Source organism: Triticum urartu, chromosome 5A, assembly GCF_056163025.1.
Source record: "Triticum urartu cultivar PI428250 chromosome 5A, HENAU_Tu73, whole genome shotgun sequence".
In the NCBI taxonomy this organism is placed as follows: Eukaryota; Viridiplantae; Streptophyta; class Magnoliopsida; order Poales; family Poaceae; genus Triticum; species Triticum urartu.
The window spans coordinates 464,353,593-464,421,075 of NC_141877.1; the positions used below are offsets into that span (position 1 = coordinate 464,353,593).

At 47.7% G+C, this 67,483-nt stretch overlaps 5 protein-coding genes across 5 annotated transcripts; 2 read left to right on the forward strand and 3 right to left on the reverse strand.

The window, feature by feature from the left end:
• Positions 1-3,128: 3,128 nt before the first annotated feature.
• LOC125509699 (uncharacterized) lies at positions 3,129-8,165 on the reverse strand. Its single transcript, XM_048674723.2, has 8 exons — positions 7,798-8,165; positions 5,450-6,564; positions 5,072-5,372; positions 4,739-4,945; positions 4,483-4,656; positions 4,127-4,327; positions 3,870-3,983; positions 3,129-3,759 (listed from the first exon to the last, which is right to left on the reverse strand). Exons 2-8 carry the CDS (start codon positions 6,538-6,540, stop codon positions 3,427-3,429), a joined length of 2,421 nt encoding a protein of 806 aa, XP_048530680.1. The 5' UTR covers positions 6,541-6,564; positions 7,798-8,165; the 3' UTR covers positions 3,129-3,426.
• An 866-nt stretch (positions 8,166-9,031) lies between these two features.
• LOC147971971 (uncharacterized) lies at positions 9,032-9,624 on the forward strand. Its single transcript, XM_087524189.1, is given in 2 exon segments — positions 9,032-9,380; positions 9,383-9,624. Coding segments are annotated over 2 exon segments (591 nt in total).
• Positions 9,625-33,227: 23,603 nt separating this feature from the next.
• Positions 33,228-47,068, forward strand: LOC147971972 (uncharacterized). The gene is made up of 3 exons (XM_087522899.1): positions 33,228-33,740; positions 33,910-34,071; positions 46,646-47,068. Exons 1-3 carry the CDS (start codon positions 33,228-33,230, stop codon positions 47,066-47,068), a joined length of 1,098 nt encoding a protein of 365 aa, XP_087379025.1.
• Positions 47,069-53,410: 6,342 nt separating this feature from the next.
• On the reverse strand, positions 53,411-54,140 carry LOC125509700 (uncharacterized). Its single transcript, XM_048674724.2, has one exon. It carries the CDS (start codon positions 54,010-54,012, stop codon positions 53,653-53,655), a length of 360 nt encoding a protein of 119 aa, XP_048530681.1. The 5' UTR covers positions 54,013-54,140; the 3' UTR covers positions 53,411-53,652.
• Positions 54,141-54,983: 843 nt separating this feature from the next.
• On the reverse strand, positions 54,984-57,492 carry LOC125509701 (exopolygalacturonase). Its single transcript, XM_048674725.2, has 3 exons — positions 56,740-57,492; positions 55,996-56,327; positions 54,984-55,668 (listed from the first exon to the last, which is right to left on the reverse strand). The coding sequence occupies exons 1-3, from the start codon at positions 57,291-57,293 to the stop codon at positions 55,181-55,183; spliced, it is 1,374 nt and encodes a 457-aa protein (XP_048530682.1). The 5' UTR covers positions 57,294-57,492; the 3' UTR covers positions 54,984-55,180.
• Positions 57,493-67,483: the final 9,991 nt, after the last annotated feature.

Consider the following 67,483-nt stretch of genomic DNA (forward strand, 5'->3'; position numbering starts at 1 on the left):
CTTGGGCAATCTGGTGCCACCGTAACGCCATCATCTTCGACAAGGGCACACCCTCTACTGCCTCCCTCCTGGCCGTGATTCAAAATGACGCCCGCTCCTGGGCCTATGCCGGAGCGAGAGGACTTAGTGCTATCATCCCTGCAGGCTAGTTATCTTGTTTGGGGCTGAGCATCCCTTTTCTATGCTCGCTCCGTGTCATGAGCGTGCCTTCTTGTGTACGCGACCGTGACACCACTCTGTATGTTCTCCCCCCTATCAATCAAATGATACGCCAACCGCGGCGTATTCGCGAAAAAGAAACCTACTCCTACTGGGAGTAGGACTCCCCCTTGGGCGCGCCATAGAGAGGGTCGGCCCTCCTCTCCTCCCCTCCTTTATATACGGGGGAGGGGGCACCCCATAGACATACAAATTGACAGTTGTCTTAGCCGTGTGCGGTGCCCCCTCCACAGATTTCCATCTCAGTCATATCGTTGTAGTGCTTAGGTGAAACCCTGCGTCGGTAACTTTATCATCACCGTCATCACGCCGCCGTGCTGACGAAACTCTCCCTCGGCCTTAGCTGGATCAAGAGTACGAGGGACGTCACCGAGTTGAACAAGAGAAAAAATCACCACACTAACATCGTTCGGATCTAATCATGCCATGACGACGGTCGTTTCGATGAATAGTGGGCACAATAATTTTTCTCCCGTTGCAACGTACGGGCATATGTGCTAGTTTTTTTTTTACGGAAGGAGTACATCAAAGGAACCGAACCATGAACTTGCTAACAATTGTGCAACCAAGGAATGCTCCGACTGCAAAGATCCGGCTGGTGGCTGCATCGGTCCTGCGCCCGATTTCTCCGTTGCTGCCTGCCAGCGTGCCAAGTGGCTTTGCCATCACAAGAACTGGTGCACACAACATCTCCGCTCAGTCCAGGTACGGGTCCGGTCCGGTACATGCTTTGCTAGTTTGCTTGTACCAGACCAGCGGTCAATCGAGCAGAGTATGCCGTTGAAACCGTGAGGCAGCAGCAGCATTTCTGTCTGATCACTCTGAGTAAATCACCAGCCAGCATCCCCCTTGCACATCACTCACTCCTGCTGGTGTTCATTCCCTTCAGAAATGCAAAAGGGCAGCAGCTGTTGTGTTCTACTCTACTGGACACCACCGCCAATGATGGGAGCCAGACTAGAAAAGCGGAAACAGCTCAGGCACGCACAACACCAGTGGAGTCCTCTGACCAGAGGTGCAAACTGTCGGGGAAGAGAGGTACAATCATGATCAAACACACACGGAACAGGCGTGGTACCCAGTCTAGGATGATACTGCTTCCAACCTTTACTTAGAGCAACTCCAATAAAGAGACTCATTTCGTCCGCCCGTGTCCGTTTGGATTGACGCGGACAAAAGTGACGGCCCAACGCGCCGATCCAAACTTAAATCGTGTTCGTCCGGCATCCGCGCCGACTCATTTCCGGCCCAAAATTGCACCTGGTATGCATCGGCGCGGACGCGAAGCGGACGCGCCGCGCGTCTCCTCGCCGTCCGCCGCGTCCCCACCTGGCGGCCACCCAACCGCCACCGGTCGTCTTATTTATGACGACCACCGACAGCGGGCCCACGCGTCAGCCAGTGCGCGCGTCCTTTTTTAACCACGCGTGCGGCGGGGTCGGCCTCATCCACTTCTCCCGTCCACATCTGGCCCCCCACCACTTCCTTTGCTTCCTCGCCGGCGACCGCAAACCCTAGCGCGCGCCATGGACCTCTTAGGCAAAAGCAATGGCAAGGGGAAGGGCACCCCCGGCGCCTCGTCATCCCGTGCTCCCCCTCCCCCTCCCCCTCCACTGCCGGCGCGTTTCTGCCCTGGACGCCGGCGCCTGCACATCCTGGTGCACCAAGCGCGGTGGCACTGGGAGTACAGGCAGCCCCTCCCCTACCCCGACGTGACGCTACCGCACCATTGGCATTTGGATCCAAACCGGATCCCGGTGCCGGCGGTTCCGCGGACCCAGCGGGCGCACGACGACGAGGTGCGCCGGCGCCGCGCGCTGCTCACACCGGAGCAGTGTCGGCTGCCCGAGTACGCCGCCGACTCTCCTAACTGGGAGGCTTGGTTCGCCCTCCAACACGAGGAGCAACGGCGCTCGGGTGTCGACGCCGTCCGCCGCCGTTCCCACCGCCACCCCCACAGGTAGAGCCGGAGGACATGGAGGCGGAGGCGGAGTACCAAGCCGCCCTCGAGGAGGCCCTGCAGCACGCGCTGGAGGCTAGCCGCATCGAGGAGGACGCGCACTGGGATGGGCTGGAGCAAGCCCTTGCCCTGTCGGCGGCGGGGGACTCCGTCCACACCCCGCTCCTCGTGCCGCCGCCGCCGTCGCCGCCCGTACAGCCCAAGCCGGAGCCAGAGCCGGAGCGTAAGCGCTCCCCACCTCCGCCCACTTAGCCGCAGGAGGCCTACTCGTGGACGGGCCAGTACCGCGGGTGGGTGAGCGCGCTTCCCGTCTACTTCACCGCGACGCCGGAGGAAGAGGCGGCCCACCTCGAGCGATGGAAGGAGCACTGGCTCCGCCAGGAGCAGGGCGACAACGAGGAGCAAATGCGCTACGAGGCCATGCTTCAACGCGACGCGGAGGCGCTCCGGCTCGAGGAGGAGGAGGAGGAGGAGGAGCGCGCGCGGCTTGCCGCAATGCCGCCGCCCCAGCAGACGCCGGAGGAGGCTGCCCTGGCAGCGTACCAGGCGGCGTTCGGGTGGGCTGGCCCTGCTCCGGTCTGCATCGACCTCACCGACGACGACGACGTCGAGGGCAAGGGCAAGGCCGACGACGTCTAGGGCAGCGTGCGGGGCAGCAGCAGGCGGGCGCAGACTTTTTTAATGTTTTTATTTAATGTTTATTAGATGTAGGTGAACTTTGGCCGGCGTTTGACCGACCAGTTTTATGTTTAATTATGTTTATTTCGTGTAACTTGTTTTTTTTTCACGCCGCCACATTTGGGTCGGTCTCCCCGTTGGGCGGTCAAGCCGACCCATTTTAAAATGCGGACGCCGGCGTCCGCCTAGCCGACCCAAACGGACAAAAAGCGGACAAAGCACGCGTTCGTTGGGGTCGCCCCGTTGGAGTTGCTCTTACACCATAGGTCCATACTCGCATTAATATTTTACACCCAGTATCGAATTCACCATCCTTTCCTTACAATTTTCCACTATGTATGCTAGTACATGAGAAGAAGAAAAAAAGAGCAACTAACGAACGAGCTCACCGGCTAACGAATGAGGGGGTAGAAATTCTGCAGTGGACAAAGCAAACAACACCAGCGAGGAGTCATCATCCCTCTTTGATTCTTCGGAGCCGGATGCAAAAGCAAATTCTTCACGCCCCTAACACTTGGTTCGCCATTTTATGCAAAGCAACACCCAAACAAGTCCTGCAGGTCGCTCGCTCAATCACGGCGCTCCGACCATACTTCTCTTAGGAGCTCGTATCTTACATTTGCCACGGCGCCTTCTTGTCGAGCACTGAAATGTGCGACTCCGTTACAAGGCGACGGCGGAGAGCTCCGGTCGTAGAGGGACATCAAGGGGGAGCCTAGGTCGTCCAGGTCGTCGTCACTGGTGTACCCTCTCCTCTGGACCATCAAGGCCCTTTGCTCCACCTCTGCGCTGCCACTCTTCTCCGCTACACCCTCCAATGAAGGGGCGCGGTACGCAACAGGAGCAGCAGTGCATGGGAATGTACTGATCAGATTTTTCTCCGTGAAGCGCTCAAGCAAGCTCTGTGCGATATTAATGACAAAGGTCAATAGAGTTTAGTTATAATTACCTTCATGACATTCTGTGTGCACAACGTAATGGATTCATTCAACTTCAGCAAGGGAGGACATACCTCAGAGTTCAGCTCCTCTAGAACTATGCCAGGAACAGGATCAGGGCAAAACTCGTCTGGAGTGAAGTTGCAGAGTATCCTTGTTACTAGTGGAAGGCCAATCGACGGGCAGACCTATCAAAAAATTCAAAATTTCAACTACACCACATCTGACAGTTCCATATAAGATAAAATCGTAACAATTTAACATCTTGTGTTTTGAGGACATAGGACTCCTATGATACGAGTGTAGCAAGGAGTTATGCACGGACACAGACCTCTTTCCTGATGGACTTCTCAAGAAGCATGTCCTTCGGAAGCATCAGAAGATCACTCAACTCATTGAGCAGCTTAAAAGAATTGGATTCAGCTCCATCTCTTCTGCTATTGCCATCTCCCTCTGCACCTTGGCCATCCTTGCGAGAGTCATCACCGTCCATGCCAAACATATCCGTCAACAATCTGGACCAGCTTCCAACCTGGGGAGTCATTTCACGTGTCAACATTTAATGGTAGAATTTGTTTGGAAGGAGTGAACTAAGATCATCGAAATGCCCTACTCTAGTTTGTTCTTCATGGAATTGAAAGCATCAAACCAAAACAATGTGATTTCAATCTGCATTTAGGTACATACCGCATTCTTCAGCTGTGCGCCTGATCCAAAGCTTAAGTTGCCAGCTGGAATTGGCAGAACCGTGGAGTCGAGAATTGGGTCAGATATTGGATCAGATGGTATCTCATTCTCTGATTCACGGAGGATGGCGTTAAATAAAGCCACGTCTAAACGGGCTACACATTGCTCCATCACCTGATGATAGCAGAACAGCTCATAAACACATTTCAAAAGAATATTATTCTTTTCAAATGATGAAAGGAAACTTAAAGCTTACCAGTTTGGCTAATACGGGTAAGCAGCCACATTCATGTCCACCAGCACGAAGAGGACATATTCTGCTGAATGCATCGCAAAATGCAGCCTTCCAAAGATCAATACAAAAAGTGCTTTGATGCTGATCAGCTGAAGAATGCCCTAACGGTTTCCTAACGCTTGGAGTTGATGAATCATCAATAGGAGTTTGCATACAGGGAGTCAGTGCCTGGGAAGAGAAACACCGATCAGAATATTGACTGAATTGGAAACATTTTCAGTCATGTTTTACAACTAGCAGGTCAAATTTAAGGCTCTGACAAAATTGCCAGCATAAAACAAGGTGAACCTTTACCTGCCACCACACAGACTCCACAATCCGAGAAAAGATCCAAGATTCAATCTTCTCTAATGCAGCCAAGACAGTGCCAGTTTCCTGCCAATGATTGGGAAACTGCGTGATAGTAGGTCTAGCCTGCTTGCCACTGGAATTCATTTTCCATCGCATTGGCAGGGAATTCTTGTAAAGATTTCTTGCGTTACTCTTACTGTTCGTAGTGAAAGCATTCATAACTGCAGTTGATTGGCTTGAAATGCCAAAGGTTTGTGCAATGATCTCCCGTAGGACAATTGTGTTTGATAACCAGAATGTCAACCTACATCAAAATTAGATTCTTAAATAAAATTAGCAAGAGTTAATAAAGTTAAGACATACTATAACCCGTTTATTTACCTTGGAACATCATTGCCACAAGACTTTGCTACAAGCACAAGCCCAGAAACAGAGTTTTTTGCAACAGAAGCTTTCTTATCTGGGGACCAAAACTTTGATGCATGGATATATAACCTGGACAGACGCCGAGCTGGTGTATGCAGTTTATGTGATGAACATACATGCTCTGGCACAATAGAGTAGACTGAAACCTCGAGGGCAGCAACTTCACGAAGCTCTTGCTTCAGCTTTTCAATTTTTGATTCTAATTCCTCACTCTTCTCATCATTCTTTTCATATGCTACTGAGTTGTCATCATCAAGTATGTTCTGTTCAGTATCAGCAATTTCATCATCAGTGCCAGTACTCTGATCACATTTCGGAGCTTCGTCTAAGACATCAATTTCCTTTGCTTCTTCAATGGCTATCTCACTGGTCTCTACACCCTCAATGCCCTTATCATCAGTCGCTATAACCTCAATGGCCTTATCATCAGTCGCTATCACCTCAATGGCCTTATCATCAGTCGCTACGCCCTCAATGGCCTTATCATCAGTCGCTACACCCTCAACGGCCTTATCATCAGCAGCTGTGCCCTCGGAGGCCTTATTATCATCGGCCCTGCCCTCGGTGGTCTTATTATCATTGGCCCTGCCCTCGGTGGACTTATCATCGGTGGCTCTGCCCTCAATAGCTTTATCATTTGTTTCCTCAGACACATCAGATGAAGGACAAGAAGTAACTTCTACAGTTTCTGGCTTTTGAACTTCAACAGTTTTAACACCATTAGCCGCTTTGCTTGGCTTCGGTGCTTTGTTCGGACTATTGTTTGGTGAAATATATTGCAGCTTCTTGTTGACTATACGAGTGGAATTAGTTCTGGCCAGACGTGAGCTGTTTGGCTTGGTCTCCTTTTTTGCTAGCTTCTTCGGAACCCTTGAGACTCTTTTCACTTTAGTATCTTCATTACTGTTAGACTCACCTTGAGATGAAAAGGAGTCCCTAGCTGCTTCATACTCTGATTCAGCTTCCTTCCCTAGTTTAGCATCTCGTTCCACTTCCACATGAGTTGAATGGTCATTTCTCTCTTCCCCGTTCTCCCTAGCACCCATTTGAGTGTACTAGAAACTTGATACCTAGACAGAACATTAACAAAGTTAGTAACATGAGCAAATGCCTAGCAGCTTGAGTGAGCCAATAGGCATGATAGAGAAAGTGACATCCAGGAAGGTCAATCATGATGATTATGCCATGGCAAGGGGCACATGGAAAACGATTGCATATAACGAGCTTTAACTGAATAAAATGTGAAGTTTGTGTAGAATTGTGCAGACAGTGCAGTAGAAGTTCAGAGCAAACAAGTAATCTCCACTGTACTAAACATAGAATGCAGATTTCAGTAAGGCATTCGCTTGACTGATTAATTTGTTACCGACTAGCATAATAGTAAGAAGCAAATGTTCATGCCGTAAAAGTGTAAAAGAAGCCGGATCAAACAGCTAGTACTCCTCCATCAAGCCTCGAGATCTGGACAGCTAGTCAAAACACACACCAAAAGACACATCTAACCAACAAAATTAATGCCCCAACAGCAGCAAGAGAATTGGGTACGGGCAATGTGTCTCCTAGTGCAATTCACTTGAGGGGGAGGGAGGTGGTTGGGAGGCACATGGCGGTGGGGCACGGTGAGGGTGTACGACCGTTGGACTGGGTTGCATTGGATGGAGAATGAGGTCCCAACTCCCAATTGGACACAAAGCTGTACCGAAACTGGACTGCAGGGAGATCTGACAAGCTGTACCAAATGTAAACTCGGCACCGGCGAAGTACGTGACTCCAAGAACAATGGACGCGTCCTAGTCGTTGCCCGGAATTCCCCATCACCGGTCAGGCCAAGCAAGAAACTATGCAACTATGCAAGTGTAGTGCAGTGCTCCGATCCATATGGTTGCAAGCAAATGGCCACCGCGGAGAAGTTCAAAATTGGCCAGACTAACTGAATTCCAGAAATGCGGATGACAGAATGCGCCACGAGAACCCAAATGCGTATTCAAGAACAGAACAGGAAAGAAGCGGACGGCTCGGTTCCCTCGATCCGCGAACGCGAATTAACAAGACACCGCCACGAACTGGCTGCACGGGTATGGTTTCGGTCCGAAGTGGTTCGACTAGCTAAGCATTGAAGGAATGCCGGATCCACATCGGCAGAACTGGCAAGTACGACGAGGAGAGAAGAAGAGAAGAAGCAATGTACAGCCACCAAATCTAGAATAATCGACCACTTCAGAACGGGAAGCTCTCCGCTGCGCAAACAGCAGGGATTCGGGGATGGGTTTTGTGGAGGGGAACGGCGAGAAGGGGGTCCTCACCGTGGTTCTTCTTGCTGCAGTGGCCGCCTCGGTCCCTGCGGCGCGAGCGGGAGACGGGAGCCGCGAAACCAAACCAAACCGAGCGGTTGCTCCTCCTCTGTTTCTTTTTCTAATAATAATATAATGCCGGGCGAGCGGCACCGGGCGCTTCCGGAGGGGTCGCAGGGGCGGCGCAGCGGCCTCGACTGGGCGCGGTGCGGAATGTTGGGGTGGGGCGGCGGCCGGCGCGGGAGGGGGAGAGGGGACGGCGCAGGCGGCCAGCGGCCAGTGCAGGGGCTGATGATGCTACGGCGAGGGGAGGGGCGTCACAGGCGTGCAGCGCGTGGGGGTTGCGGTGGTGGGTTTGGGCTGGCAATGCTCTCATGTCAATCGACGCGCGCTTCGAGGTCTTCCGATCGGGTCGCTTCACCGGGCGGTGTGGTTAAGCGACCGCTTCCCGCCGGTCTTTTTCTTTTCGTATTTTTTAGCAGGGCTGTTTTCTCGCCCATTCTTGCAAGAATTGTTTTTTTTTAAAACACTTGGAAGAATAAACTGTGTCTCAGTTTTTCCTGTAGGGATCTTTGATCTTAGTTTACTATATATGCATACTGAACATATTCCGTTCCGGTGTCATCACATGGTAGCCTAATAGGGAAACATATTCTTTGATCTTTGTGTTCTTGTTTTCTCTCTCTCCTCGGCATGGCAACGCTCTTGCGATGGCAGTTCCCAGGGGTTTGAGCATTGTATGAGACCGTGATTTGATCGTGTTTTTCTCGCTGTGATTTCTCCCTTCCCCTATTCTTGCCCTGCGCTTCTTGTGAAACCGATAGTTTTTCGTTGCGCTGCCTCGTTCGGGGTGATTCAGGGGCAATCCTTGCATTGCTGCCCACCCTTGGCGATGGTGGGACGAGGTCCTGTCAAGGCTACCAGCATGGTGACAACGGGGGATGGTGGGTGTACTGGCGCGCAGGTGGATCATCTTCTTTTGGCTGAGAGGGGTGGTGCTTTTGCATCGCCGCCGATCGTCCTGGAAGTCCTTGTTGCGGCCCTTGATTCTACGCGGGAAGCGGGTGCTTCTGGCTCTGCTTCTGGCGTTGAAGACATGATGGAGCGTCTTTGTCTTACGATAGTCGAGGCGTATTCGGTGATGGTGGATGATGACGACGAAGCTGATCCGGTCGACCCGGATTGCGCACTGATGGGCATGGTTCTCTCTCCCACTGTTCTTCACACCAATACTATTTCTTCGGCAATGAGACGGGCCTGGGGTAATCCAAAGGGCCTGCTGATTCACCCAGTGGGAGACAACCTGTTTGTGGCAGAATTCATCAATAAGATGGATAGAGATCGTGTTCTGGAAGGCTCACCGTGGATGGTGGGCAAACATGTTGTTTTACTCAAGTTTTTTGATCCAAATGTACATCCGCTACAAGTGGAGTTCAAAACTCTCTCTATTTGGGCACGCATCATGGCCCTCCCGCCCAGATTGATGAAGGCCAAGCCGGGGATGGAATTTGTTAAGCCAATTGGTAGGATTGAGCGTGTGGAATCAAATGTAGAGGGAAGATGTTCGGGTGCTTTCATGTGTGCTCGTGCATAAATCATGTACACGAACCTCTGGTTCGGTATGTTACTGTCAATTCTGTGAAGACGAAGACAATTGAGCCATATGCTATTATGTACGAGCGTTTACCTTTCTACTGCTTCTCATGTGGTTTGTTGGGACACTCTTCTATGCTATGTCCAAACCCGGGGACACGTGATGTGAATGGAGACTTACCTTACGCTGCCAAGAAGTTGTGTGCTCCAGAGGAATGTCCGGGAGATCTAGTGGGGTCAAGTTGAGTAGCAAGTCTTTTAATTCATCTTTTGATCCCAAGAACCAGAGTAGTAGATCACCTTCTGCTGATGTTGGGCATGTTGATGCCGTACGTGGCAACTCCTCCCCTCAATGTAGGTTGTATGATGGGGAAGCTGAGGGGTCCTCTCGTCTCAAGAATAACCAGTCAGGCGGAGGATGTGGTCGATCTTCTCATGGGTGAGGCCGTGGCCGGACTAACGACGCTGGTAAGGAAAGTAAACTAATTCAAAGATTGATCGACAACATGTCTGGACAGAAAAGGAAGCCCATCAAGAATCCAGCTGTTGCAAATTTGTCTGATGAGCATACTTCAAATTTTGTGAGCGATCTGGCAATTGTGGTCTCTGACAAATCTAGCAAAGATGGTGGCACTTCCACAGAGGTGGGAGATTATGTCTTGAACAAAAAAACAACGTACTTCACCTTCCCACCCACCCAGATTCAAGGCATGGTACTTGCAATTTGGGTTTGTTGCACCAATTATACTGTAGGGGCCTTCCTTACAGTCTTTCTGTCAAAAAAAACATACTTCACCTTATCGACTGGCGGATCCGGTGGAAGCTGCAGAGCAGCCCCGCCAGACGCAATGAGTATTATATGTTGTAATTGTCGAGGATCAGGGTCGACCTCGACAGTTGACGAGCTTCGCTGGCTTGTGAAGCTTCACCGACCAACCCTCCTCTTTTTGCCTGAGACAAAGATGAGGGATCCCCTTGTCCATAATTTTATGTGGTCTTTTGGTTTTTCTGGTTGCTTTGCTAACAGTTCAGAGGGTCAAAGTGGTGGACTAGCTCTTTTTTGGAAGGATTCGGTGACTCTCTCTCTGAAGGCATGCAATTCCAGATGTATTGATGTTCATGTATCTTCTGACTTGGCTCCTATATGGAGAGCTACTTTTGTTTATGGGGAACCAAGGAGAGAAGATAGAGTTCATTTTTGGAGCCTTATTCGGCGTCTGAAGACGATGTGGAATGGTTCGTGGATTATTTGTGGGGATTTCAACGAGGTTATTTCTCAAGATGAGCACATTGGCCCTCGTGACCACTCGGAGCAACAAATTGTTGCATTTCGTGAGTGCTTGCGGGACTGCGAGTTAAGGGACTTGGGCTTCTCCGGTCCTAAATTTACTTGGTGCAATCATCAGGACCCAAACAGCCATGTTAAAGTCCTTCTTGATAGGGTTGTGGTGAACAGTCCATTTACATATTGTTATGATGGTTGTTATGTGGAGAATATTGTTGCCACTTCTTCTGACCATTATGCCATCCGAATTGGGCTCTCTCATTCTGTACAGGAAGATGTGCGTCGCCCGGTGCAACAAGGTTTCAAGTTTGAGGCTATGTGGCTTCGCGCCACCGATTACAAAAATACGTTAGAGCAAGCTTGGGCTGATGGTAGAAATGGCGAGGTCTCTCTCAAGTCCATATGGGATAACTTACAGAAAGTTGTTGCTTCTTTGAAGACTTGGAGCCGTGAGTGTTTTGGTTCGGTTCGAAAGCAGATTTACAAACTAGAACGACGACTTCTGTATGTAAGGTCTGCCCCGGTCTCGGCTGCAATTGTAGCCGATGAACGTGATCTTGAGAAACGGTTATGTGAGCTATTTGAGATGGAAGAGATCATGGAATGCCAGCGCTCCAGGATTGACTGGCTCAAGCAAGGGGATCGAAACACTGGTTTTTTCCAAGCCCGCACGAAGGCTCGGAGACGCGCCAACATAATACACTCTCTTCAACGGAATGATGGTTCTTTGTGTGAGTCACAAGAAGAGATGAAAAATATGGTACATAATTTTTATGAAGAGCTTTTTTCTTCTCAACCATGTGATTCTGCTGCGGTTCTTGATGTTATTCCTCAGAAAATTACTTCAGAGATGAATGATGATTTGTGCAGCCATACTCTAATGAGGAGATCAAGACTGCTTTATTCCAGATGGGGCCAACAAAGGTGCCAGGCCTGAATGGTTTTCCGCAATTATTTTACCAAACCCATTGGGACTTTCTTGAGGAGGAAATTTGTCACGCTGTCAGTAGCTTTCTTGGAGGTAATCCTATCCCTGATGTTTTTTGTGATTTTGTGATTGTGCTTATTCCTAAGGTGGCTAGGCCAAAGCAACTAAAAAATTTCAAACCCATCAGTCTTTGTAATGTGTTGTACAAGATTGCTTCCAAGGTTATTGCTAATCGTTTGAAGTTGCTGCTGACAGTTATCATTTCGGATTTTCAGAGTGCATTTGTACCTGGGTGTTTAATTACTAATAATACCCTTATTGCATATGAGTGACTGCACACTATTCGTCGACAACGGGCTAAGCAACGTTTCTTTGCCATGAAAATAGACATGATGAAGGCCTATGATCGTGTAGAATGGGACTATCTTCATGGCTGCCTCTCCAAACTTGGTTTTGACCCAGTATGGATTTCTTCTATTATGAGATGTGTTACAAATGTCCGCTATGCTGTCAGGGTCAATGGAGAGCTTACTAAACCAGTTGTACCCTCTAAAGGCGTCCGGCAGGGTGACCCAATCAGCCCTTATTTGTTCCTTTTGTGTACTGAAGGATTGTCGAGCCTGTTACTTCATAAGGAGAATCGTGGCGAGCTACATGGTATTAAGAATGGCCGTCTTGGTCCACCTATCTCACATCTCCTTTTTGCCGATGGCAGCATCTTCTTTGCACAAAGTGATACACGTAGTGTGGTGGCAGCGGAGTCTACTTTGAATCTTTATTGTCAAGGTTCTGACCAAGCAGTCAATAAGGAAAAAATATGCATTGTTTTTTGGAAGGAATTTTCCAGAACAGGTCAAACAAAGAGTTAAAAATCTATTGGGGATTTCAGATGAAGCTTTTAAGGATTCATATTTTGGTATGCCAACTGAGGCTGGAAATTCACCAACTAACACTTTCAAGTTTCTGCTTGATCGAGCGTGGGCTAGCATCTTTGGGTGGTCAGAACATCCAATATCCAGAGCTAGAAAAGTAGCTTTACTAAAGTCAATCATACAGGCTATCCCTACATATATTATGAGCTGCTTCCAATTGCCCGTTGATACTTGTGAGAAATTTTGTCAGATTATTGCCGACGAGTGGTGGGGCTACGAAGACGGGAGATGAAAAATGCACTGGCATTCTTGAGAGTGGCTCACTACTCCTAAAGCACTTGGTGGCATGGGTTTCCGTGATATGGCACTATTCAATTCGCTATGCTTGCCAAGCAGGGATGGGGGTTACTAATGGATCCAGAGTCTCTTTGTGCTCATGTCTTGAAGGGATGATATGTTCCTACTTTAGATTTCTGGAATGCTTTGGCTCCAAGGTCAGCATCTGCTACTTGACGTGCAATTTTGGCTGGTCGGCATCTGCTTCAGAAGGGTGTCACGTGGGGCATTGGCAATGGTGAAAATGTGTGTATACTCTCGGATCATTGGATCCCCTCGACCCCATACTACTAGGGAAAAGCTTATAGGCAGACGCTTACTAGTAGCGCGGGTTTATACCCCTCGCTACTGCTACTTACTAGTAGCGCGGGTTTTTACCCCTCGCTACTACTAAGTTGATAGTAGTAGCGCGGATTTTTACCCCTCGCTACTACTAAGCAGTCTCTACCATGCCCTCCCCCGGGACATGCCATAGTAGTAGCGAGGGGTATAAACCCACACTACTGCTAAGTTGATAGTAGTAGCACGGGTTTATACCCCTCTCTACTACTAAGCACGAGGTAGGTGAAGTCCCCATATCCTCGGCCGAATCCCTCCTCTCTCTCCCTCACTCTCTCCCCTCTCTCCATAGGCTCTCCCATGGTGCTCCTGCCCAAGCACGTCTCCTCCATGGCGCCCAATGAGTCCTCCTCCTCACGTCGCTGGCGTCCAGGAGCTCGCCCGCCTTCCCCCTCGCCTCCATGCCACCATGACAGAGCACCTCACCACCAGTGACCAGCCCCGATGCGCCCTCCATCTCCTTTCTTTCTTCCTTATTTCTCTTTTTCCCTCTCCCTCTCCCTTCGATTTTACTCACCTCTTATGCCCATGCCTGTGCAGGTCGTCGACATGGCCAACCAGAGCTCTCCGCCTTGACTGCGAAGAGGATCCTCACACCGTCGTCTTGCTCTACACTGGATCTGGTCCCTCTCCAATAGCCGTCGCCGGATCTGGTCTGCTGCTACCCGTCCGCACCTCCGGCGACCCCCGTTGTCGCTGGATCGAACATTGCCACCATTGATAGCATGCACAGGGTCGAGATTTTTTTGTTTTGAAATTAATAGTAGTAGCGCGGGTCACAGACACGCGCTACTACTAACACACGTACTAGTAGCGCGGGATGCACCGCGCTACTACTACCAGTTAGCTGTAGCACCGCAGTAGTAGCGCGGGTATCCGCGCTACTACTAGCTATTTAACCCGTGCTACTACTAGGCTTTTTCCTAGTAGTGCCACCACAACGCCTTCATCGTCTATTTCCTAGACCTGCAAATGCCAAGGTAAAATGCTTGATTTATGAGGAAACTAGTTCATGGAATGTGGATTCAGTCAATTATTTCTTCCGTGATGATATTGCTGCAGAGATACTACACATTCCTATTAGCAGGTATGGCAGAATAGATTTTACTTGTTGGCCTTTCGCAAAATCTGGGCAATGCGCTCTGCGTACAACATGGCAAGGTTGGTTAGATTTTTTAAACTCACAACAAGAATGGATTTGGCCAAACCTCCAACGTAGTTGTCGAGGAGAAGTGTTGGAAGGCAATCTGGTCTATCAAAGCTCCCAATAAGATGAAGGTCGTTCTTTGGCGATTTGCTCATGATTGTCTTCCATCAGGAGCTCAGTTGCAGCGGCGCCATATTCCTGATTCTGGAGTTGCTGCTTCTGCGGTCGTCTTGAGAGTGTTGAACATGCTACACTTTTTTATCCTCGTGTTCGGGCGGTCTGGGACGCGATCAATGTGTGGTCTGGCATCCAACTCTGTCGATCCTCCTTTAGAAACATAAAACAATGGCTCTTTAATTTCTTCTCAAGATCTTCAGACAAAGATGCCACGATTATGGCTGTGTTTTTGTGACATATATGGGAAGCTCGTAATGAGGCGCGCCACTCGCCTGATATTCCTCGGCAATGGCGGAGCCAGGAAAATTGTATCAACGGGCCGAATGATGTTAAAACTGCTTGGGGAGGGCCAAGCCAATGGAAAACATGCATTTGACAGGAATTAATCACTAATTTTTGCACTATTTATCAGCAAATTAGCACTTCATCTCTGCTGTTAGGGGGGACAGGGCCCCTGCTGGTCCCCCCTCGTCTCCGCCACCGTTCCTCGGCCTCGTCATATGGCGGAGAAAATTTGTGCTTACATTGATTTTATCGTGCAACACCTTTTCACCTCTGAATCTGTCATCCGGCGTGAGTCCTTTTCTTCCAACACAATTGGACTCCGCCGCCGTCAGGTTTTATTGTCATAAATTCGGATGCTATTGTATTTCCAGATATCAACATGTCTGGGGCTGGTGCGATGGCCCTAAACCATGAGGGAATTTGTGTTGTCGCATTCACTGAGCCTCTTCAAGGTGCACTAGAATCTAAACTTGTGGAAGCTATGGCTCTTCCAAGGGTTGTGCAACTAGCATGCGATAAACACTTCTCCAATGTAATTTTTGCTACAGATTGCCAGTCTCTTGTGAATAGGATTAATGCCATCACCTTTAACCATTCCATCATCGGTTCTATGGTAAATGATATCAAGGTTGCTTCGAGGATCTTTGACTATGTGGAGTTCAAGTATGTCCGTCGGCAAGTTAATGTAGCTGCTCATATTTTAGCTAAGTCTTGTAAGTATTTACGTAGTCTTGTTGTTTTTCATTCTGCTCCGGAATGTATCCGGAAGACTCTTTGTAACTTTGTTCTAAGTAATCAATAAAGATGACGTTTCTCTCTCAAAAAAAAAGGATGGCAACTGCTCAAAAGCCGTTTTTGCACTAAAGCATATAGCTTTGGACTTGACAATTGACATGATAGCCGAGCAACAAGATAACTCTATGTGTATACACGACAAAAGAAGTATCGACAGATGTATTAGTGTAAGTGTGGAAGAAAAACGCATTGTACGCTCATGATCACGTCACAAGTTGTCAAGTTGTCCCCTAAATTATGTATTTTACATATTTGTAGCGCTTCCATGTTTCTACATCAATTAGGGCATCTCCAACGCTGACCCGCAAATTCCTCCGGTATATGTCCATTTTTGTATCTGGACGTGCTACGTGGATATGATACGGGAGGGAGCCATCAAACACAAATACAAAGTATCCGACTGAGAGGAGAAAAAATAGGTGAGGCCCATGCATGTGGTGGGATATTTGTGGTTTAGTGTCCGGTTGGGAGGAGAGAGAGAAGAGAGAGACCATGCATGTGCGGTTGGAGGGAGAGAGAGAAGAGAGCGACCATGCATATGCGGTTGGAGGGAAAGAGAGAAGAGAGGGACATGCATGTGATTTGTCAAGTGCATGTCTGGACTCCGGCAAAACTCACCCACGTTTGTCTCCAGAATACCGGAATTTGGACGTCTGAACTACTTCACAGACTGATACAGGTCCCCATTAAATTGCAAAAGTAAACAAAAGTCGTGCGGACACCACATGCAGGACTTTTGTGGGTCTTCGTTGGAGCTGCCCTTAGGTCTCACACGCATCTTCATGCTAGACTTTTTTCTTGAAAAGGCCAAAGACCATATATTCAATAAAATTGACCCTTGACGAAATCAGCACCTCTTTCTTCCATATCCATCAGCGCGCCGTGAGCAAAGTCCGTTGCTACCTCCAAGCCTCCGTCTCAACCAAACAATTTTGTTAAAACCCAGGAGTTTGTAGAAGTGATGGCCAAAAAATCATCGATGTAGCAGCGGTTTCAGGCGCTGAATTTGAGGAAGAATAATACTCCCTCCATTCCAAAATATAGTGCGTCCGTGCTTTCTGAAGTCCAACTTTAACCATAAATTTAACCAACGAGACCAACTGCGGCGGGAGAAAAAATTATATAATTGAAAACTTCTTTCGAATACGAATTCACTGATATAATTTTTGCACCCGCCGCAATCGGTCTTGGTAGTTAAATTTACGGTCAAAGTTGAAGCACGTGGATAGAGAAAGCACTACATTGTGGAATGAAGGGAATTATGCAGAGGTGATTTAATTAAAATACATCTCCATGTGTTGTCTCTGGGTTGATTTTGTACCTAAACAAAATAGGGTTTCTCCTTACGAATATCCAATTCGGTGCCCGGGTCCAGATGAACCAGGTGAACAGTAACACCATGAAAATAGATTTTTTTTTCATGTAAGATGTTTGAGTGTAGGATGTGCGTGCAAAATTTCATCCCATTTGACCATCTGTGGAGCTCGTGGCAAAAAAAAGAAAACTGGCCAAAATAGTGCGTGAACAGTAACCTTACTCACAAAGCTGAATTTTGTCTTTTTTGTCGCACGCTCCTCGAATGTCAAAACTCCACCAAATTTTGCACGAATATCAAGCACACAAGCATCTTGCTTGCAAAAAAAATGGAATTTTTTGAAATTTTTTGAAATTTTTTGTGAATTTTTTATTTTGCCCGGGCTCATCTGAGCCCGAGCGCTGAAACGCCGCTCTCTTCTCCTTATACCATTAGGGTTACTGTTTTTATCCAAGTCAATTCTGCATGTCGGATAGACTCTATGGACGACGCATAATAAAATGCTGATAAAGAGGGTCTTCTCGTGGAAGGCCTCTGACTTGTTCTTTGATTCCTTACTTTCTTGCAGCATTAGCACCCGTTATCTAGACAGGGGGACTGCAACCGTTTTAGACTCATGCTTGATGCGCTTCTGGCAAACGTGTGCCGTCTCTCCTATCCATAGTGACGTTGTGCCTACTGCCACTAGGTGCCTTTTCTTCATTTCTTTTGTGCGTTTTTTGGCCATGATTGTGTTGTTACCCCAGCCATATTAGCTGCTTTGTCACTATGGATCTGGTTGAATGAATGTTTGCTTTATTTATAAAACGGGGCAAAAGCTTATTTCGAGGAGTGAAAATGGTATTCCCTTGCAAACCCAGACCAAAGTTGTTATACCACTTTTACGAGGTGTTCAAAATTAGGTATGATTTTGTTACCGTGCCGCAAGTTTATGTATCACAGGTGTAATTACCTCTTGAAGATTTAGGGACATGTCCCATTATGTTATTGCACTCATGTTTTATTACTTTGTAAAAGATCGTGGATGTCGCCTAGAGGGGGGAGGTGAATAGGCGTTTTAAAATAATTACAATTTAGGCTTGAACAAATGCGGAATAAACCTAGCGATTAATTTGCCAAGCACAAAGCCTAAAACAACTAGGCTCACCTATGTGCACCAACAACTTATGCTAAGAAAGATAAGCAACTATGTGATAGCAAGATATATGACAAGAAACAATATGGCTATCACAAAAGTAAAGTGCATAAGTAAAGGGCTCGGGTAAGAGATAATCGAGGCACGAGGAGACGACGATGTATCCCGAAGTTCACACCCTTGCGGATGCTAATCTCCGTTTGGAGCGGTGTGGAGGCGCAATGCTTCCCAAGAAGCCACTAGGGCCACCGTAATCTCCTCACGCTCTCGCACAATGCAAGATGCTGTGATTCCACTAAGGGACCCTTGAGGGCGGTCATCGAACCCATACAAATGGCGACCCTTGGTGGCGGTCACTGAACCCGTACACTTTGGCAACCCTTGGGGGCGGTCACCGGTACCCGTCAAATTGCTCGGGGCGATCTCCACAACCTAATTGGAGACCCCGACGCTTGTCCGGAGCTTTGCACCACAATGATTGAGCTCCGAACACCAACAACCGTCTAGGGCGCCCAAGCACCCAAGAGGAACAAGCTCAAGGATACCAAGCACCCAAGAGTAATAAGCTTCTCAACTTGTAACTTCCACGTATCACGTGGATAACTCAAACCGATGCACCAAATGCAATGGCAAGGGCACACGGAGTGCCCAAGTCCTTCTCTCTCAAATCCCACCGAAGCAACTAATGCTAGGGAGGAAGGTGAGAGAAAGAACAAGAAAGAGAACACCAAGAACTCCAAGATCTAGATCCAAGGGGTTCCCCTCACATAGAGAAGAAAGTGATTGGTGGAAATGTGGATCTAGATCTCCTCTCTCTTTTCCCTCAAAAACTAGCAAGAATCCATGGAGGGATTGAGAGTTAGCAAGCTCGAAGAAGGTCAACAATGGGGGAAGAACACGAGCTTAAAGGATAAGGTTCAAAGGGGAAGAAGACCCCCTTTTATAGGAGGGGGAAAATCCAACCGTTATCCCCCACTCAACCCCGCAGAGAGCGGTACTACCGCGGAGGCAGGGCGGTACTACCGCTCATAAGCGGTACTACCGCTCCCCTTCAGCGGTACTGCCTCGCCAGAAGAAAAGGGGCTGGGGCTGGGACCCAGAGCGATACTACCGTGGAGGCAGGGCGGTACTACCGCTAATAAGCGGTACTACCGCCACTACTACCGCAGCAAGTGCCGCAAAACCCGACACGAGAAAAAGCGCACTCGAGTCGAGGCGGTAGGAGCACGGAGCTGCGACGGTACTACTACTGAGACCATCAAGCGGTACTACCGCTGTGGCCCGCGGTACTACCGCTGCGGAGCGGTACTGCCGCTTGTGACTCCTCAGCGGTACTACCGTTGGGTACCATGGTACTACCGCTGGGACCCTGACAAAAACCACACTCAAGAAAATCAGAACTGCCATAACTTCTGCATATGAGCTCCGAATTGAGAAAACTCAAGCTTGTTGAAAACAAGACGACGAGTAGCATCAAAACAGCGACTGGTTATAGTAAGAAGAGGCAGGGGAGGATTGCCAACAAAAAGAGGAGTGAAACCTCCAACCGAGAAGAATTGGCAAAACCTCCAACATCGAAAACATCATAGAAGAAGCATGCGAACTCCGTTTTCGATGAACTCAAGCTTGTCATCAAGATGACCATAAGCTCTAAGACTCACAAAGAGAACCAAACAAGAGCCAAGAAAGATGATGTAAGGATGCAATGGTTTGAGCTCTCTACGAACGATACGATCAAGCTACTCATCGAGAGCCCCCCTTGATAGTACGGCAATCGATCCTATAACCCGGTCTCCCAACTACCATCATGAGACCGGTAAAATAGAAAACCTATCAAGGGCAAACCTTTGCCTTGCACATGGTCCACTTGAGCTAGATGATGACGATCTTGACTTCCTCAAGTTGGACCACCTTTCTTGATTGTGTTGGCACGATGAAGACTAGATGATTGCTCCCCCATAGACCACTATGGGTGAGCCACTCTTCGGCACATCTTCACAAGTCCATTGTCACCACAATGGCCGGCAAGCTTCAAGCACTTGATCTCTTCGCGATGATCCACTTGAACTTGCACATGGCAATCTTGATGACGATCACCACTTGATGTCATCCTCTCCATGGGTTGAGAGATATATTCCTCTTGACACAAGCCCATGAACATGTACCTAACCCCACGTAGAACTCTCACATAGACCATGGGTTAGTACACAAGGCACAATGGACAATGCTTACCAAACCATGGGATCACTTGAACCCTCTCGGTACATCTTCTATGCTTTGTGAGTTGATCAACTTGATTCACTCTTGACTTAGTCTTGATCAACCTTGAATCTTTCCAACTCTCTTCGTTTGGATGATGTCTTGAAGGTAAACATGAATGATCACACAATCTTCTTCTTCAAGACATGCTTGCAATAAGCTCAACTCTCAAATGACCAATCTTTGGATAATTCCTTGAATAGCACCTTGGTCGACACAAACTTTTCTTGAAACCAACACATGTACTCCAAGAAAAGTCTATGGACAAAACCTTCAAATATAACTCAAGGCAACCATTAGTCCATAGAGATTGTCATCAATTTCCAAAACCAAACATGGGGGCACCGCATGTTCTTTCACTTTGCTTCACACTATTACTCGTGTCATTAAGCATTGTATGACCTTGCGATGTACTTGACTAAGAAATCATTGGGCGACACAGGCGGCTGCCGATCCGCTTTTCCAGCTGGCACTTCGTTGCGCGTCCTCCCCTCGCCGCCGCCGGGCTTGCCTGCGCGGTGGACGGCGGCGGCGAGGCTTCGTTCCCATGGCTTTTGGACGACGTGTAGGCGATGTACTGGCGATGACTTGACGCATTGAAGGTGGATTTGGTGCAGCGGCCGCAGTGGCGTGCCTCCCTTGTATAGCGGGAGCCGATGCGACGGAGGAATTGAGCCAAGATCGCCATGTCCCCAATCTGGAGAGCCCGCCCACCAAGCCATGGCCGGTGCTCCCGTGGGATAAGGTTGTGGCCATGCAACAGCCAGCACATGCAGCAGCCATTGCCCACTTCCCCGACGAGGATGCGGTGGTGGCAATGCAGCAGATGTCGGGGCCATCGCACGTGACCTGGCCTGCCTGCTGCTATGCAGTGTCGGGCGTGGATGGCTGTCTGGTGATGCCCCATTGGATGCGACATTGTTGGATGGTTGTCGCTGGAGAGGCTTGGACCTTCACGTCCAACGGGGTTCGCGATCTGCATTGTTAATGGCGATGCATGACGGCATCCATGTGCTCCAGCAGCTCGGTCTTATCTACTGCCACATGAGAGAACGACGAAGATAATGGCGGCGTGTGGAGACGTCATCTGATGCGGATAAGTCATCGGCTGCCACTTGTTTAGGATGCCGCGGGGCCGCCAAAGCGTCCTGACTATGGATTTTGGCAACCTCGGTGATCTTCCTCCTTCGTCAAAGTCTACAGCTGCTAGGATTGTGGCAAGTGGAGGTGACAACATATAATGACTTCGATTGGATGGTGTTTTTCGAGTACCTGGTCTCGAGCTTCGGGGTGAAAACCGTTGATCTAATCCTAGTTGGTTATACCTAGCAATGGCGGTATTTTTGCATCGTTACCTTGTTGAAGGCATTGCTTATAGTTTGCTCGGACTTTATCTTCAGGGTGAAAACCCATGATCTGACCTTCGATGGTTGGATCATGTCGTTTCCTTCATGAAGGTGTTGCTTCTGAAGAACCTTGCTCATTGTCTTTGCTTCGGTTTTCTTTCTCCGTCTAGGCATAGCTTCGGTGTTATATGAATTTGCTCTTTGCCAGCGTGATCTTTCGCATGTGTGTGTTAGTGTTGGATGTGTGCATCTTAGTTATGCAGAGGCCGGGTGTATGCTCATTATGATTGTATCCCTTGATACTACATTATGAGTCAATAAAAATGTCCTTTGTCGAAAAAAAGAAATGATTATAATTGTTTCATTTTGTGATGAAAATGATTATAACCATACTCTTTGAGACGATTGAGCAAAGTGTCAAAGAACAATATAGGCAAAATAACGGGTGCAAACAAACCAACTTGGCATGTCCATCTATTATGCTTGGGATTTAATAAAGAGATCTCTTTAATAAATTTAGGCTTTGTCTTGACATTGAGTCTATGACAATTCTATTAGGCCATTGCCTATTTTGTCCTTGACCGACCAACTTTTTATTATATCCGTATATGTCTCTTCACAATTTTTCATGAATATACTTTAACTATCACAAGTAGTCTTAATATACACATGTTGGCTGACTTGAGCGTTTAATCGTGTCCATGAACATGATCAAATCTTCTCCTCCCGCAACATTTGATTGTTGGTATGTCGGATCACCTAATTCTATGGAGAGAAACAAAGAATGAAAGACATTGGCACATCGATAGTTATTGATATTTTAAAAAGAGATTATACTAACAAAGTTATAATATACGTACTTTATAGGTGAACAATCTCATGAGAATTGCGAGCCGCATGGCGAAAACAACATAGCTGCCGGTTTATTTTATTTTTTAATTTTGCTGCTAATTTATAACTGTGGATTATTGCAATTACTCTTTAGGTTGCCAAGCTCTCATGAGCTATTTATTTGGAAAATCAGAATGTATTTTAGTTAGTAAGTGGTGACCAGACATCAGTCCTGGCCATGAGCAGCCCGACCCGACCCGGCCCAAAAAAGTCTGACCTGGCCCGGCTTGACCTTATACACGGACCGGACTTGGGTCTAGGTTTTGAGCCCAAAGCACGGGCCAGGCCGGGCCCGTTGTTTTTGCCGTTTGAGGAAAAGGCCTGGCCCGTGGCTCGAGGCCCGACGGGCTTTTAGTATGATGGGCCGAGCTCGGGCCTGATTTTTAGACCCGACAGCCGGGCCAGGCTCGGGCCTGAGTTTTTTGTATCGGGTTTTGATTGGCCCGGCCCAAAGCCCGGCCCGGCCTGAGGGATGGCCAGATATACCAGACACCGAATCCCGTACAACGGTGACCGGCACATGCTGTCGGTGGCGGCGGTGCCACCGGCGCGCTGTCCTTGGAAATCATCGTCGTCACAGAATCGGATTAGGCTCCGGGTTGCAATGCAAAGCAGGAGGCGTGACTTCTGTCTTCGGCTCACCGTGATGTATCCACGTTGGTATGCCGTATGCCTACTCCTCTCACGTCCCCGCCCGCCCCCACCCCAAAGAAAATACAAGCAAGACAAGGCAAAGGCACATGGGATTCCGAGTAAAATGCAGGCACGCACACTACTTTTTTTTAAAAAAAATGAAAGGACGACCCTCGGCCTCTGCATCTGGACGATGCATACAGCCACTTTATTAATTATTGACACAAGACCGTACAAAGTCATACAACAATAATAAGATTAAAGCCACCAAACAAAGCAACATCTGTCGCTATCCCTATTCAGTTGATGTAGGTGCGCTGAAAGTCTGGGCCTAATACCAAACAGACCACGCAGCCAAACCTAAACATCTAAAGACTTGAGGTCCCACCCAGGACGCCTGCCGGGTATGGGCACCCACCAGTCCGGCATGCTTCTCAATCAGGACCCCTGCTGGGTATGAGGCCGCCGCAGCCACCTGCCATGAATTCATCTTCAGAGCTGTACTGCTGCATCAACCTTGGCCGGTCCAACTGCCGCCGACGCCACCAAGACGCCAGGCAGCGTCACCCTCCTGCGCGAGTCCATCTCCGCTCATCAGGCGTCGAGTCTCCACTGCGCCACGCCGCCGAGATCCGCCGTCATCAATGAAGCAGATGAAACACCGCTCCTCCTCTTGTCCCCTCCAACCAGCACTCGCTCCAAACAATGCCCCCATGAGGGAGAACGATACCGATAGCACCGTCATCGTCCGATCCAGTAGACCCAGATCTAGGGTTTCCCCCGGAACTTCCCGATCAGGTTGATGAGACCTGCAACGACGATGTCTCTAGAAGGAAACGACGTCTGAGACGCCGCCATCGTCCGCCAAGACCACAGTCTGGCGCAATTTTCATCGAAAGCCACGTCTTCCCGACCTCATGGCTGACTGGAACCGAACGGAACCTCGCCACGAAGACGTATGTTACCGTCGGTACTCCGGCGGAGATCCGGCATCTCCTCACCGGTCCCTCCACGCGCCGTCGGTCGGCGAAAGGCCTCCCCGCGACGGATCCAAACGGGGCGTTGGATCCGCAGTAGCCGTCGTCACCATCACGAGCAGGACAACCCACCTCGCCGGATGGGGCACTGCCACCGCCGCCGTCCATGCAGGGCCGCCGCTCCGCCGACGATGGTGCTCGGGCCCCCGCCGCACAGCCCGGATACTCCGTCCTAGCCGCCGCCGTTGGATCTCATGAGAAGGGCCACCCCCGCCGCCTCAGATGGGATCCGCCGCCTCCCCCCGCCCAGGACCTTTGGCACCGGGCCCGTCGCCACCGCGGCCCATGCCGGCGGCAGGAGGGGGTGGAGGGAGAGCTGTTGGCGGCGCTAGGGTTGGGGCCCCTGGCGTCGCCCGGGGGGAGGCGAGGCGAGGGGTACGAGTTACTAGAAGCACATATATGTACTTTTCCTTTGCATGGACACGTATATGTACTTAAACAGTTTCTATCGAGGACCTGTGTTGTAGAGCGTCGAGATTGATGAAACAATCATTGGAGTGTTATTGTCACTAAGCTTACTCGGAGAGGGAAGGTCCGTTGTCTAAGGGCATCTCCAACATCGACCCGCAAATCTCCCGCATGCGTCTGGACCGTGTTGTTCGGACAGCGGAAGTCATCTAACGTTGACCTGTATCGGTCCGCTGGATGGTCCGAACGCGATTTCTCCTGCAAACCGGAGACAAACATAGGGGGAGGGGGCTTTGCGGGACCGCTTTGGCCCACCAAAACCTCTCCCCCTCACCCGCGCGAGTTCTCACCATGCCGCTATAGAGCGTGCTACTCAACATTGAAGACGGCTCAGGATAGACGCAACCTCTCACCTTCACTTCATCAATCTTATCGCCGGTGGTCATGAAGACGGTGGATGGGGGACGACACGGGCTTGGAGTCGGGTGCCGCTGCCGTATGATAGGTTTTGGGTCGGGTCTTTTCTTGTTCTTAGTGTTCGAAATGTAATGAAAATCCACTGTGTTTATATGAAACCGCCATGTTTATATGAAACCCAGCCTTGTTTGCATGAATTTCATCCGGTTTGTTGAAAACAGTTTGAAATGTATGCGACTATAGTTGGATGGCGGCTTCCCGCATTCATATCCGCAGACTGCCCCCCCCCCTGTCCGTGGGCGAATGTGGGAGGAAATTTACGAGTTGCCAGGAGATGCCCTAATGAGGATGTTATGGGATTTTCAAGGTCGTCCATCAAAATGGGTTTGAGGCAGGAGTTGTCATGCGGCACAGGGAGTTGGTGGAGGCCCTTTGTACTCTCTGCTAGTGAACCTTGCGACGCAGGGTTGGCCTCTCCTGTGGGCAGTGGTTGGCCGGCAACATTGGTTCATGTTGGTTGGCCAGGTGCTTGAGGTCTTCTACGGCGATGGGATGGCGCGACTGTTGTGGTTTGGCGGTGGTGCGATCCAGGTCGTTGATTTGCAGGCTGGTTTTGGCAGGCGGCGCGGATATGGTACGTGGTGGGGGTGGTGGACGACTTCCAGTAGTGAGCAGGTATAGGGAGGCGACGTTGGTTGCCCTAGTGTTGTGCTCTTCTCGCATGTTGTCTGTTGGAGTCGGCCTCTCTAGGCGTTGTTGTGTCGTCGGACGGATTGGTGTCGATGGACGGCGGTCGTCGGTAGTCACTAAGTTGTATCCCAACCCTGATCCACCAGGACTGGTTGGGGACGTAGGTGCGGGGTGCTTCCTACCGTGTAGGTGATGACCCAGACTCGATGGTTGATGTCGGGCTAGGAGTGGAAGACAGTACCTTCACTCCTGCTACCATGATTGGGTGGATGTGACGTGGATAGTTGGTAGTGTTTAGGGGATGAAATCTGGAGCGGCGACTCCGGATGGTGGTTCGCATGCTTGGCTCTCCGACGGGCATCATGGCGGCGACGATGGTGTGTCTTTTGGTCATCTAGGCAGCGAGGGGTGTAACGAGGGGCATCATTGAGGCGGCGGCGGTGTGTCTTTTGGTTATTTGGGCGGCGAGGGGTGTAGCGGCGGGTAGCTCGGGCTCGTTCTCCGCTCAAGCAGTGGCAATGCCCAGATCTAGATATGGTGGCTTTTGCTCGTTGTGGACTTGTGGTTGTGGTGCATCTTGGTGGTATGATTGAGCTATCAAGCGAAAATTTCACGCTTTGACGCCGACGATGGTGCCACCTGCAAGTGCCGCTCTCCTCTTGAGGACATTGTTGTGGTTCTCATCTCCATGCTAGAGTTCTGGATGAACACCTTAGTCCGTCTAAGACTCGGTAGCGAGGACGCATAGTGACGGTGTCCCGGCTAAGTGACATCTCACCATGTCGACTCCGAGCTTGGTGGGTCGGGCTAAGGACCCCTTTGTTGGTTATCGACCTGAGCCACATTGGGCAGCCCATCGTGGATAATAGGAAAACTCCAGAAGACTTGCCGACAGGAAGCTGTATTCGTGGACAAATCTACCTCCTCGTACATAGCTGATTATGATCCATGTACCCTAGCCCAACCCCCCCCCCCCCCCCCCCCGCGGGTTAGCTATATAAGCTGAGAGGCCATACTCATAGATAAAGAAGCCAACAATCTCTCGATACTTTGTACTGTAGATATACTCCAATGCAATAAAGTAGAAAGTATGTTGTATGGTTTTAACTTTTTGAAGAGTCTGAACAGTAACTTTGTGTCACTACTACCATTGTCCCAAAACACCTAGCTTAGGATACCCTACCGAGGGATCTACCGGATTTAGCTCTGTTACATATGCCGTTTCCCCTCTTCAGGGCGCTGTTGTCGAGCTTACGTGTCATAGGGCATGTCATGGCGTCGTATTCAGACCTACTGTGCTATTTTTCGGCAATGTAGTTGCGTGCCTTTAGGCTTTCTGATCATTCCGGGATCTGATATTTAAGAGGGCTTCCTCACTACTATATACTAGATGATACCCCAAACGTTGCTGCAGGAACCTTGGTAAACATACGCATAAAATAGATGTTAAAATCCTAAAACTATTGCAAAAACAAATTTAAGAATGCTCTCGGTCAAATGGGGTGTTAACAGCCTAAAACAATTGCAAAAGGCAATAAATAGATGTTAAAGGCCTAAAACTACTGCATAAATAGATGTTGAAAGCCTAAAACTATTAAAAATAATAAAGTATATGAAGCATGTCACAAAATGTTACTCCCTCTGTCCCATAATATAAGAACGTTTTTGACACTACCCTAGTGTAAAAAATGGTCTTATATTATGGGACAAATGGAGTATATAAAAAGAGAAATCTATTGGATTGAAGTCAAACGGGGTGTCATTTTTAACAAAAATGTGTAATATGACCTACATATATTTGCTCCAAGCGTCTAACATACAAATATATGTAGGTCATGACACAGAAATGTGTAACATGACAGTATGTTGTGCACAAAAATTAGTGAAACAAATCCATACATGATTGCTGAGGTGGCATGGTCGCATGAATAGATTAGTGCATAAATTGTAACCTATAACCACATGCATGACTTGATAGATTAGTGCATAAATTGTAACCTATAACCACATGCATGACTTGATGATGTGGCATAGTTGCATGAAGAGAAAAAAACATATAATGAACTACAACTATTAAAAAATAAGGTATACCGTTTGACCGTGTATTTTGGTTTGTATTTTATCTGTAGACGAAAGTCTGTTTTGAGAGGGAAAATGTTACGGTACTCTCACTCACTAGCTGACAAGTGATATTGTCCTATTCCCAGCTTCACCCCATGTCCAAGGAGTTTTTGGAAGCTTATATATACGTACGAAATAATTGAGAGCGGTACCGTACATCCCGACGCATGGGTATGGAGCCGGCTTCCAGTACATGGACGCATGGCGAGACCATGGTAGCTAGCTGTCTGCAACCTGGACCGCTAACGACCACCACCGGAGTAAATCACAGTGCTTCTCTGCGAGCCGGGCCCGCCCCATGTGACCGGGATGATGCATGTATGTTGCCGGGAGAGATGGAATGTTCTCAAGCAAGAGATGGGAAGAGTATGCATGCGCTTGGACGAGCTTCATTGGATCAAAAAGGCCCGCTGCGGCTTGGGGACAAAAAGTTTTGGCCCGGCCGGAGCGGAGGGCCTCACTCGTGACGTCCACACTCCGACGAGGACAAGGACAAAAAAAAAGAGACGAGGACAAGCTACCGACACTCCGCTTTGGTGCTCGACAACAATTTCCTTTCGTTATCGAGCATCCAGGGTCAGATACCCGGATTACACTCAGGACTTGCAAACATTGCTCATTTTCTATCACCGGCTGGCAGGCACAGGGATATTTCAGACCGGAGGAAAAGGAGAGGCCAACGGTCCGATGGATTAACCGGTCTCCATCTAGAGTGGGGCACGGCGACAGTGGGCGGTAGCTGGCTAGCATAGCATCAGATCATTAACACCTTAACAGTCTTGCCTGCAATCACTGCTGCTGTGACCAGTACTCGCGCATGTGCAAGCGTCCAACGTATCGCCCCACACACTAAAGCAAAAGTTCTGACATGTGACAGTAATCGTGCCATGGGGGCTGAACGGCATCCAAGGCGATATGTACTGGCTATGATAACTGGGTGTGGCTCACAAGATTAGGTTCCTTGTGTTCAAACTAAATCATCATAGTCTGAGTTTTAGATTTGATATTGGTGGCTGTATTTTTTGGACTTATTTCAGACTTTTCGTCGATGTGTGTTGTTCAATGAGAAAAGATGTATCGGTGCATGTGTTTCTAGAGTTGAGTGTATGTGCGCGAGCATCTGCTCTTTTAGTGCGTTAATAGAAAAATTATCTCATGCCTACAGCGTTAGTTTTTTAAGGCAAACACACGCTTTCATTAAATCTCTTGCATAATGTTTACAGATATGGTGACTGGATCATAGGGAAGATCGAGCCAAACGTGCCGCCCACCTCAAAGTTACAAGTTATACTTTTATACATGAAATAATAACTTGTAAAATAATTTTGTCTAGCCTGAACCTCTTGAATGATTGCGCCGTAGCTTGCGTTGGAGCCCCTCTTGATTTCTTCCACCAGCCCCTGGCAATCGGTGGCCAGGTGAATCCTTACAAGGTTGAGATCCTCGGCAAGAGAGAGACCCTCCCGACATGCCAGAGCTTCCAAACTAGTCGGATCGGTCACATTGGCTACAACAATGACAGACGCCCCCATGTAATCGTCTAGTTTGTTTCTACAGAAGGCTGCCCCCGCTCCAACGGTGCCATCCCGAGAGAAGGCGCCATCAACATTCACTTTAGCATGGCCCGGACTTGGTTGAACCCAACGCCTCCTTGTCTCCCTGTTTGCCGATGAAAATTGCACCCGAACATATTTAGCTTGAATTGTCCCTAGCTCGAACAAGTATGACTCAACAGATCGATGAATTTGCTCAGAACTTTGGAATATGCTGTCATGGATAGCCTTTCATCTAGCGGTCCAAATTACCCACAAGGTAACGATCATCCTTGTAAACTCCTCTTGCAATAAGGTATCATTCATGAAGAACATCCATTGTTTGGCATTGGGCTCGTTGGATGAAATCATATGTTCAGTTAGACTTGCATCCGATAATGCCCAGGTGCACATTGCCACTATACAGTCCACAAGTGAACGGCTCCATGAATTGGCGCAGCCACAAAGGGCGCATGCACTAGATGGTGCCATCTTCCTATGGTGCAAAACATCTGCTGAAAGCACTGTTCAAGAATTCGTTCGATTAATCAGTTAAAGGGCCAGTTAATCGTTACTCGTAGGATGGCCGGATCGAATAGCACCTATTCATTGTGTTAACTTTCCAGGCAGATTAACTTGCTTGTGAGACCGATTAATAGGTTGCCAGGCCGATTAATCACTGCAGGCGCATTAACTTATGGGGAAGCAAAGCCCAAATTTTTGGACTGTAATCCCTCCTATCCCCCTCTCGCCCCTTAATAGCTAGGGTTCGACCAAATCGTAACATATTTTGGTATATTACATAGCTGAGAGCATGATAGTATTGTATAATACCTAAAAAATTAGATATCTGGTGGCATGTTCCTATTTAATCTACCTATTACTGGTAGACCGATTAACCCAGTTAATAGGCCGATTCAACGATTAATCGCTACTCCCAAACCAACCGAGCAGCTAACAGTTACCAATTTCCTTAACAATGGCTGAAAGTATGGATTGGTGAGCAAACCACCACACACATGATTCAGTTTAGAAGGAACCGACACTTTCCATAGTAATTTTGTCCATGTTTCTTGCTACTTGCTCCGAAATGAAAGAGCCTGACACGCCCTTCGGCCAATTCTCACGACGGATCTTTGTCTCCACAAGCATCCAGTAAGCTGATTTGATGCTGAACATTCGCCTTTTTTTTTCAAAATACCAAGCCTAGAAATCCTCGTTACACGTACACAATGGTATGCCAAAAATCGCCTCTGCATCCATAGGTAAAAATACTTGTTGAAATAACAATTCATGAAACCCTGATGTAGGAGGACAATCTTTTGGAGCGTCATCAACCCAGATGCCCAGATGTTGCTGCTGCAAGAAAAGACCGAGGAAAGAAAACTTGAGGATAAAACACTACTGAGTTCACCAGTTCAGGGATAATCTTCTGCGATGCTCAACTTTAGAATGTCAATGGTAGTAGAATAGTAAGAGCAAGTGCAATAAGATGACATAAGCAGACTATAAGAACTTAAATATTATATCTTTGCTTGGTTGGATGAGAGAGAAAAGGAGATAATGAAAACGGGCTGTAGAATGAGAGCCAGCTATAACATGAGACTCAAGACACTTAGTGAGACTATAAAGTGAGCCCTCCATTAATAAAGTAGTACATATTTAAAATTTACTATTGTACATATCGACTATTAGTTTGGCTCGAGATGACATGACAACTCATTATAACCGAATTGTTGGTTATTTTATTAACCACGATCCAATAAAGGACTGACAGCCATGTTCAAAAGCGCGGAGGACATGCTATGCCTTTGGATCTACGCAAAAGTTAACGACTGTATGATCATACCAAGGTTGGTCTGCCAAATGTGTGACATTCCTAGATCCAAAAGGCTGTAGTATTAAGCAAAGCAGATGCGTTTCATGACAAAAGAAATAAAGCGACAAGGTGGAAAGGATCTTACTCCACCTGAGTGATGAATAAGCTGTCTGAAAGACAATTCACGGCACAAGCGTGTAAAAACGTATCCATTCAAGACCAATTTTTTTAAAACGTTTTTTTAGGAATAAATTTTTTTAAACGTATCCAGTCTTTTTTTTTTAGAATCAAACGTATCCAGTCAAGACTAGGATGGCTCCCATTGGGCTGGCAAAGGCGGGCCTCGAGGACGAGGTAGAGGCCCAGCAAGGCCTACTCGCGAAGTCAGCAGCTTAGGGTTTGGTTCACTCTGCCTGCCGTGGCGCGCGGCGGCACCGCACCGATCTCCTCTCCCGCGAATCGTCCTCGTCCGATTCAAATCGAAGCTGCAAATAGAGCCGCGGTCGCCATTGCTGGCCCCGATCTCTCGCGTCGGCTCGGCGGCTCCAGGAGGAGGTGAAAATCCACCCCCGTGGTGGTAGTAAGTCGGATCTCGCCCCTCCCTCCCGGCGCGCAGGCCGTCGCCTTTGCTGCTGTTTCCTTGCGTTAATGTCTGCACCATTCATGACCATGGATGATGTGCCCTATCTTAGGTACAATGTCGACTGCTTCAGCGGCTAAACGGAAGGGCTCATCCGGTCAACAGGACGATGATCCCCAGGCCCAAGCCAACAGGACGCTGAGGAGGATTCCTAGCCGAACACTGATTGATATTCAGTGCCAGACCACTCTATTTCACAAATCTGCTGGACGTAAGCTAGGCTGAGTGTAAGCTGTGACAAGATTATTTTAGGACTTCATTTGCTGGCTTGCTGCCAGTCTCAGTTCACTGTCATTCTTGCTGCTTAACAGACGGCCTCTGCTTAACTGAGGTGGTTCGTCCTTTTCTGGGTCACGAAATCAAAGCCAACAGGTTGAGCAATTTCGATTGAATCTTAGTTAGTTGCTGAATAAAAAAAAAACAAGATATGATAGAAGCCAGAAGCATACACGTACGCACTTTGAGAGCCGCAGAAGCGCAAGTGTGATATTTCACTACACTGTTGAAGTTGTTACTGCAACCATGGGTCTGCATGGAAAGTAGTAGATGGTGTGCTTCTGCACATTATGTCCTAGCTTCAAAATTCCAAGTAGAGCATCGGTTTCAGTGCTATACCTTTTAGGAACAAGTAATGCGATGTTTACTTGTTTATTAATCAACATTAGGTCACATTTTTCTTTTAGGAAAGACACTAATAACACAGTTGTATTGCATATGATCCTACCCCCCTGGTTAAAGGATCCACTTGCTTAGCTTTTCTCCTGTTCTTGTGTTTGCAGGACATCTGGCATCATATACTGTCCCTTCTGCCACTGCCAGATGCTGCGCGAGCTGGCTGTGTGTCTCAAACATTTCGAAGCTCCTGGAGATCCCATCCTAACCTCACCTTAAGTATGGAAACGCTGCGCCTCGATGGACATACATGCAGAGAAGATAAACTGGCACGGGTTTTCACCAAGAGAGTCAACCGCATTATGAGAAAACACTCAGGCGGCGTGAAGACATTCAACCTTAGTTACTCCCTCCTTTCCGGTTTTCCGGTTTATAGGACTTATCTCAAAATTTTCGTTTTTCCATTTTATAAGGCTTAATTTGGTTGTTTCCCATCACATGTTCATATTCCAAGGTGCATTAAATTATTGCATGCAAGTATTAAGAGAAAATTGACCAGTGCATGTACTTTATGCATGCATGCATTGCAATTAATGCATTGATAAACATAATGTTTTAAGGAAAATGAGAGCATTAATTAGGTGCTTTTGCAAACTACAAAAAGTATTCCATCACTCATCATCTATCTTGGTTGGTGAGATTTTTGAATTGAGTCCTATAAACCGGAAAAGAGGAAGTATAATTACCTTCGTTCTTTTCTGGACACTAGTTATCTCAACAGGTGTCTTGAGATTGCTGTTACTCCAGGGATTGAAGAGGTCAAACTTTCAATGCCTCTAGGATGCACCGCGGTTCATTACGAGTTCCCATGCCCGGTTTTATCCAACGGGAGTGGAAACTCGATTCGATATCTTCACCTCAGCCGTTGCGCCTTCCATCCCACGGCCGGGCTTGGTTGCTTGACAAGGCTGTTTCTGTTGGAGGTGTGCATCGCGGGAGATGAGTTAGGGCACCTTCTGTCCAGTTCTCTTGCTATGGAAGAGTTGTGTCTCAATAGTTGTGATAAGATAATTCGCCTCAAGATATCTTGCCTGCTAAATCGGTTCAGCTGCCTGTCAGTGTTTCATTGCAAGTCTCTGGAAGTGATAGAGAATAGAGCTCCAAATCTTTGCTTTGTTCGTATTGATGGTGCTGTAGAGAAACTTCCGGTTGGAGATTTATTGCAAATGAAGAGACTACACATGTTGGATTACTACGAATCTGACATTATTCATGATGCTTGTTCCAAGCTTCCATTCATTATGCCAAATCTTGAAACCCTTAACCTATCTTCGGCTGGAGAGGTATATTCTCAAACTTTAGTTTTCCCATTATTGTTTTTGCAAGGATGACTAGCAGTAGATTTGATTGTCGGAGACAGGTATTGTTTCATATATATAGTTGTAGTCATGCCATTGAATATGTTTAACCTTTTTTAAGGGAAGAAAGTATTTAACCAAGATCTATATGCAGATGTTTAATACACCAATCTTAATTGTCAGATTCCTCTTCCTGAAGAACCTGCTGATTGATCTTAATGATGGACAAATGGGGAGCTTTTCCCCATCCTATGATTATTTTTGTCTAGCTTATTTCCTGAATGCTTGTCCTGTCCTAAAAAAGTTTGTCTTGGGTGTAAGGGCATCTCCAGCCGGTCCCCCAAGACGCCCTCCCAGGCCACTTTTTAGACGCTGGTGGGCAAAAAACGCCCCACTCGGTCCCCCAGAAAGCTGTTTTTCGCCGAATTTGACGAAAGTTAGCGCCGGCACACCCACCCCAATCCCAGGCCCATGGGGGCAGCTGGGGACACCGGCATGTCTTTTTTGCATGCACAGGCCCACTTGCCAGCCCATCTTTCTTCCCCCTCTCTCCTCTCTCCTTTCCTTTCTCTTTTTTCTTTCTCTTCTCTCCTCTTCTTTTCCATCCGCCACCTACCACACACACAGCCGGAGCGGAGCACGCATGGCCGCGGAGGGGCTCGTGCCCGGCGCGGAGCGGACAGCGCATGGCCGGGGCAGGGCTCGCGCTCGCCGGCCATCTTCGACGTCGCCGGCGAGCAGTCCCCTTGCATCACCACCAGCAGCTTCCCTACCGCTTCCGGCGCGGCTGCCAGCGCCTCCCTCATCTTCCGCTCCCCGCCTCCCGCGCAGCAGGACAGCCACAGCAACGCCACCACGGCCTCGCGCCCCATTTGCCCATCACGGCCGCCGGCGCGGCTGTAGTGGGCCGCCTCTACTACAGCATCAGCGCGGACTCCGCCGCGGCTGTGGACGCGGCCGCCACAGCGAGCGCGAGCGCGGGCACTGCGTCGGCTCGGACCATCGACGCTCGGGCGGGCCGCGCGCGTACCTGCACAGCTGCGGCCATGCACAGGATGGCTGTCGGTGATGCTGTTGGGGAACGTTACAGAAAACAAAAATTTTCCTACGGTTTCACCAAGATCCATCTATGAGTTCATCAAGCAACGAGTGATTAGATGCATCTACGTACCTTGTAGATTGCGAGCGGAAGCGTTCAAAGAACGGGGATGAGGTAGTCGTACACGACGTGATCCAAATCACCAGAGATTCTAGCACCGAACGGACGGCACCTCCGCGTTCAACACACGTACGGAACAACCACGTCTCCTCCTTCTTGATCCAGCAAGGGGGAAGGAGAGGTTGAGGGAGATGGCACCAGCAGCAGCACGACGGCGTGGTGGTGATGGAGCTGCAGTACTCCGTCAGGGCTTCGCTAAGCACTATGGAGGAGGAGGAGGTGTTGGAGAGGGAGAGGGAGGCAACCAAAGGCAAAAGTAAGAAGTCCCCCATATCCCCCACTATATATAGGAGGGCCAAGGGGGGGGGGGCGGCCCTAGGAGATCTAATCTCCTAGGGTGGTGCGGCCAAGGGGGAGGAATCCCTCCTCCCCAAGGCACCTAGGAGGTGCCTTCCGCTCCTAGGACTCTTCATCCTTGAAACCCTAGGCGCATGGGCCTCTTGGGGCTGGTGCCCTTGGCCCATGTAGGCCAAGGCGCACCCCCTACAGCCCATGTGGCCCCCCGGGACAGGTGGCCCCACCCGGTGGACCCCCGGGACCCTTCCGGTGGTCCCGGTACAATACCGATGTCCCCGAAACTTGTCCCGATGGCCGAAATAGGACTTCCCATATATAAATCTTTACCTCCGGACCATTCCGGAACTCCTCGTGACGTCCGGGATCTCATCCGGGACTCCGAACAACATTCGGGTTACTGCATGTACATATCCCTACAACCCTAGCGTCATCGAACCTTAAGTGTGTAGACCCTACGGGTTCGGGAGACATGCAGACATGACCGAGACGACTCTCCGGTCAATAACCAACAGCGGGATCTGGATACCCATGTTGGCTCCCACATACTCCACGATGATCTCATCGGATGAACCACGATGTCGAGGATTCAAGCAACCCCGTATACAATTCCCTTTGTCAATCGGTATGTTACTTGCCCGAGATTCGATCGTCGGTATCCCAATACCTCGTTCAATCTCGTTACCGGCAAGTCACTTTACTCGTACCGTAATGCATGATCCAGTGACCAGACACTTGGTCACTTTGAGCTCATTATGATGATGCATTACCGAGTGGGCCCAGTGATACCTCTCCGTCTCACGGAGTGACAAATCCCAGTCTTGATCCGTGTCAACCCAACAGACACTTTCGGAGATACCTGTAGTGCACCTTTATAGTCACCCAGTTACTTTGTGACGTTTGGTACACCCAAAGCACTCCTACGGTATCCGGGAGTTACACGATCTCATGGTCAAAGGAAAAGATACTTGAAATTGGAAAACTCTAGCAAACGAACTATACGATCTTGTGCTATGTTTAGGATTGGGTCTTGTCCATCACATCATTCTCCTAATGATGTGATCCCGTTATCAATGACATCCAATGTCCATAGTCAGGAAACCATGACTATCTGTTGATCAACGAGCTAGTCAACTAGAGGCTTACTAGGGACATGATGGTGTCTATTATTCACACGTGTATTACGATTTCCGGACAATACAGTTATAGCATGAATAAAGACAATTATCATGAACAAAGAAATATAATAATAATACTTTTATTATTGCCTCTAGGGCATATTTCCAACAGTCTCCCACTTGCACTAGAGTCAATAATCTAGTTACATTGTTATGAATCGAACACCCATGGAATTCTGGTGTTGCTCATGTTTTGCCCTAGGGAGAGGTTTAGTCAACGGATCTGCTACATTCAGGTCCGTATGTACTTTACAAATCTCTATGTCTCCATCTTGAACATTTTCACGAATGAAGTTGAAGCGACGCTTGATGTGCCTTGTCTTCTTGTGAAACCTGGGCTCCTTGGCAAGTGCAATAGCTCCAGTGTTGTCACAGAAGAGTTTGATTGGCCCCGACGCATTGGGTATGACTCCTAGGTCGGTGATGAACTCCTTCACCCATATTGCTTCATGTGCTGCCTGCGAGGCTGCCATGTACTCCGCTTCACATGTAGATCCCGCCACGACGCTCTGCTTGCAGCTGCACCAGCTCACTGCTCCACCATTCAACATATACACGTATCCGGTTTGTGACTTAGAGTCATCCAGATCTGTGTCGAAGCTAGCGTCGACGTAACCCTTTACGACGAGCTCTTCGTCACCTCCATAAACGAGAAACATGTCCTTTGTCCTTTTCAGGTACTTCAGGATATTCTTGACCGCTGTCCAGTGTTCCTTGCCGGGATTACTTTGGTACCTTCCTACCAAACTTACGGCAAGGTTTACATCAGGTCTGGTACACAGCATGGCATACATAATAGATCCTATGGCTGAAGCATAGGGGATGACACTCATCTCTTCTTTATCTTTTGCCGTGGTCGGGCATTGAGCCGAGCACAATCTCACACCTTGCAAAACAGGCAAGAACCCTTTCTTGGACTGATCCATTTTGAACTTCTTCAAAATCTTATCAAGGTATGTGCTTTGTGAAAGACCTATGAGGCGTCTCGATCTATCCCTATTGATCTTGATGCCTAATATATAAGCAGCTTCTCCAAGGTCCTTCATTGAAAAACTCTTATTCAAGTAGGCCTTAATGCTGTCCAAAAGTTCTATATCATTTCCCATCAAAAGTATGTCATCTACATATAATATGAGAAATGCTACAGAGCTCCCACTCACTTTCTTGTAAACGCAGGCTTCTCCATAAGTCTGCATAAACCCAAACGCTTTGATCATCTCATCAAAGCGAATGTTCCAACTCCGAGATGCTTGCACCAGCCCATAAATCGAGCGTTGGAGCTTGCACACCTTGTCAGCATTCTTAGGATCGACAAAACCTTCCGGCTGCATCATATACAATTCTTCCTTAAGGAAACCATTAAGGAATGCCGTTTTGACGTCCATTTGCCATATTTCATAATCGTAGAACGTGGCAATTGCTAACATGATTCGGACGGACTTTAGCTTCGCTACCGGTGAGAAAGTCTCATCGTAGTCAACCCCTTGAACTTGTCGATAACCCTTAGCGACAAGCCGAGCTTTATAGATTGTCACATTACCATCCGCGTCTGTCTTCTTCTTAAAGATCCATTTATTTTCTATGGCTCGCCGTTCAACGGCAAGTCAGTCAAAGTCCATACTTCGTTTTCATACATGGATTCTATCTCGGATTTCATGGCTTCTAGCCATTTGTCGGAATCCGGGCCCGCCATCGCTTCTTCATAGTTCGAAGGTTCACCGTTGTCTAACAACATGATTTCCAAGACAGGGTTGCCGTACCACTCTGGTGCGGAACGTGTCCTTGTGGACCTTCGAATTTCAGTAGGAGCTTGATCCGAAGTATCTTGATCATCATCATTAACTTCCTCTCTAGTCGGTGCAGGCACCTCAGGAACATTTTCTTGAGTTGCGCCATTTTCCGGTTCAAGAGGTAATACTTCATCAAGTTCTACTTTCCTCCCACTTACTTCTTTCGAGAGAAACTCTTTCTCTAGAAAGGACCCATTCTTGGCAACAAATATCTTGCCTTCGGATCTGAGGTAGAAGATATACCCAATAGTTTCTTTAGGGTATCCTATGAAGACGCATTTTTCCGATTTGGGTTCGAGCTTTTCAGGTTGAAGTTTCCTGACATAAGCATCGCATCCCCAAACTTTTAAAAACGACAGCTTAGGTTTTTTCCCAAACCATAATTCAAACGGTGTCGTCTCAACGGATTTCGACGGTGCCCTATTTAAAGTGAATGCGGCAGTCTCTAAAGCATAGCCCCAAAAAGATAGTGGTAAATCGGCAAGAGACATCATAGATCGCACCATATCTAATAGAGTGCGATTTCGACGTTCGGACACACCATTTCGCTGAGGTGTTCCAGGCGGCGTGAGTTGTGAAACTATTCCACATTTTCTTAAGTGTGTACCAAACTCGTGACTCAAGTATTCTCCTCCACGATCTGATTGCAGGAACTTGATTTTCCTGTCACGTTGATTTTCAACCCCACTCTGAAATTCCTTGAACTTTTCAAAGGTCTCTGACTTGTGTTTCATTAAGTAGATATACCCATATCTACTCAAATCATCAGTGAGGGTGAGAACATAACGATAGCCACCGCGAGCCTCAACACTCATTGGACCGCACACATCAGTATGTATGATTTCCAATAAGTTGGTTGCTCGCTCCATTGTTCCTGAGAACGGAGTCTTGGTCATCTTATCCATGAGGCATGGTTCGCACGTGTCAAATGATTCGTAATCAAGAGACTCTAAAAGTCCATCTGCATGGAGCTTCTTCATGCGTTTGACACCTATGTGACCAAGGCGGCAGTGCCACAAGTATGTGGGACTATCATTATCAACTTTACATCTTTTGGTACTCACACTATGAATATGTGTAGCATTACGCTCGAGATTCATAAAGAATAAATCATTCACCATCGGAGCATGACCATAAAACATATCTCTCATATAAATGGAACAACCATTATTCTCGGATTTAAATGAGTAGCCATCTCGAATTAAACAAGATCCTGATACAATGTTCATGCTCAAACTTGGCACTAAATAACAATTATTGAGGTTCAAAACTAATCCCGTAGGTAAATGTAGAGGTAGCGTGCCGACGGCGATCACATCGACCTTGGAACCATTCCCGACGCGCATCGTCACCTCGTCCTTCGCCAGTCTCCGTTTATTCCGCAGCTCCTCCTGTGAGTTACAAATATGAGCAACGGCACCGGTATCAAATACCCAGGAGTTACTACGAGTACTGGTAAGATACACATCAATTATATGTATATCAAATATACCTTTGGTGTTGCCGGCCTTCTTGTCCGCTAAGTATTTGGGGCAGTTCCGTTTCCAGTGACCCTTCCCTTTGCAATAAAAGCACTCCATCTCAGGCTTGGGTCCTTTCTTTGACTTCTTCCCGGCAGCTTGCTTGCCGGGCGCGGCAACTTCCTTGCCGTCCTTCTTGAAGTTCTTTTTTACCCCTGCCCTTCTTGAACTTAGTGGTTTTATTGACCATCAACACTTGATGTTCCTTCTTGACTTCTACCTCTGCTGATTTCAGCATAGCAAATACTTCAGGAATGGTCTTTTCCATCCCCTGCATATTGAAGTTCATCACAAAGCTCTTGTAGCTTGGTGGAAGCGACTGGAGGATTCTGTCAATGACCGCATCATCCGGGAGATTAACTCCCAGCTGAGTCAAGCGGTTATGTAACCTAGACATAGTGAGTATGTGCTCACTGATAGAACTATTTTCCTCCATCTTACAGCTGAAGAATTTGTCGGAGACTTCATATCTCTCGATCCGGGCATGAGCTTGGAAAACCATTTTCAGCTCTTTGAACATCTCATATGCTCCATGTCTCTCAAAACGCTTTTGGAGCCCCGGCTCTAGGCTGTAAAGCATGCCGCACTGAACGAGGGAGTAGTCATCAGCACGTGTCTGCCAAGCGTTCATAACGTCTTGGTTCTGTGGTACGGGTGGATCACCTAGCGGTGCTTGTAGGACATAATCTTTCTTGGCAGCTATGAGGATGATCCTCAGGTTCCGGACCCAGTTCGTGTAGTTGCTGCCATCGCTTCTTCATAGTTCGAAGGTTCACCGTTGTCCAACAACATGATTTCCAAGACAGGGTTGCCGTACCACTCTGGTGCGGAACGTGTCCTTGTGGACCTTCGAATCTCAGTAGGAGCTTGATCAGAAGCATTTTGATCATCATCATTAACTTCCTCTCTAGTCGGTGCAGGCACCTCAGGAACATTTTCTTGAGTTGCGCCATTTGCCGGTTCAAGAGGTAATACTTCATCAAGCTCTACTTTCCTCCCACTTACTTCTTTCGAGAGAAACTCTTTCTCTAGAAAGGACCCATTCTTGGCAACAAAGATCTTGCCTTCGGATCTGAGGTAGAAGGTGTACCCAATAGTTTCTTTTGGGTATCCTATGAAGACGCATTTTTCCGACTTGGGTTCGAGCTTCTCAGGTTGAAGTTTCTTCACATAAGCATCGCATCCCCAAACTTTTAGAAACGACAGCTTATGTTTCTTCCCAAACCATAATTCATACGGTGTCGTCTCAACGGATTTCGACGGAGCCCTATTTAAAGTGAATGCGGCAGTCTCTAAAGCATAGCCCCAAAAAGATAGCGGTAAATCGGTAAGAGACATCATAGATCGCACCATATCTAATAGAGTGCGATTACGACGTTCGGACACACCGTTACGCTGAGGTGTTCCAGGCGGCGTGAGTTGTGAAACTATTCCACATTTCCTTAAGTGTGTGCCAAATTCATGACTCAAGTATTCTCCTCCACGATCTGATCGTAGAAACTTGATTTTCCTGTCACGTTGATTTTCAACCTCACTCTGAAATTCCTTGAACTTTTCAAAGGTTTCAGACTTGTGTTTCATTAAGTAGATATACCCATACCTACTTAAATCATCAGTGAGGGTGAGAACATAACGATATCCACCGCGAGCCTCAACACTCATTGGACCGCACACATCAGTATGTATGATTTCCAATAAGTCGGTTGCTCGCTCCATTGTTCCTGAGAACGGAGTCTTGGTCATTTTACCCATAAGGCATGGTTCGCACGTGTCAAATGATTCATAATCGAGAGACTCTAAAAGTCCATCTGTATGGAGCTTCTTCATGCGTTTGATACCTATGTGACCAAGGCGGCAGTGCCACAAGTATGTGGAACTATCATTATCAACCTTACATCTTTTGGTACTCACATTATGAACATGTGTAGTAATACGTCCGAGATTCATTAAGAATAAACCATTCACCATAGGAGCATGACCATAAAACATATCTCTCATATAAATGGAACAACCATTATTCTCAGATTTAAATGAGTAGCCATCTTGAATTAAACGAGATCCCGATACAATGTTCATGCTCAAAGCTGGCACTAAATAACAGTTATTGAGGTTTAAAACTAATCCCGTAGGTAAATGTAGAGGCAGTGTGGCGACGGCGATCACATCAACCTTGGAACCATTCCCGACGCGCATCGTCACCTCGTCCTTCGCCAGTCTCCATTTATTCCGCAGCTACTGCTGTGAGTTACAAATATGAGCAACGGCACCGGTATCAAATACCCAGGAGTCACTACGAGTACTGGTAAGGTACACATCAATTACATGTATATCAAATATACCTTTGGCGTTGCCGGCCTTCTTGTCCGCTAAGTATTTGGGGCAGTTCCGTTTCCAGTGACCCTTCCCTTTGCAATAGAAGCACTCCGTCTCAGGCTTGGGTCCATTCTTTGGCTTCTTCCCGGCAGCTTGCTTGCCGGGCGCGGCAACTTCCTTGCCGTCCTTCTTGAAGTTCTTTTTACCCTTGCCTTTCTTGAACTTAGTGGTTTTATTGACCATCAACACTTGATGCTCCTTCTTGACTTCTACCTCCGCTGATTTCAGCATCGAGAACAACTCAGGAATGGTCTTTTGCATCCCCTGCATGTTGAAGTTCATCACAAAGCTCATGTAGCTTGGTGGAAGCGACTGGAGGATTCTGTCAATGACCGCATCATCCGGGAGATTAACTCCCAGCTGAGACAAGCGGTTGTGTAACCCAGACATAGTGAGTATGTGCTCACTGACAGAACTATTTTCCTCCATCTTACAGCTGAAGAACTTATCGGAGACTTCATATCTCTCGATCCGGGCATGAGCTTGAAAAACCATTTTCAGCTCTTCGAACATCTCATATGCTCCATGTCTCTCAAAACGCTTTTGGAGCCCCGGCTCTAAGCTGTAAAGCATGCCGCACTGAACGAGGGAGTAGTCGTCAACACGTGTCTGCCAAGCGTTCATAACGTCTTGGTTCTGTGGGACGGGTGGATCACCTAGCGGTGCTTGTAGGACATAATCTTTCTTGGCAGCTATGAGGATGATCCTCAGGTTCCGGACCCAGTCCGTATAGTTGCTGCCATCGTCTTTCAGCTTGGTTTTCTCTAGGAACGCGTTGAAGTTGAGGACTACGTTGGCCATTTGATCTACAAGACATATTGTAAAGATTTTAGACTAAGTTCATGATAATTAAGTTCATCTAATCAAATTATAATGAACTACCACTTAGATAGACATCCCTCTTCTAGTCATCTAAGTATAACATGATCCGAGTTAGCTAGGCCGTGTCCGATCATCACGTGAGACGGACTAGTCAACGTCGGTGAACATCTTCATGTTGATCGTATCTTCTATACGACTCATGCTCGACCTTTCGGTCTTCTGTGTTCCGAGGCCATGTCTATGCACATGCTAGGCTCGTCAAGTCAACCCTAAGTGTTTTGCATGTGTAAAACTGTCTTACACCCGTTGTATGTGAACGTAAGGATCTATCACACCCGATCATCACATGGTGCTTCGAAATGACGAACTTTAGCAACAGTGCATAGTTAGGGGGGAACACTTCTTGAAATTGTTGTGAGGGATCATCTTATTTACTACCGTCGTTCTAAGTAAACAAGATGCAAAACATGATAAACATCACATGTAATCAAAAAAATAAACGTGACATGATATGGCCAATATCACATAGCTCCTTTGATCTCCATCTTGGGGCTCCATGATCATCTTGTCACCGACATGACACCATGATCTCCATCATCATGATCTCCATCATTGTGTCTCCATGAAGTTGCTCGCCAACTATTACTTCTACTACTATGGCTAACGCGTTTAGCAATAAAGTAAAGTAATTTACAAGGCGTTTCTCAATGACACGCAGGTCATACAAAAAATAAAGACAACTCCTATGGCTCCTGCCGGTTGTCATACTCATCGACATGCAAGTCGTGATTCCTATTACAATAGCATGAACATCTCATACATTACATATAGATCATTCATCATTCATCACAATTTTGGCCATATCATATCACAAAGCACTTGCTACAAAAACAAGTTAGACGTCCTCTAATTGTTGTTGCAAGTTTTTACGTGGCTGAAGTAGGATTCTAGCAAGAACGTTTTCTTACCTACGTGAAAGCCATAACGTGATTTGTCAACTTCTATTTACCCTTCATAAGGACCCTTTTCATCGAATCCGCTCCAACTAAAGTAGGAGAGACAGACACCCGCCAGCCACCTTATGCAACTTGTGCATGTTAGTCGGTGGAACCGGTCTCACGTAAGCGTACGGGTAAGGTTGGTCCGGGCCGCTTCATCCCACAATACCGTTGAAGCAAGATAAGACTAGTAGCGGCAAGAAAGTTGACAACATCAACGCCCAAAACAAGTTGTGTTCTACTAGTGCAAGAGAACTACGCATAGACCTAGCTCATGATGCCACTGTTGGGGAACGTTGCAGAAAACAAAAATTTTCCTACGGTTTCACCAAGATCCATCTATGAGTTCATCAAGCAACGAGTGATTAGATGCATCTACGTACCTTGTAGATTGCGAGCGGAAGCGTTCAAAGAACGGGGATGAGGTAGTCGTACACGACGTGATCCAAATCACCGGAGATTCTAGCACCGAACGGACGGCACCTCCGCGTTCAACACACGTACGGAACAGCCACGTCTCCTCCTTCTTGATCCAGCAATTGGGAAGGAGAGGTTGAGGGAGATGGCACCAGCAGCAGCACGACGGCGTGGTGGTGATGGAGCTGCAGTACTCCGGCAGGGCTTCGCTAAGCACTATGGAGGAGGAGGAGGTGTTGGAGAGGGAGAGGGAGGCAACCAAAGGCAAAAGTAAGAAGTCCCCCATATCCCCCACTATATATAGGAGGGCCAAGGGGGGGGGCGGCCCTAGGAGATCTAATCTCCTAGGGTGGTGCGGCCAAGGGGGAGGAATCCCTCCTCCCCAAGGCACCTAGGAGGTGCCTTCCGCTCCTAGGACTCTTCATCCTTGAAATCCTAGGCGCATGGGCCTCTTGGGGCTGGTGCCCTTGGCCCATGTAGGCCAAGGCGCACCCCCTACAGCCCATGTGGCCCCCCGGGACAGGTGGCCCCACCCGGTGGACCCTCGGGACCCTTCCGGTGGTCCCGGTACAATACCGATGTCCCCGAAACTTGTCCCGGTGGCCGAAATAGGACTTCCCATATATAAATCTTTACCTCCGGACCATTCCGGAACTCCTCGTGACGTCCGGGATCTCATCCGGGACTCCGAACAACATTCGGGTTACTGCATGTACATATCCCTACAACCCTAGCGTCATCGAACCTTAAGTGTGTAGACCCTACGGGTTCGGGAGACATGCAGACATGACCGAGACGACTCTCCGGTCAATAACCAACAGCGGGATCTGGATACCCATGTTGGCTCCCACATACTCCACGATGATCTCATCGGATGAACCACGATGTCGAGGATTCAAGCAACCCCGTATACAATTCCCTTTGTCAATCGGTATGTTACTTGCCCGAGATTCGATCGTCGGTATCCCAATACCTCGTTCAATCTCGTTACCGGCAAGTCACTTTACTCGTACCGTAATGCATGATCCAGTGACCAGACACTTGGTCACTTTGAGCTCATTATGATGATGCATTACCGAGTGGGCCCAGTGATACCTCTCCGTCTCACGGAGTGACAAATCCCAGTCTTGATCCGTGTCAACCCAACAGACACTTTCGGAGATACCTGTAGTGCACCTTTATAGTCACCCAGTTACTTTGTGACGTTTGGTACACCCAAAGCACTCCTACGGTATCCGGGAGTTACACGATCTCATGGTCAAAGGAAAAGATACTTGAAATTGGAAAACTCTAGCAAACGAACTATACGATCTTGTGCTATGTTTAGGATTGGGTCTTGTCCATCACATCATTCTCCTAATGATGTGATCCCGTTATCAATGACATCCAATGTCCATAGTCAGGAAACCATGACTATCTGTTGATCAACGAGCTAGTCAACTAGAGGCTTACTAGGGACATGATGGTGTCTATTATTCACACGTGTATTACGATTTCCGGATAATACAGTTATAGCATGAATAAAGACAATTATCATGAACAAAGAAATATAATAATAATACTTTTATTATTGCCTCTAGGGCATATTTCCAACAGATGCGGCCTCCTTGAGGATCCTCGCCAGATCGGTTTCTTGGCATCTTCGCTGACTCCGCCCGCAGACAAGACGGCAGCCATGGCCTCCACGGCCATCTTGACCCGTCCATGCTTCTCCGTGTCGTCCCGGGTCAGGTAGGGCACCATCTCCGGCGCCATGGTGGCCAGGATCCTCACCGCGTCGACGTGCGCGTCGATGCCCCCGCCCGCGCACTCCACGGCGCATGGCCGGGGCGGGGGCTCGCGCTCGCGCGGCTGTGGCCGGAGCGGAGCACGCATAGCCGCGGAGGGGCTCGCGCGCGCATGGCCGGGGCGGGGAGGGCCTCGTATTCTTCGTCCTCGCAGTGGCCGTCCCTGTGGCCGCGAGCGAGCAGGGGGGAGCCGGTGCGTGCGTGCACGCGCGGGCGGCAGCAGCGGAGGGCGGCCACGACCAGGCCCGGGCGCGAGCTGCTGGAAGGCGACGCGTTCGACGGCCTCGCTTGGGGGTGGAAACGGCTGGAGATCTTTTCACCCCCAAGCTAAAAATTTCGCCGGCAGCCCCCCAAGCGGCGAAAAAAATGCCTCCTGGGGGGCCGAACGGCTTGAGATGCCCTAAGTCACTTCTCCTCTAGCTTGCAACCATGATATCAAGTATCTGCATGCTGTGGAACCATTTAACTCGTGTGTTGCTCCTATGGATGTAGGTATCACAGACTCGAGTAAAGCATGAACTGATTTCTGATGGAGATATGAACATGAGAAGGGTGCCAGGACATCTCCATTGCAGCGTCAAGAATGTCAGGATAATGGGCTTCTGCTCTGCAAAGAGCATGGTCGAACTAACCTGCCATATTCTTGAGAATGCGACTTCGCTCGAGCGCCTTACCTCGGACGCCATATACGACAATAGTAGTTATGGAGACGCTGAAAGATCTTGTGTCGGGGAAAAAGGTGAATGCAACCCGAAAAGCAGGAGTATGATCATGCACGCCCACAAAGGGCTGGGGGTTATTGGTAAATATGTCGTGGAGAAAGTTCCCTCCACGGTTCAGTTGAGTGTGAAGAAGCTCTGCAGCCGTTGCCATAAAATCAAATCCAGGTATGGTAATCGGACTACCACTCCCTAGCGTCCTATCGGGCGTTGAATGGGAGCTTCCCCTTGAGAATGCTTTGGTCTTAGTTAATTTTGATTTGTTTCCTAGTATTTGTTTCTTAGAATCACGTCCGGTCTCCTTTTCAAGAACAAATGAGGCTATTTTGAAAATAATTTGGTAAATTATGTTTTTTCTTAATGAATAATTTATTTAGTAAGATATGCTTTCCATGATGGAAGCATGTTTTTGTGCACTGGAAGCATTCTTTTTTTTTTTGACAAGACCAACCGTTTTATCATAAAAAGACATGGATTGAACGAAATTTTATATTATCTCATGGAGGAAAGTTAGTTCTCCTCAAGTCTATGTTGTTCAAGCTATTTTTACATATGCTATGTCTGCTTAATCCTTAAAGAAACTCGCAAAGGAATCTTTGGTGGGGTGACGAGGACAAACAAAAGAGGATGCGCTGGATGACTTGGTGAAAAATATGTGTCAAAAACTCAAGGAGTGATGGATTTTCATGATATCTATTGTTTCAATTTGGCGGCGTTCCATAAACAAGTGTGGTGTCTCCTTGAGGACTCAGAATCTCTTACTGCCACAGTCTTGAGAGCCAAGTATTTTTTTCGGAAGGTGATTTGTTGAATGATCAAAAGAGGATGCACTGGATGACTTGGTGAAAAATATGTGTCAAAAACTCAAGGAGTGATGGATTTTCATGATATCTATTGTTTTAATTTGGCGGCGTTCCATAAACAAGTGTGGTGTCTCCTCGAGGACCCAGACTCTCTTACTGCCACAGTTTTGAGAGCCAAGTATTTTTTCGGAAGGTGATATGTTGAATGCAAAACTAATAAAAGGCCAAGTATTATGGCGGGAGTCAATTTCTGAAGCATGGTTAAATAATATTAGTAGTTGGGAAGATGCGTGGATCCCAAATTGTGTTGATAGAAAAGTTATCATTTGTTGATCCTGCTATGGGATTAATAGGAACTATTGTTTTTTATGGGCCAAAGCCCATCTATAATTCAACACTTATTACTCCTCGATGCTTACTTTGTGAAACTAGGTGGAGCTTTATGGTAGGTAGGCCGAGGGCCAACTCATTGGCGGTTTGTTTTGTCGGACCTAAATACCTGACAGTTTAGCTAAAAAAATTACCTGACAGTTTGGAAGCTTGACGTCTTGTGTGCCAACTGCCAGCAGAGTCTGAACTCTTGGGGTTTGCAGTTTTGCACTTCGAGCCTTTAGTAGACATTACCCTAACTGGCCTTATGAAGGGTTGTTTGAAATGGGTGTATTTTGTGTGGCCATCGGTATTTAGTTCGAACTTAAATTAAATACCGATGGGTACAAATAAATTACATCCATTTCAAAGAGGGCCCAAGCCTAAGTCAATCCCTCCCAATCCCGAATGCGACGTATCACTCATACCCCTCTCCCTCGACACTGGCAAAAAGTGCATGGAGGACATTCTACCCTCTCCCCAGCGCTGGCGAAAAGCACATAGAGGACATGCTACGTCTTCAGATCCACGCAAAAATAAATGTCTGCACTCTAATTTACTACTCCCTCTGTTCCTTTTATAAGACATTTAGACAATTCAGATAGCAGAAAACAGGTCAAGTGTCACCTGTCCAAAACGTCTTATAAAAAAGAACAGAGGGAGTGCACAAGTGCGTAAAGGAACATCTTAGGGCCCATGGATTAAGTGTAAAATGAGTGTGTTCCCCAATATTTAGCGCAAGTTTGAACTGAATACTGGGCAGCACATAAAATTTACATCCAATCCAAGCAGGGCATTAGTTAACAGTGATGTCATCAGATATGAGATCTTTAACGTGTTGAGATAAACTAGGATGGCTGTTAATACTCCCTCTATTCACAAATATAATATGTTTTCCATATCTCAATATGGACTACATGCGAACTGAAATGAGTGAATAAACACAATTAAACATGTCTATATACATCTGATTCACAAAAAATAGCACATCTTATACTCCCTCTATTTCTTTTTAGGGAAACGTTGCCTACCGGTGGACCGACCGAAGCTTCGGCCGGTCGCTCGCGCGCCACTCGATCGCGAAGGGATCTAGCGCTAGGCCAATGTTTTTCGTTGTTTGTTTTTCCTTTCCTCGGCCCACCCGCGTGCCCTAGGCCCACCATGACTGTTTTTCTTTCTCTCATCCTATCTGATGCGTCGTACTCTGTCCTCCGTTATCTTCTTCCCCGCGTGGTCGTCTTCAAGTTCCTTCTCCACAAACCGATCGTTGAAAAGCTCCGACATGGGGGTTGGGAAAAGGAGCTGCAACCGGAGCCCAGCGAAGATGCATCTATGGGAGAATCACCACCGGCCAACATGCGACCATGGCGGCCGCATGCTGGAACCAGCGTCGCGGCATGCTGGAACCAGCATCATTTTTTGCTACATGCATTCATGGTGGAGCTACAATCCGCGACGGCGGAGACGAGTTTTTGCTGCAATCGTCATCAGTTTTTGCTACGACCGGCGAGAAATTTTGCTACATCCGTTCATGCCAGAGATGCGACTGGGTTGGGACGGCGACGAAGATGTTTTTTTGGCTACCACCGGCATTTTTTTTGCTACAACCACGTTGCGTTTGTGCTACAATCAGCATCTCATTTTGCTACAATCAGCTGCAACCGACGCGGTCACCACGCTCGCCGGTTGCAGCTTTTCGAGAACATGGATGAAGCTTTTCAATGTACAAACACTTTCAAACTGAAAAAGCTGCAACCGTTACCAAAAAAGCTCCAACCTTAATTAGATGAAAAAAGCTTCAACCAAAATATGTACAAAGTTTTCAATCGGGCATTGCTCCACGGAAAAAGTTACAAACGTTCACAGATAAGCTTCATTTGTAGTTGAAAATAGCTTCAACCCACGAGTAGTCCAAGCAACATTCGGCAAGGATGGAAGTCGTGGGTTTCATGCTACATGCTACAAGCGGTCCTGGATTTTGCCATGACCGGTGTCATATCTAGCTACAACTGCAATCATGGTTTGCTGCATCGAACAACATGCATTTTTTTGCCAGAAGTGAAGCTAGATTTTTTGCTGGAACAGGGTGAGCGAGAGGTTGCAACCACGAGGTATGTGACCGACGAGCTGCGACTGGACGGGCATGAGCAGCGGCAAGCACACCGGCGAGCTGCGGCCGTCGCCACCGAAGCTACGAGCGTCGCTGCCGAGAGCTGCAACCACCGGTGCAGCTACTACATGGGTTGAGGCGGCGACGAGGACGGACGACAAGGATGGGGACCTGGCAACGAGGACGGGGACCGGCGACAGGGACGGCCGGCAAGGGTGGGGACCAGCGAGGCGGGCGGCCACTGGAGAGCGCGTGGCTGATGAGAAGCGGAGGGTCCTTTTCTCACAAGCATGAGGGAAGAAGATGACCTGGATGGATAAGGATCCAGCGGCTTGGGAGGAGCCGATCGGGCGGCTAGGGTAGGACCGGCCGAAACGTTCGGCCGGTGCGCCGGCGCCTAGCAGTGCCCTTCTTTTTACTCCGCATATAAGATTTGGTCAAAGTCAAACTATACAAAGTTTGACCAAATTTATATTAAAAAAACGAACATCTACAATACTAAAACCATATAGTATGAAAATATGTTTCATGGTGCGTCTAATAATACTGATTTCATATTGTGAATGTTTATATTTTTTAATATAAAGTTAGTCAAACTCTACAAAGCTTGACTTTGACCAAATCTTATATGCGAACTAAAAAAACGGAGGGAGTATCAGTTTGCTGAAGTAATATGACAAGGACAAGTCAACAAATGAGGAGAATCTGCGTGACTTTACATTTCAATGCCAATATGCCATAGTATTCATCTCATTCTTTTCTGCTTAGTTAGGTTCAACTCACGTGTTTTGCTCATAAAAAACAGTATGGCATCATGCTTGCTAAAATCAGAACTCAAATAGTCAAATATCTTGTTAACATATCATTCGTCAGAGAAAACATTGATTGCGTGAAAATGTAAGCTATATTTTCTCAAGAAAGCAGGAATTTTCTGTAAACAAAGTTGCAACGGCAGTATTGACGCACACAGTACACACACTTCAAGGAAATCACTTGTGAAACTAATAAACCTGATGAATTAAAGTATTCATAATTGACATTTACACTAAGTGTCACAGGAAAAAGAACACTGACAGTACACTAGGGGGGCAATGAGGCATGGCCAAGAATGTTCATCTGCAGTGATAGATTTCAGTCGTCCGAATTTCTCTTTCCAACAAAGGTGGCCCAGTTCATGAATTATTCCACCCATAATCTTTTGAGAAACCAATAACATCGTTTATCTATGAGGAGTACCTTGGTTTCTTTCTATTTTACATAGGGGTTCTGGGTATCACACAACAGGTTTGGGACAGGTGCTATATCCAGATACTCATCTTGACCCCTCTGATCTACCAGTACGAAGGCATTCCACAAATATCAGCTAGTAATTACATCAGGATTTCACCTGATACAACACGGAAACCATGAAACGGTCTATTCAGTTTGAGACCTCTCCTGCAGTCACACAACCTTTCCTCAGCCACTTCTCCAACAGAACAAACTACCGTACTGGTTCAGTTAACACTCCTTCATTGATCATAAGGAATAAAGAAACAGTCATTTCCAATGTCCTATGCCACTAACCACTACCTATAACATTGTTTAAGCATTATCTCTATGTTTTCATGTTTAGAATTGCTCATGATCTCGTGGGCAAAGATAAACGAGATGGTAAACCATCTTGGGCTTTGGTCACCTAAACTTAGGGCTTCTAACAATATGGACTCCTTCTGGGGTACAATGTATCAGAGCTGCTGTAAGCCAACACGTGCAGCAGCTGGAGAAGAAAGCAACAAATGAGGCAAGATCTCCTTGACATTGTACATAATGTAGGGAAGCTACTAGGAGATTCTTAAGATCATATACTCTTTGGTTGGTTTGGGAGTTGGAGTTGGCCTCTTATTTGAGTCAGGATAGTTATTTGCTAGTTTATCCTACAAAGAACATGTGTCTTATCTTATGTTATTTCGCCATCTCGGCAAGAATGAATAAACCAGTTTACCACAGAGAAGTGGCTAGCTGGGAATGAGCCACTAAGGAACGAATAAGTGAACATATAGAAATTTTAGGACAGATTATGGAGTGGAGTAAAAATGCATTGGGAAGGTGCAAGCCACCATCTCTCTCCTCTTTAATTACCCCACCTCCAATGAGCTAAGTGCATGTAGAAAGTGAGGAGACCATGTGTTGAATGTTATTGGTCTTGATTATTGTGTGATGAGAGAGAAGCATTTTTTTCTACTTCAAAATGCATTGGGAAGATAGAAGTACACTCTTTTGTGGACAAATTTTGAATGTCAAACGTCCGCGAGGGAGTAGATGATTTCACTCTATCCCTTTACCCTCTACCCGTGTCCCCTCACTCCTTTTGCCCTCCCCTCCCTCCCATTCCTTTCCTCAATTTGGCAAATACCAAACTAGCTGCACAATGGAGTACAAATAAAGAAGAAGAGACTACTGTTCAGAGTTAATAGTGCCTTGATAGTGATAGTGCATGTGTGGAAGGTTTGTGTTGAACAATTGATAGCCGAGTTGACATGAAACAAATCAATGCATTTATAAGCTCTGGGAAGTATGAATAAAAAAAGAAAATAACTATAGTAGACATAGTGCAAAGTTATTCCTGCTGACTTTACTATCACGCCTAACTAGCTACTAATCCAATAACCAGAGCAATTTTACCACCAACCATGGTGTCAAGAAATAGAATGGGGTTATACATCCTTCACAGGATCAGCAAAATTCAAGTGTGCAACTGTTCATGGTATCTATTTTAACTCTTTGAGTTACACAAAATGATTCATCACAATTTGCAACAAATGTTCAAACAAACTCTACTTCAATCACACAAACTCAACTAATTGTTCATATTTTATCAAGTAGAAATAAAGGCCAAGCTTACAGCATATCCTAAGACTCGAATTTCATTTAGTAATCTACACATACTATTTACCTGTATCTTTTATAAAGATAGGGCCTGATCATTTACTGAAGTAACATGTCACGTGTAACCTTTCTTCTATCGACAGAGTGTCCACTCATCATTGGAAAAGAAAAGGAAGAGAGACAATACCCAAGCCCTCTAAAAGCAAGCATCACCTGTAAGTTCTAACAAGCAAGCAACATTTCAAGCTGTTCAATGCGACAACTGATTTATTCATTTTCTGCAACAAGTCATATCAGGCGAAGAGAGACAGGTATAATCAGTCCTAATTACGCTCCCGAAAGCATGTAGCAAATTATGACCAAGGAAATAAAAAAGGGACGCACAAGATAATACAATGCCGAGAAATTCCAAAATATTTTAGGGACAGGGCATTTGGAAATGTATACGGCATCTGCCATCATCATCAGATAAATTTTAACAACAAAACAGAAACAGAAACATAATGTTCAGCCCAGGTCCCATCAATATCAGATTGGTACATCACAAGTTCACAACCAACCCTTATTGGAAGCAAAACAGAACAGAAGCAACCTAGGTTTCGAGGAAGACCTGGGGCGCCCGCGCGCGGATCACTCTGACAGGGCGTCGGCGGAGGCGGACGCGGCGGCGAGCTCCTGCTGCTGGAGGCGCTCGAGCGCCTTGTGGTGCGCCCAGGTCTCGAGGGTGAGGTCGGGCTTGGCGTTGAGCCCGACGCCGAGGATGACGACGGTGAGGAAGGAGGTGACGTAGCAGGGGAGCTCCCAGTCCTCCCACTTGCGCGACTCGCCCGGCGGCGGCGGCGTGCGGTTCATCGGGTACCCCTTGGGCCGCACCTCGTGGCCGGGCGTCGTCCAGCGGCCACCGCCGTCGCCGTGCCCGCCGCGGAGGCGCGCCGCCGCGCTCAGCCGCGCCCGCAGCATCCCTCCCGCCGCCGACGAGATCGCCCGCATCGTGCCCGGTTGGTGCGTGTGTGCGAGGTGGAGGATTGGAGATCGGAGAGAGGGGTCGCCGATTTGGGGGCTGCTGATCTGCGGAGACGATGCTGGCTGGGGTGTGGACGCTCACGCTGCAGAGAGTGGTGTAAGTGGGCTGGACTTGGTCAGTGTTGGGCTACACTATGAAGAAGTGGGTGATCTTTAGTGGGCCGGAGGTTGGACCGTAGCAAGTAATATTGTCACTATTCTCTAAAAAAAAAGTAATATTGTCACTAAGGACTGCCGAAAAAAATATGAGAATTCCCTCTCCAAATGAGATGTGAATATGCTTCAAGCATATTTTTTCAATATTAGATTTGTGTGCCATTTACTACAGTACATTTAGTCGGGTTGTTCACTTAGTTACTATAGCTCTACCCTCTCCAAAAAAATTTAAGAACTTTATATATGTAAAAATGTACGAGAATATGCTTTAAGATTGTTTTACAAAAAATAGCTACATATGTAAATTATCTCCTAGATTTTGGTCGCCTCTTCACCTTGGTACTACGGCTGCTCTTTTGCGAGTCATGATTTAATAAAGCCGGCATATTTCTTCCACAAAACTATTGTACAACATGTGTTGTTAATCTCAAATACTGATAAGAAATTCCTTTGTCAATATATCAGCAAAAACTTCTAGAAACTTCTACGCTCACATCTGAAAAATGGATAATAGCTCCATCTACTTGACCTGGCTTTTGATAGGGGAGAAATGATTCTGAAGCATGAAAAAAAAATAGGACAAAACACAAGCCATTGATCAGCTCTTTCAAACTGTCACAGCATACTAAACTTCATTATTCGTCCATTTTAGGTGGAAGGTTCACTTGAATAAGTACTGACAAGTGCAAATCGGCTCACACGAATCAGCTCTACAGTCTTGAATTCAAGCCCAGAACACAGCCAAGCCAGGCAATCTCCTTCATATATGCAGACAGCAGAAATGAGTACATCATGCTGTTTGGGATTGGATCGTTTATTTATACTCTTCCCAAAAGAATACCCCATGTATGCAGAAATCAACAAAGTGTGCTGTTTTGAATTGGGATCTTTTATTCAAAGATACCACACAAAGAATCGTGGCTTATTCATCGTGGATACATGATACATATCGACATAAGGGTGAGATTCAGCTGGTCCGCTATTGAACATCCAGCGATTGCCAATCGTGGAACGACAGCCCGTCAATAGTGGATGGCCGGAAGAGGAGCGGGTTAACATCCCACCCTTCCAGGCTTCCTCTCCACCATCTCATGCTGACATTGTCAACCTCCAGGCCTGAGATGTGCTCCAGCATCATACCGCCAGTCTTGTGCTTCACCATCTTCCGGCATCCAGGTCTGTAGTCATACAGGCCCCCAGTGTAGTTTGTCCACCTCTTGTAGGTCAGGTCAACATTCTTGAACTTCAAGTTGCGAAGCAATCCGTGCTTCGATCCAGCCAGGAAAACACCGTTTTCTGATACTGATGAGATGTTGATGAAACGAACATCTGAAATGGTGCCTTCTTTGGAATCAGGGTGCCTTGGACAGGTAGTGATGTAGATCGGTTCAGCTCTCCCCCACCATGAAGGATGGTAGTACCTAGTCCGCATTTTGATGTTTGAAAATGTCACATCACTAACATTCCCTGCAAAATTATGTATCTCCAAATCAGGATGCTTAAATGACCCACTAATTAAAGCAATAGCTCAAAGTACAACATAGGATCACTGCTAAGTAAAAAATTCAAGGTGCCAAACCAATTCAACACTTTATCCAGAGACAAATTTAAGCCCAAGCACTAACTGATAATTATTATCTATTGCTTGGGCTAGGAGTGGAGGGGGGCGGTGCCCCCCACCCCCCAATGCCTCAAAGTGGCAATCAACATAGCAGTTTTCTTTAATAAGATATTCAGTTATGCCGCCTGATAGTATGACAGTTCATTGACAATTGGAAGCAAAAAAATCAATACCTCCATCACGGATCTGCATTCCAAGTCCTCGATGCGAATCAACTATAGTAATGTTGTCAAAGAGCAGCTTCTCAAAGTTGAAAAAGCTTGCACTTCCAAATTTGATAGCGCACGATTTAGTACGGATCCAGCAATTTGTTGCTGTCAAGTTGTAAAGAGGCCCTGTGCTAGACTTTGGGCAGATCGCATCATCTCCGGTGTCTATGTGGCAATCGGTGATGACCGTGTTGTTTGAATCTTCGATGTCAATCCCGTCATTGTTAGGAGTGTCGAAATCCCCGTATATAGAGACATTGCGGATCACCGAGTTCTCACACCTGACAAGATGCAGGCTGCAGAGAATTCAAGCGTATCAAGTAACCGTTGAAAGAAAATTTCCTTTTTCTAGTTCATTGATTGTACCAAAGTGTGTTTAAGTCTGTAGTGGACATATGACAGGTAAGAGCTAATAACAGCAACTGATTGCAAATGTGTGTAGTTGGTTAACTACTAAATATCGCCCAATCCTACCTAAATATCGATCTGTCTCGAGTGAACCCACAACAAGTAACAACTAATAACAGCAGGTGATGTTGAATGTGTGTACTTAATTGATTCTAGTATCACTTGAGTTTAGACTCCAGACACCGTGCAAGGATTAGACAAGTCAGTGCATTTACATGACTACACTACACTACATAGGTTTTGCCAATGTATCTTCTATGAGTTGGATCAGAGCGAAGCTAGGGAGCAAGAAGAGCTGACCACCACAGGGCCGGCTGGTTGAGGGTGATGTCATGGACCGCGACGTCCTTGGAGTCGATGAAGCCGAGGAGCCGCGGGCGGCACTCGTCGCCCAGGCAGTCCCCCGTGGCGTTCCAGCTGACCATGACGTTCTTCTGCGCGCTGGGCGTGACCACGAAGGCGCCGCCCTGGCCGTTGATCTCGCCGCCGCCGGTGACGCCCGCGCCGGTGGTGTTCTCGGCCAGCACGACGTACCAGCGGCGGAACTCGGGCGGGTAGTCCCGCTGCCGGGTCCCGCCCAGCAGCCGCGCGCCGGGGGCCACCTCGAGCACCACGCGCGAGCGGAGGCGCACGGTCGCCGTCAGGTAGTCCCCGGGCGCCGGGAGGAGCACGCGGCCGCCCCCCGCCGCCGCGCAGGCGTCGACGGCCGCCTGGATGGCCGCCGTGTCGTAGCGCGACCCGTCGCCCGCCGCGCCGTAGTCCGCGACGGAGAAGACGCGGGCGGGCGCGGACCGCGCGGCGGCCGGGAGCAGCAGCAGGAGGGCCGCGAGCAGGAGGAGAGGGGGTGCCGCCATTGCGGTGTTGACGCTTGTGCTCGTCCCCGAGCTAGCGATGGTGGAGCTGCTGTGGGAGCATGGGGTGGGAAGGAACCGCACGCGAGGCGCTCGGCTTTTGCGGTTGGATCGGAGGACATGTCGCCGTCATGGGGAGGAGGAGGAGGAAGATGATGTGGGGGCGAGAAAGGGGTTTGTTGCTGAAAGCGGGTGACCGCATAAAGCTGTTGCAGAGTGACTCGGAGCTGATTGGAGTCGGACCGGCTGTTTTTGTGCGAATCAATCGGAGCTGTTTTTGACTTGCTTAAATGAGTGAAATGCACTTGAAATAGTAGTTTCTGCCCACCTGTTCTTCCTGAATTGAAGCGGGGATATTTAGAGCATCTCCAGCCGTTTGCCTTTCACAAGGCATAAAAATCGCCCTTTAAGGACGAGCAGGCGATACAATCGGCGCTGGGGGCGGTTGGGCGTCCATTCGTCGCCCCCAGGCATCGAGATTGGCCCAATTTTCGGCCTACTTTCGACGAATAAATACCTCATATGAGCAAGAATCGGTCCATATTCGGCGTGGTTCGTCGTGGCTCGGCGTTCAATTATGAACATAATTTTTTTTATCACATAGTTCATCACAGAAAATCAAATAGTTCAATAAAATAGTGCAACAACAAATAGTTCAACAAATAAAAACTCATATTTCATCACACGTCGAGCCCGGCGTCGCCCTTGAGCCTCCATAGGTACTCCACCAGATCCTGCTGCAGTTGATGATGCACCTGTGGGTCTCAGATCTCCTGACACACACTGAGGTAGGCAGTCCAGATTGCCAGTAGCCGGTGATCAACTTCGGCTAGAGGACCCTGCATGTAGTATGGTTCAGTGTTAAACACTGGCTCTTCCTGCTCGCTCTCGATGATCATGTTGTGCAAGATGACACAGCAAGTCATGATCTCCCACATTTGATCTTTTGACTAGGTCTGAGCAGGATAGCGGACAACGGCAAATCGAGATAGGAGCACACCAAAACCCCGCTCGACATCCTTCCTGCAAGCCTCCTGCATCTTGGCAAAGTAGGACTTCTTGTCTCCTGGCACAGCGTTTGAGATAGTCTTCACAAATGTAGACCATCTCGGATAGATGCCATCAGCTAGGTAGTACCCCTTGTTGTAGTGCCGCCCATTGACCTCGAAGTTCACCGGAGGAGAATGACCTTCAACAAGTTTGGCAAAGACAAGGGAGCACTGCAGCACGTTGATGTCATTGTGAGTTTCTGGCATACCAAAGAAGGAGTGCCAAATCCAGAGGTCCTGTGTGGCCACCGCCTCAAGTACCACACTGCAACCGTCTTTGACGCCTTTATACATCCCCTGCCAAGCAAATGGGCAGTTCTTCCATTTCCAATGCATGCAGTCGATGCTTCCAAGCATCCCAGGAAATCCTCTTGCTGCATTCTGTGCTAGGATCTGAGCAGTGTCTTCCGCATTGGATGTTCTTAAGTATTGCTGTCCAAACACTGCCACCACTGCCTGACAGAACTTGTAGAAACACTCAATGCTAATGGACTCGGCCATGCGCCCATAGTCGTCAAGTGAATCATCGGGAGCTCCGTATGCAAGCATTCTCATTGCTGTCGTGCACTTCTGGATCGAGGTGAATCCAAGTTTGCCGGTGCAATCCTTCTTGCACTTGAAGTAGCCGTCGAACTCCCGGATGGAATTCACAATCCTAAAGAATAGCTTTCGGCTCATTCGATAACGGCGCCGAAATGTTTTGTCACCGTGAAGTGGAGCATCGGCGAAGTAGTCGGAGTAGAGCATGCAGTAGCCTTCGAGACGATGTCGGTTCTTTGCTTTCACCCGCCCCGGCGCCGAGCCACCTCGCCGCGGCTTTTCATTGCTCGCCAGTAGCTGGGCGAGGGCGGCGAGCACCATGAGATGCTCTTCTTCATGGATGTCGGCCTCGGCTTCCTCCTCCAGCAGCGCGGCGAACGCTTCCTCGTCATCCGAGTCCATCGCCGAGGCAGGCAAATCGCCGAACACCTTGCGCCCGGTGGGCGTGTACCCAGCCGCTAAACTGCCCCTCTGCGGCCGGAATCGCCCAGCTGCTGGTGGAGGGGCTGCCTCGGCAAACCTTTGCTACTTTTCCGGCGGGGATTGACTATCTAGCGGTGAAGGGCGGCGGGTGGCGCCGGGATACCGCTAGTGGCGGCCGAGGGCGCGAGGGGCGGGAGGCGAGTCGGGGAAGAAAACTTTTCGCCTGACCGTGTGGGCCAGCCACGCTTTTCCCTTGCGCCGGAGCCCCTGATCGCCCCCCAGTGCGCCGGGTTCGGTCTGCGATCACCGGGCCCAAAAACGGGCCGAAGCGGCACTTTTCGGCGTCATGGGGGTGCGACTGGGGCGTTTTTTTGGCGTCGGCGCCGGAAAAATGGCCTAGGGGGGCCTGTTGGGGGCGCGGCTGGAGATGCTCTTAGACCACGTACAATGCAGGGTGCTTAGAAAAAAAAATATGTAAGGCCAGTTCTTTTCTGGTGATTCCCAACAATTGAGTTTGAAGAATCAATAAGCTGAAAAGAGCCCTAAACTGCTTCTTCAAAATTTTCCAAGAATCATCAGAATCAGTGCAATGAAAAATTGGCTCAAACCCATGATTCCAGTGATTCTACGAGCTCCCGCAAAAGAAAATGGTTCGAATTAAGCTGCTACCCCTTAGAGCTTGGAATTACATCCAATATGCCACTCTCACCGAACACCACCGCATGCACGAAAACAATCGTGTCAGACGGTTTTTCTTTCTCTCTTGCTAGACTCCAGCCGCCACTAGGTTCCCTCCATTCCCAACCGCCACTGAGTTCCCTCCAGCGCCGGCCACCGCCCCGGTCTCGCCAAGCACCTTCGGCCTCGCCTCGCCGGAGCTCGCCCGATCTCGTTGAGCGGCTCTGGCCTCGCCTCGCCGGAACTCGGCTGGCCCTCGCATGAGCTCGTCGGAGGCCACCTCTTCCCTCGAGTTGCTCTTCCTCCTTGGCTCCTTGTCTCCCATGCCCTCCTCCTCTCTGCTAAATCGATGGCCGGTGTCAATGGTGTTAAATTGATGAATGTCTATTACTGTCAGTCTTATACATTGAGATTATTCCTTCTATTTGTAGTTGACCCCTTCTGCACGGAAAGAAACTTTACAACCACTCTAATTGTAATATTTAGCACTCTATGATATTCATTTTCATGCTCATATTCGACGAGTAACTGTTCGAAACAACTAAGTGTTAGCAATTTAGCACACAATTTTAGTACGGGGACATTACAAACATGTCAAAACACAACTCATCCTACAATCTCAGATTGGAATTTCAGAAAAGAACTGGACATCAGATTCTGTGGGCAAGAATTGAAAGCTGAAAAGAACTGGGCCTTAATCAGGTACCCCTCCTATAGAGACAAACACTGATGCTTGAGAAAAACTCGGTTTATTTTACCAAACACCTCTTGGAAATATGCCCTAGAGGCAATAATAAAATGGTTATTATTATATTTCCTTGTTCATGATAATTGTCTATTGTTCATGCTATAATTGTGTTATCCGGAAATCATAATACATGTGTGAATACATAGACCACAACATGTCCCTAGTGAGCCTCTAGTTGACTAGCTCGTTGATCAACAGATAGTCATGGTTTCCTGACTATGGACATTAGATGTCATTGATAACGGGATCACATCATTAGGAGAATGATGTGATGGACAAGACCCAGTCTTAAGCATAGCACAAGATCGTGTAGTTCGTCTGCTAGAGCTTTTCTAAGTGTCAAGTATCATTTCCTTAGACCATGAGATTGTGCAACTCTCGGATACCGTAGGAGTGCTTTGGGTGTACCAAACGTCACAACGCAACTGGGTGGCTATAAAGGTGCACTACAGGTATCTCCGAAAGTGTCTGTTGGGTTGGCATGAATTGAGACTGGGATTTGTCACTCCGTATGACGGAGAGGTATCACTGGGCCCACTCGGTAATGCATCATCATAATGAGCTCAAAGTGACCAAGTGTCTGGTCACGGGATCATGCATTACGGTACGAGTAAAGTGACTTGCCGGTAACGAGATTGAACGAGGTATTGGGATACCGACGATCGAATCTCGGGCAAGTAACGTACCGATTGACAAAGAGAATTGCATACGGGATTGCTTGAATCCTCGACATCGTGGTTCATCCGATGAGATCATCGTGGAACATGTGGGAGCCAACATGGGTATCCAGATCCCGCAGTTGGTTATTGGCCGGAGAGTTGTCTCGGTCATGTCTGCATGGTTCCCGAACCCGTAGGGTCTACACACTTAAGGTTCGATGACGCTAGGGTTATTAGGAAGACTTGTATGTGATTACCGAATGTTGTTCGGAGTCCCAGATGAGATCCCGGACGTCACGAGGAGTTCCGGAATGGTCTGGAGGTGAAGATTTATATGTAGGAAGTTGTCATACAGTCACCGGAAATGTTCAGGGGCGTATCGGTATTGTATCGGGGCCACCGAAGGAGTTCCGGGGGTCCACCGGGAGGGACCACCTCTCTCGGAGGGCCTAATGGGCTGTTGAGGAAAGGGAACCAGCCCTACATGGGCTGGGCGCATCCCCCTTGGGCCCATGCGCCTAGGGTTGGGGGGAAACCCTAAAGGGCCCCCCCCCTTGCTTGGGGGGGCAAGCCCCCTCCCCTTGGCCGCCGCGCCCCCCCTCTAGATCTCATCTAGAGGGGGCCGGCCCCCTTCCTCCTTCCCCTATATATAGAGGGGCAAGGGGAGGGCTGCATACAACATCCAAGGCGCAGCCCCTCCCCTCCCCAACACCTCTCCTCCTTCGTAAGAGCTTGGCGAAGCCTTGCCGGAGTACTGCTGCTTCACCACCACCACGTCGTCGTGCTGCTGTTGGAGCCCTCTTCCTCAACCTCTCCCTCCTCCTTGCTGGATCAAGGCGCGGGAGACGTCCTCGCTCCGTACGTGTGTTGAACGCGGAGGTGCCGTCCGTTCGGCGCTAGGATCTTCGGTGATTTGGATCATGACGAGTATGACTCCATCATCCCCGTTCTCTTGAACGCTTTCGCTTGCGATCTACAAGGGTATGTAGATGCACTCCTCTCCCTCTCGTTGCTAGATGACTCCATAGATTGATCTTGGTGATGCGTAGAAAATTTTAAATTTCTGCTACGATCCCCAACAGTGGTATCAGAGCCAGGTTTATGCGTAGTTTCTATGCACGAGTAGAACGCAAGTTGTTATGGGCGTTCATTTTGTCAATTTACTTGCCGTTACTAGTCTTATCTTGATTCGGCGGCATCGTGGGATGAAGCGGCCCGGACCGACCTTACACGTACGCTTACGTGAGACTGGTTCCACCGACTGACATGCACTAGTTGCATAAGGTGGCTAGCGGGTGTCTGTCTCTCCCACTTTAGTCGGATCGGATTCGATGAAAAGGGTCCTTATGAAGGGTAAATAGAAATTGGCATATCACATTGTGGTTTTGGCGTAGGTAAGAAACGTTCTTGCTAGAAACCTATAGCAGCCATGTAAAACTTGCAACAACAATTAGAGGACGTCTAACTTGTTTTTGCAGCATATGCCGTGTGATGTGATATGGCCAAAAGGATGTGATGAATGATATATGTGATGTATGAGATTGATCATGTTGTTGTAATAGGAAATCACGACTTGCATGTCGATGAGTATGACAACCGGCAGGAGCCATAGGAGTTGTCTTAATTTATTTATGACCTGCGTGTCAACATAAATGTCATGTAATTACTTTACTTTATCGCTAACCATTAGCCATAGTAGTAGAAGTAATAGTTGACGAGACAACTTCATGAAGACACGATGATGGAGATCATGATGATGGAGATCATGGTGTCATGCCGGTGACGACGATGATCATGGCGCCCCGAAGATGGAGATCAAAAGGAGCAAAATGAAATTGGCCATATCATGTCACTATTTGATTGCATGTGATGTTTATCATGTTTTACATCTTATTTGCTTAGAACGACGGTAGCATAAATAAGATGATCCCTCGCAATAATTTCAAGAAAGTGTTCCCCCTAACTGTGCACCGTTGCTAAGGTCCGTTGTTCCGAAGCACCACGTGATGATCGGGTGTGATAGGTTCTAACGTTCGCATACAACGAGTGTAAGCCAGATTTACACACACAATACACTTAGATTGACTTGACGAGCCTAGCATGTACAGACATGGCCTCGGAATACGAAAGACCGAAAGGTCGAACATGAGTCGTATAGAAGATACGATCAACATGAAAATGTTCACCGATGATGACTAGTCCGTCTCACGTGATGATCGGACACGGCCTAGTTGACTCGGATCATGTATCACTTAGATGACTAGAGGGATGTCTATCTGAGTGGGAGTTCATTAAATAATTTGATTAGATGAACTTAATTATCATGAACATAGTCTAAAATCTTTGCAATATGTCTTGTAGATCAAATGGCCCACGCTAATGTTGCCCTCAACTTCAACGCGTTCCTAGAGAAAACCAAGCTGAAAGACGATGGCAGCAACTACACGAACTGGGTCCGTAACCTGAGGATTATCCTCATAGCTGCCAGGAAAGCATATGTCCTTGATGCACCGCTAGGTGAAGCACCTGTTTTCCCTGCAGAACAAGACGTTATGAACGCTTGGCAGACGCGTAGTGATGATTACTCCCTGGTTCAGTGCGGCATGCTTTACAGCTTAGAACCGGGGCTCCAAAAGCGTTTTGAGCAACACGGAGCATACGAGATGTTCCAAGAGCTAAAAATGGTTTTCCAAGCTCATGCCCGGGTCGAGAGATATGAAGTCTCCGACAAGTTCTACAGTTGTAAGATGGAGGAGAACAGTTCTGTCAGCGAGCACATACTCAAAATGTCTGGGCTGCACAACCGCTTGTCTCAGTTGGGAGTTAATCTCCCGGATGATGCGGTCGTTGACAGAATCCTTCAGTCGCTCCCACCTAGCTACAAGAGCTTTGTGATGAACTTCAATATGCAGGGGATGGAAAAGACCATTCCCGAGGTATATTCAATGCTGAAATCAGCGGAGGTGGAAATCAAAAAGGAACATCAAGTGTTGATGGTGAATAAAACCACTAAGTTCAAGAAAGGCAAGGGTAAAAAGAACTTTAAGAAGGACGGCAAGGTAGTTGCCGCGTCCGGTAAGCAAGCTGCCGGGAAAAAGTCAAAGAATGGACCCAAACCTGAGACTGAGTGCTTTTATTGCAAGGGAAACGGTCACTGGAAGCGGAACTGCCCCAAGTACTTAGCGGAAAAGAAGGCCGGCAATACCAAAGGTATATGTGATATACATGTTATTGATGTGTACCTAACCAGCGCTCGTAGTAGCTCCTGGATATTTGATACTGGTGCAGTTGCTCATATCTGTAACTCAAAACAGGAACTGCGGAATAAACGGAGACTGGCGAAGGACGAGGTGACGATGCGCGTCGGGAATGGTTCCAAGGTCGATGTAATCGCCGTCAGCACGCTACCTCTGCATTTACCTACGGGATTAGTTTTAAACCTCAATAATTGTTATTTAGTGCCAGCTTTGAGCATGAACATTGTATCTGGATCTCGTTTAATGCGAGATGACTACTCATTTAAATATGAGAATAATGGTTGTTCTATTTATATGAGAGATATGTTTTATGGTCATGCCCCGCTGGTCAATGGCTTATTCTTATTTAATCTCGAACGTGATGTTACACATATTCATAGTGTGAATGCCAAAAGATGTAAGGTTGATAATGATAGTCCCACGTACTTGTGGCACTGCCGCCTTGGTCACATTGGTGTCAAATGCATGAAGAAACTCCATGCGGATGGACTTTTGAAGTCTCTTGATTATGAATCATTTGACACATGCGAACCATGCCTCATGGGCAAAATGACCAAGACTCCGTTCTCCGGAACAATGGAGCGAGCAACCAACTTATTGGAAATCATACATACTAATGTGTGCGGTCCAATGAGCGTCGAGGCTCGCGGTGGCTATCGTTATGTCCTCACCCTCACTGATGACTTAAGTAGATATGAGTATGTCTACTTAATGAAACACAAGTCTAGGACCTTTGAAAAGTTCAAGGAATTTCAGAGTGAGGTTGAGAATCAACGTGACAGGAAAATCAAGTTCTTATGATCAGATCGTGGGGGAGAATATTTGAGTCACAAATTTGGCACGCACTTAAGGAAATGTGGAATAGTTTCACAACTCACGCCGCCTGGAACACCACAGCATAATGGTGTGTCCAAACGTCGTAATTGCACCCTATTGGATATGGTACGATCTATGATGTCTCTTACCGATCTACCGCTATCATTTTGGGGTTATGCTATAGAGACTGCCGCGTTCACTTTAAATAGGGCTCCATCGAAATCCGTTGAGACGACACCGTATGAATTGTGGTTTGGTAAGAAACCTAAGCTGTCGTTTCTGAAAGTTTGGGGATGCGATGCTTATGTCAAGAAACTTCAACCTGAAAAGCTCGAACCCAAATCGAAAAAATGCGTCTTCATAGGATACCCTAAAGAAACTATTGGGTATACCTTCTATCTTAGATCCGAAGGCAAGACCTTTGTTGCCAAGAATGGATCCTTTCTAGAGAAAGAGTTTCTCTCGAAAGAAGTAAGTGGGAGGTGAAGGAAATATGCCCTAGAGGCAATAATAAAGTTATTATTTATTTCCTTATAATCATGATAAATGTTCATTATTCATGCTAGAATTGTATTAACCGGAAACATAATACATGTGTGAATACATAGACAAACAAAGTGTCACTAGTATGCCTCTACTTGACTAGCTCGTTAATCAAAGATGGTTATGTTTCCTAACCATGAACAATGAGTTGTTATTTGATTAACGAGGTCACATCATTAGTTGAATGATCTGATTGACATGACCCATTCCATTAGCTTAGCACCCGATCGTTTAGTATGTTGCTATTACTTTCTTCATGACTTATACATGTTCCTATAACTATGAGATTATGCAACTCCCGTTAACCGGAGGAACACTTTGGGTACTACCAAACGTCACAACTTAACTGGGTGATTATAAAGGAGTACTACAGGTGTCTCCAATGGTACATGTTGGGTTGGCGTATTTCGAGATTAGGTTTTGTCACTCCGATTGTCGGAGAGGTATCTCTAGGCCCTCTCGGTAATGCACATCACATAAGCCTTGCAAGCATTACAACTAATATGGTAGTTGTGAGATGATGTATTACGGAACGAGTAAAGAGACTTGCCGGTAACGAGATTGAACTAGGTATTGGATACCGACGATCGAATCTCGGGCAAGTAACATACCGATGACAAAGGGAACAACGTATGTTGTTATGCGGTCTGACCGATAAAGATCTTCGTAGAATATGTAGGAGCCAATATGGGCATCCAGGTCCCGCTATTGGTTATTGACCGGAGACGTGTCTCGGTCATGTCTACATTGTTCTCGAACCGTAGGGTCCGCACGCTTAACGTTACGATGACAGTTATTATGAGTTTATGCATTTTGATGTACCGAAGGTTGTTCGGAGTCCCGGATGTGATCACGGACATGACGAGGAGTCTCGAAATGGTCGAGACATAAAGATTGATATATTGGAAGCCTATGTTTAGACATCGGAAGTGTTCCGGGTGAAATCGGGATTTTACCGGAGTACCGGGAGGTTACCGGAACCCCCCGGGAATCATATGGGCCTTAGTGGGCCTTAGTGGAAAGGTGAAAGGTCTGCCCATAAGGGCTGCGCGCCTCCCCCCTCCCCTAGTCCTATTAGGACTAGGAGAGGTGGTCGGTCACCCCTCTCCCTCTTTCCCCCTTGGGAATCCTAGTTGGAATAGGATTGGGGGGGAGTCCTACTCCCGGTAGGAGTAGGACTCCTCCTGCGCCTCCATAGGGCTGGACGCACCCCTCCCCCTTGGCTCCTTTATATACGGAGGCAGGGGGCACCTCTAGACACACAAGTTGATCATTGAGATCGTTCCTTAGCCGTGTGCGGTGCCCCCTGCCACCATATTCCACCTCGATCATATCGTTGTAGTGCTTAGGCGAAGCCCTGCGTCGGTAGAACATCAAGATCGTCACCATGCCGTCGTGCTGACGAAACTCTTCCCCGACGCTTTGCTGGATCGGAGCCCGGGGATCGTCATCGAGCTGTACGTGTGCTAAGAACTCGGAG

Excerpts from the sequence above, each read along its gene's own strand:
- LOC125509699 (XM_048674723.2), bottom strand. The coding sequence starts at position 6,540 with ATGGGTGCTAGGGAGAACGGGGAAGAGAGAAATGACCATTCAACTCAT. Across the intron at positions 3,984-4,126 it reads AGAAGTCCATCAGGAAAGAG|GTCTGCCCGTCGATTGGCCT; the intron begins GTCTGTGTCCGT and ends ATTTTTTGATAG. Across the intron at positions 3,760-3,869 it reads TAGAGGAGCTGAACTCTGAG|AGCTTGCTTGAGCGCTTCAC; the intron begins GTATGTCCTCCC and ends AATATCGCACAG.
- LOC147971972 (XM_087522899.1), top strand. The coding sequence starts at position 33,228 with ATGCCTCTAGGATGCACCGCGGTTCATTACGAGTTCCCATGCCCGGTT. Across the intron at positions 33,741-33,909 it reads ACCTATCTTCGGCTGGAGAG|ATGTTTAATACACCAATCTT; the intron begins GTATATTCTCAA and ends ATCTATATGCAG. Across the intron at positions 34,072-46,645 it reads TAAAAAAGTTTGTCTTGGGT|GTATCACAGACTCGAGTAAA; the intron begins GTAAGGGCATCT and ends CTATGGATGTAG.
- LOC125509700 (XM_048674724.2), bottom strand. The coding sequence starts at position 54,012 with ATGCGGGCGATCTCGTCGGCGGCGGGAGGGATGCTGCGGGCGCGGCTG.
- LOC125509701 (XM_048674725.2), bottom strand. The coding sequence starts at position 57,293 with ATGGCGGCACCCCCTCTCCTCCTGCTCGCGGCCCTCCTGCTGCTGCTC. Across the intron at positions 56,328-56,739 it reads AACCAGCCGGCCCTGTGGTG|CCTGCATCTTGTCAGGTGTG; the intron begins GTCAGCTCTTCT and ends AATTCTCTGCAG. Across the intron at positions 55,669-55,995 it reads AATGCAGATCCGTGATGGAG|GGAATGTTAGTGATGTGACA; the intron begins GTATTGATTTTT and ends ATAATTTTGCAG.